Consider the following 72,089-nt stretch of genomic DNA (forward strand, 5'->3'; position numbering starts at 1 on the left):
TTTGTACTTACAATTTTAAATGCGATTTTGGTTCACCTACGAATGTTTTTCCTTTTGTTTTCCCTCTATTTTGCCTATAAAAATTAAGCAGTTGGAAAACTGCTTTCTGGATGTGGCAGGTGATTGACAAAAAGTGAGGCTCTAGGTGAGCTAAATATAAAAATTCACTGGGTTAATTTTAGTGAAAATATTAAGAATTGCAATATGTTTCCATATCACTTGGACCTTGTTTTGAATAATGTGGGGGTTTCTTTGAAGTTGTATTATATTGTTCAGGTAAAGTGGGAATGGATGCTTCCTGTGAGTTACAAAAGTGCATTTGTCTGGCTCTTACTTGGTATGGGCTCACCCTCAGGGTCTGACGGGGCTGAATGGTGTGAGGAAGTGGCTTTGGGAGAGAGGAGGAGGGGCTGAGCACTCCACAGTAATGCTCCATCCTGGGACCAAGCCCAGACTGCCCACCCAGGGATGATGCCACTGTCTCTTGTGACAAAACTGGTACCACAAAGAGTGCTGGAAGCTGTATTTTTCTTTCCTCAGACACTGATCCTGCTTGTTACCTTTCGTGGTAGGGCTCACAAGTATGGATATGGAGGTGGACCAAAGGAGGCTTAAACAACTTTCAGGGAGTCAATGGCAAAGTGAAAAAGAATATAATTTACTCAGACTTCTTTACTTTATGCTGTGGGTCTTTATTCTCATTCCCATCATATCTAGGTAATAAACACTGTTCTGTGTTTCATTCAGCTATGATCTTTTTCTTGTAAATAAATGAATTATGTGAACGAGCTTGAAGACAAATTCTAAAATATTAAAATCTGTCCTTCTTCTCAAATCTAACTCTTATGTTAGTTGTTTACATACATAATTTAATAACATGCATATATTTTTTATATATTATTCTGACAGTAGTAAATGAAACCAGATTCAGGAAAAATATTCTGGTACATGGAATCTCAAAATACACATTTGCATTGGTAAGGTACTAGTGTATATTTTGTAGGGCTTATATTGCTACTCGTTGTGGTTAGTGGTTAGTATGACTATCATGTTTTTGCAGTATTATGTATCCGAGAGAATGTAATTTTTTTCTATTCCTTTTAAAATCAAATTACAATGTGACATTCAATAAAATATCTTTTGTGCAGCTAATAAAAATGAGATCCCATCTCACTGCTTTGACAAATAAACCACACAAGTCAAAATACTGCCTCTGATACAGTTTATAGCTTAAGCTTTCATGTCAGCCTTTCCTATAAAAAAGCCCCATTATTTATTAATAGCCTTCTATGTCTTAAAAGTTTCTTTTTCTTGTGTGGAGAAAAAATCATTTGCCTTTTAATGGGGTGTCAGATTTGTTTTCCAAACGTTCTAAAAGGTTATCGTTGTTACATATGGACAAGTGCTTTTTTCAGAATCAATGTAAACTCTGTTACCAGGGTAATTTACTGCAGTCCCCTGGTAGCTGTACGGAAAACTTAATTTCACCATTTTGCAAAGTGGAGGGGTGGGACTCTTTCCTTGTGGTTAACTATTTTCACATGGAGTGAAAAGAAAATGCATGCTTCTAGCACATACTAAATAACTGATGGTCTCTTACCCTCTGTTTGAGTTCAGGGCACACTGGCAGTCTGGTAGGGTTCATGGCATAGAAGGATGACTGACCCAATTAGATATACCATAAAACCTTTTGGCAATTAACTCCCAACTAACCAAAAGATTCAGGCTGATATTAAGAGTGGATAATAAAAGCTTGTTAAATTTCTGTCCATTACCTGCAGACATACACACACAAATATCTGAGCCACATTTTTGATGACAGAGAAGTCTGTATGGAGGGAAGAATATTCTATGAAAGATCCAGAGGTGTCAGCTTTGAGTCTGTCCTGAAGTCTGAGTTGAGAAATGACATGAAACACAAGCAAATATCAAGTTCAGGATTGTGCATTTAATCAGGGCTTGAATTAGCAGCTGCAGTACTTTATTTTGAAAAAGGCAATAATAGCAGTATTTTTTCTCCAATAAACCCTATCTAAAAAACCCTCCAAAACCAGAAAGCAGTAGAAACTAGTTATGACCTCAACAACCTTTTTAGATTAAATTTATTACCTTTTACTAGTAATTTCTATTAACTTGTCTAATTGCCTAATGTATTTGGAGGTGCTGCCTACATCTGCACACTGAAAAGTGGGTTTCACAAAAGGCATCAGCTCTTTAAATGTGGCAGTTCATCATTGTTCCACCCCCATTCATGAGTGTTCACCAGACTGAATACAGTTTACTAAATCTGTGCTGTGCTTAAGAGGAATAAAGCTGGTGATGTCTGCTACCAAACCAAAATGAGGAATAGATGACTCTACAATTTCTGAATTTTGAAGCTCACACTTGTTCTGCACAAGGGAGGGATATGCAACAATGGGCATAATAAAATAGCTGTTTTCATAAGGTAGAATGGAAAGGGGAATACAGATGGACAGATCTCATGTCACTTCAGATGTTGGGAATCCCATGTTCCTGCAGTGTTGACAGACCCCAGATGGATTTTCCCATGGCATGTTGTGCACATGCCGTCCATGGATGAGCATGAAATTCAAAGACTTCCATTAATCAGTTAAATTTTAGAACAATTGTCTGACATGTTAGACAGAGGAAAAAAAGTCCAAAACCAAGCAGTTTGAACTCGAACTATGCACTTTAATAAATACTCTGATAGACTTAGGTAAATTTGTGGATGAGATTTCATAGCATCCCTTGCCTGAGAAATAAGGTACTAAATTCAGTAATCCACTGGGTCCTATGGCATGTATTTTATGGGGAATTCTCCCTTAGGAAGCTTTCAGTGAGGTGTCATTTTCATATTAAATAAAGGCTTTGTCAGACTGTCCTGGATGATTTTCAAATATGAGTGTTTGAAATGAGATGTGGGATCCTCAACACTTGTCTGGCTGCGCTCTGAGAAATACCACCCACTTACATGCTGAGAGCTTCTGAAAAACCTGCTGATGTTCACTTTTCAGCAGGCTCAGTCTGTAACTCTTCTCCCTCAGAAAATCCTAAATGTGAGGCGGATTTGTGTGTATAATTACTTTGGAAGTTTGATTTCCAAGATCAGGAACACATTTTTGGCAGTATGTTTTACCCACCATCTTCACACCCATGCATTTGCAAGACACTATCAGAGATTATTTATTAATGCCACTGACAGGAGAAGGAAAGATGTGCCACATGTCATTCCTCCAGCTGATCTCTGGAATCTTGGCTTCTGGTCTCTGTTTCTTTCATGATACATGAAACTACGAGGCATACTGCAGAGGGGAGGTATTCCATGCAGTTAAAACTAAACTTGGTAGTGTAGCTGAATTAGTGTAGACATGGTAGAGGAAAGCCTGAGCCATGTGCATTCACAGATAAACTTTACTTCATCTAGCTCTTGTAGAGACCGATTGGATCTTTGCACCTTGCATTATAATCTGAGTTTGCTGAAAAACTTAGGACTGCACATTAGGCCTCAGAGCATGAAGATGTATTATAGTCAAAAAGCAGAATTTTTGTCATGTGAAGTTTGGCTGACTGTGCTTGGTGTTGTTGAAATAGCAAGGTGATGATGCAACAAGGTGTCCTTCAGTTGTTGGACAAAACACCTGGAATCACTACAGACCTTGGGTCTTCCTTGTGAACTTAAATATCCTAAGAGCATAAGAACTTGGCATAAAACAAAAAACAAATCAAGCCTCTTTCCACATGGTGTCATTGCACCATTCCGCTATGACATGCACATGCTCATAGTTTCATTCCTAGAATAATTTTATAAGCTATTTGTTGTTGGAGTCTGGACTTGTTGCTCTCCCTTACAATCATGTGAGCCAATGTGTGACTCTGATGCGCCCAGAAAAGGAAAAGTGTTTGTTCACCAGTTTCTTCTTCTCCTCATGGTTCAGGTACTTCTGCAAAACTAAAGACTACAATGGGCAGAGGTACTGAAGAGTAAGTCTTTCTCTGTGCCAGAGCTATCACCCAGGCACTCCTGTCACGCACAGGAGCTGTGAGTGGATGAAGCCTGCTTGGATCCCCATGGCCCTGCCAGTTCAGACCTATGAGATAGTAGGATATTTTTTATGTTGATGGAAATTCTCAAATAACTTAGTCTCTGAAACAAAATAATTTTCCACTGAATATTAACGAACATTTTTTTTTAAAAAACTGAATCATTTGTTCAAGAACACACAGATTTTCAGTTGGTGGCAAAAGATGAGTTCCCAGCTGAGATGGCACTTCCTAAAAAATACTGTATTGCTCTACCAAAGCAGGGGGTTTGTCTGTCATACTGTTGTCATCATTATTTTAGCACAATTAACTTTATTTTTTTGCTTGTTTGTTTTCTTTAGAAATTCTTTATCTTTAGAAATGATCATTAAAATCCTAAATATTACTACTACTCCTTTTGTCACACTGTGGCAGTCACACAACATGGAATATTTTTGCTCGGACTACTAGAGTTTGGCAAAGTTACAATATCTGAAAATTGCGTCTTATAATGGGAAGCATTAAACAACTGTAACTCACTAAGCAGCGCTATCTACAAAAGCTCAAGAATACAGATGTAAAAGCAGGAAAGGTCTCAAATACAGCACTGCCTTTCCATGTGATTGCACTTTTTATCTGACCTTCCAAGTCCTTGGAAGGTTGAGTGACCCACCCAAGGTCACTGAGTGGCAGCCAGTGACAGAGTTGCTATCACTGCCCATGCAAGTTCCCAGCTCTGAGCGAAGAACAAGGTAAGTGACACAAAGGTACATCTTCTCTCAGCTTCCATTATGTTTCTAATCTCTCTTCACTACAGTAATGAATGATAATGAGTTGCAATCTTTTCTCTGGGTTGTTCTTGCTGCTGCATCGGTGACACTTATCGTTACAATAAAGATATAAGTGGAGAAAAAAATTGTGCTAAGTGATATTATGAATAAGTAAATCCAAATAACTTGCAAAAAGAACAGCGGTTACAATAACTTGCTAGAAAGGACCGTCTTATTCAATGTCCATGTCAGGCAGGTCACTCTCTCCTTCATCTGGAATTGGAAATACTATGCAAAAAATAGACATGATTCAGTAAGTTCTATTTTATGTAAGCAAATCTTACTAGAGGGAAGATGGGCAAGGACAGGTACATAATTAACCCGATGATATTTACTACACAAAGACAGAAACTCAGTTAATCTGGTGCTGTGGGTCTAGCTCCTCTTATGCAGTTGCACTTTGGTGCTATAACATTAAGCATTTCAGACTCCTAGGAAAAGAATTTTCAAAATTGCTCGTAACTCTGGTCAGGTTTTTTGAAAGAACTCAGCACTCAGAAAAACTTTTTCAAAAGGCAACAGATTTTCAACCCTGCTCTGCACTCAGTGTCTCCTGCTGGGCAGAATGTGATCTATGGGGCCAGTTGGATGCTGCAGCCTTTATTGAGGTCTGATTTGGAACACTTGTACTTTGTCTGAGAAGAAAGGGAGTGAGAAGGAAGTGGGAAAGAGCCTTCAGCTGCCCTGTCTTTTTTTTTTTGTTTCCTCTCCATCCTTCTCTTTGCCCCCATGTCCTCTTCCTCTGATACAGTACTTGCATCCCCAGCACAGTTCCAAGAAAGAAATAGCAGCTCTGAGCTGGAGCTGGAAAATACCAGGGCAGAAGAGTGTGGGTTAGGAACAGTTTTGGGGAGAGACTCTGCAGTCTGCAAAGCTGATTCCCCCTGGTGTTAGTCTGAGGCATGTCCCATCCCTGTGTTCTCCTAACAGTATTAGCCAAGTTGGCAGCTGGTGAAAATTCAATAGCAATAGAATCCTTCGTGTATTTTAGCAGGAGAATATTCCATATGTTTGATACTATCCCCTTAATCATCTCTTATGCAATGTTAATGCTCTTGCTTTTCCTTGGTCTGCTGCCATCCTATACCTTGTGTTTTTTCAGCCATTTGTAAGTATGTGTGTTTGCATGTGCATAAGCATGCAGTTCATCATAATTAGTTTATACTATATCAGATCAATTTTTTCTCCCATCCCATATTCATGATTTACATTGTCATCATTCCTCTAATATCTTATTTTGGTAAGTCTTCTACTGTTTTCCTATCTATGTAAAATTAGCATTTGATTCCTACATGACCACAAATACAGAACCACTGATAAGCATGACAAGCCCTGTAAGGAATCATGAGTTTAACTGGTTGCTTAGAAGTCCTGGGGGTAAAGAAAAGGAGTAGCCAAAAGCTCATTGCTAAGGGGAGTCTGCACTGTGTGTAAATCTTGGAACTGCCAAAGTATGTGATGTGTGGGATGGGGTGAGGTTCAACTTGAGTTGCTTATGTTTATGTGACTCCTCCCATCTATGCTGTCTTTAAAACCACCTTCTTCCTAAAATAAACCCACTAACTTGAAGATCTTATATTTTATCATGACTTTGGTTCAGCTGTTGTGCTAGTTCCTTCTGTGAATTGCCATTTCTGCTGAAGAATGGAGGGACATATATTATATTAAAATAACATTTTTTATATTTAGCTACTCATTTTCCTGGTCTCACTTGAGAACATCAGTTAAAAAGCCTATTATTCATTTAAAAGAACAGTTTATTATAGTCATTATTTTTCTTCTACCATTTGGATTAATAAAAAAATGTTTAAAATGTATCTAAGATTTTTAACCTTTAGTTTGATCAAGACTGGATTATGAAGAAAGATTTTTTAGTGGCTCATTATGGTAATTAAAATTAGCACTTTTAGTTCAAAGCACGCTGAAATGCCCAGTCCCTCTCTCTGTCCATTCATGCTACAAAGGTTTAACTCTTATGAAATACCTTTAAAAATCTTTGTTGGTTCTGGTTTTGGTGGTGTCATTCCTATCAGGGAGAATCTCACCAAAGTGGCTATGCTGGTGAATCATGAAAGGGTGCCACGGTGAGGGTAGGATGCTATTTTCCACTCTTGAAATGCTTATTACCTCTGTTCTGCTATGGTGTATCAAGTGTTTCAAACTTTAGAGAAAAACATCATGAAGGTTATGCTTCCTTGAAGACAACTTCTGCACTTAGGATAGTAAGGAACAAGCAGAACTGTCTAAATAATCAATTAATTGAATTTTTATTGTTTCTGTGGATAATCTGTATAGCAACTTTTGGGTTCCTTGAAGAAATTTGTTATTCTAAGTAGATTTATGCTACCCTGAAATATTTCTGGTCCTATAGATTTTTTTTGAGTATTTGATACATGAGGCTGGACCTTTGCTGGTTAATTTATCAGCTACATCACACAATATTGTCTCTGTTTCTATCTGGAATGAGCATAATTCTTCAAATTGCATATCTGCTGGGAATACATTGTTTCTGAATTCACAGTTTGTATTCTATGAGTATACTGTAGTAGTCCTTTAACATTAATTTTCCATGAATGTTTCATGTACCTTGTACTGGTTAATAACATGAAGAGACTTTATGTATCCAAAACACTTCTTGTGGTGTATTTGGGGAATTTATAAAGCTGTTTTTTACTATCCTTCACTAGTAGTTTGCAAACAGAATTTTTCAAGTTGCTTCCAAACTCCTCTCTTGGAACCTGTTCTGCATCCTTCAAAGGTCACCATAATGTGGCTGTGAAAATTCGTACTTAAACTGAAATGTCTTCTGAAACTTGATGTAAAAAGAGCACTAAACCCACATTTTTTCTCTGTTTTGGCCTCTATTTTGGCCCTCTATTTTTCCTCTATTTTGAGCTTGGGTCAATAATTAGGAGATTATTTGCTTATTCTAACAAAAAAGTAGTGAGAAAAATAAACCATGGATTTTTATATAAATCCTGCATCTGGCCCTTTCTGGGGAAGACTTCTGTTTTTCTTCCAACATGCTGGATATGTTCATTAGCTTCTACATGCAAATGTTAAGCTTCTACATACCAATGTTAAGAGCTATAAAACAAGCTATTTCTTCTGTCTATGTGTCTGCATTTAAGATCCATTCCCTAATTTTATTCTCTCTTTCTCCCTTCCCTGACAGGAGTTTTTCCCTTTCCTGTGGTCATACTGGTACAAAGGGCTCAAGAGGGACATCTTTTCTCTCTGATTAAATTTAAGCAGCCGTAGCTGCTGGATGTTGATGCTGGCAGTGGCTGTCCATCACCCTCCCTCTCTATCTGCCCTTGGTACCAGGCCAGGGCCCTGAGATACTGCACACCTGCAGAGAAAGGCAGGTTGAGCCCCCACCCTATATGTAACCCCAGGACCCCCAGTGGTGGTTTTCAGCTATATTCTTAGGGACAGGGGTCTTTTAGGGGTACAACATTCCAGACACATGGCTTTGACGGGGCTGTCATCAGCCATCTGAAACAGCCCTTTTGGGAATGCCATAAGAGCATGGCAGTTTGGCAAATGTACAGAGTCACTGAAGTACCTGTGGAAGTGCACTATGGGGAGCTGGATAATCATAAGCCTTACAGCACTTGCAGGTTTTAATCATGATATACTTGCTTGTAAAGATAATTTCAATAGGGCTGCACATTATTAATTTTTAGGGAAGTCTGGCAGCTGCAGAAATCCTAAATCACCGCATTTGCTTCCTGCTTGATGCTAATTTGGGCCAGTTCCAGCCCACGGAGTTCCTTTTCCATTGTGTCATTTAATTACACATTTACCCACACTTCTCAGCTAGTAAGAGCCTTGATATACGGCCTCTTAATCTAATACTGATCTATTAAAAACTACACTCAGTATTTTAAAGTGTTAGACAACAGATGGAATTGACAGTTTTAATAGGTAGCAACTAACATCATCTCCCAATCTACACCTCTGTATTGGATTTTAAGCAACTGATATCACTGTGGACATGTGCAGATATGGAGCTTGCATTTAAAGGCAGAAATTCAATCAATAGCCTGTCTCTCAACAGAGCTTACTAGATTATATCAGTTAGAAGTGACCATCTGGCCTAATCTTGGGAGTTCTGAGATATCATGTAGATCTTTTTCACTAATGTCATTTTTATTTGGTTAACATTAATAAACTGTAGCAAACATTGCAAATCTTGCAATCTGAAGCTGTAACTCAATTTTTGCCTTTTACATGAGACAAGTCAAACATCTGCTTCTCTAGGGGGAACGTGTATGAGAGCCAGCAAAAGAAAGATGCGATCGCTCTGAAGATTTTACTGTCTTTCTAGGTGTTGTGAAATGATGGAAAGTGGCAGTCTTTTTTATTTATTAAAAGAAGAGTGTGTTGCTAAAGGGTATCCAACAACTAATGTGATTATTTCTATGAATACAAAATATGGAGGGAAATATGTAGATAGCATTCTGGGGGGTTAAAGTTTCAGCATATTCTATGACTGCGATAAAAGAAGAATGTACATTACATATTCATCTACCAGATTTATGCTACAAATAAAGTCTAACTTTTAATCTGGTACAGTCAATATATATCAAATATCTGTGAAGAGTCATTTAACGCTGTCACAGCCAGAATGCATAAACTCCGAAAAGCCTTTTTTAATACCAGAGTCAAGAACATTCTCGTCTGGTTCTTTGCGCCTTTAAATTTAATTTCAAATTCCATTTTGTGTTTGGCTGAACACCAGCCCTATTAGAAGTTCAGAAATGTTCTGTTCATAAAAAAGGAAAATAAATGTCAGTGCCCCGGGTCTAATTATAACTTCGCACTCATAAGTAGCACAATAGTGATTCAATTATGAAAATTATTGTTATTGGATTTTGATCTTGCAAAATAAAAATCAGGAGTGATTTCTAAATGTATCTGATGTAATCAGACCCCTTGAAATTCTGGACACTCTTTTTCTTTTTTGCCTTTGTTTCATTGTTCATCAATGGAAATTTTCAAAATTTCAAACAGTGGAGGGGTACATCATGAAAGCCCAGAGGTGGGAAGGGGGAGAAGCAAGACAGGCAATTGCTAAAAAGAAACAAATTCCAGAAGAAACTGGGAGAGAAACAAAAAAAAGAATATTTGGGAGCTTCATTAGAGCAGTACCCCTCAGGGCATCCTGTTGTAAGGTGCCAGGGATCCAGAAACCAAAGGCATATGTCCTTTTGACATTGGTAGTCAATGAGCAATAAGCTGGGCAAGTTATTTCAGCCTAGTCGCCCTCATTTTTCCATCTAAAAATGATGAGAATGATTGCCACTTGCCTTTGTTTCCTGAAACTATTGTATCATTTAGTGCCTTCTAAGTATCTAGGGTGGGTTGCTACTGCAAAATGGAACTTACAAAATGGAACCAGCTGACTTTGAGAAAAAAAACCCTACTCTGCCTCCCCCAAACAAAATCTGAAATACAGATAAGCCCCTTAAATCTCTAAAATAGTAGTAAAGGGCAGAATTTCAGAGTCGTTATTGTAAAAATATTTCAAAACTGGGGAGAAAATAGAATCTGATCTGTACAATCATGGATCAGAACCCCTTAAAAGTTAATAACTTTTTGGAAGAATAAAATTTTGATAAAACCTGCCCTTGGAATATCTTGGATATAATATTTTATTTTTTGAAATTTTAATTTTTTAAAATTTATTTTGCTGCAGTTTGGTAAAAGCTGAAAACCTAAAATGGATTTCTGTTCCTGGATTTTTAAATTTTTTTGGCAGCCTTCCCTCTAAAAATTCTTATTCAAAGTATGTAAAAAATATTGTTTCTTTCAAAATACATCACAGGCAGTGTTAACATTTTCAGTCAGATCTAACAAGGGAATGGAGTTTTGCATAGCAAAGAGAGTCCCAAGACATTTTCTTTTCATTTTTTGCTACCAGTGAATCCACCAGAATCCTGAAATTGACACTGGCCGGCTCTGCTCTTTGGTGAAGGTAAAAATTTTTCAGTGTTTATTTACAAGAAAACTACTGAATATTTTTGCAGGAAGAAATCCCTACATTTACCCACTGCTAGCAGTTTATTGAATAGGAGCAGAACAGCCAGTGGCTCCTTCCATTCTAGCAAGCTATGCATATACAGTACTTTTTTAAACTTTCTGTTTCTCACTGTAGTTAATAAATCAGGATGCAGATGAGAAATTCATAGTTAATTTCAGTAGCTAGCACAGCACGTCTCAGCCTATAAAGTCCTGGAAGTCTTGGGCTGTGAATTCCTTGATACTGACAAGCCAAACAGCTTAGAAATTATAATTATAAGTTACAAGTGTCTTAAGGGTTGTTCTTCTGACATAAAACTAATTTCATGTTTTTATTCATAATGTGAAATAGACGAGAGGATGGGGCCTTATTTAGATTGAGCTCTCAGAGATATCACAGGCTCTGTGTCCTGATTATAATGGGAAAAGATCACTTACTTTGCTCCTTGTAGCTAGTTGACTCTTTCTGTGTGCTTTTTTTTTTTTGACAATCAGGCTAACAAAAAGGTGGGATTTCTTTCACTTTTCATTCCAGCTTTGTTTGTAGGCAGACATCTACTGGTGACTGTTGTTTTTTCCTTAACTGTAGTCATACCAGAGTGTAGCAGGTTCTCTCCTGGTGAACTGGTTCTGTCTAGAGACGCCTCTCTTTGCATGAGCGATGAGTGGCCACGGTACTCCCTGAACAGAGAAGGTGAGACCTGGAAGGAGCCACAGAGAAAGCAGCTTCAGAGCTTGAGGAGAGCTCCTGTCACCCTGAAAGAAAGCATCATGTCCTGGAGACTACAGCTCACCAGCCAAAACTCCTCCAGGGCTTCAGGGGCTGAGGATATTTGAGGGCATGCTACATGTGTTCTGGCACCCCAAAGCTCATTACAGATGTGTCCCCAAAGCCACTACCAGGCACATTTTGGTACACATGCTGGGATTGGCAGCTTCTAGGAGGCCCAGGGTGAACCAAAGCCCAGACATGGGGCTAAAGCTGAATCCTTCCAAAAATCTATGTATAGAAGAAAGCATGTCAAGCTAGATGGAGGAAGGCACGCCAAGGGTTATAAGACATTAGTGTGAGAGAGAATGGGTTTCTATTTGTTGACTGAGCCCTCCTTCCCTGCCTCAGGAAACAGATTTGGCTCGTGTTAACTGCTGGGGATTAGGAGTTATTCTAGTGCAGTAGTTGAGTTGGGCTGGCCTTTAGGTGCTTACAGGAGCTGAGGTAGTTACAATCTCAATTTTGCACATGCAACTGAGGATTGGCATTAATTAGAAGTCGTGTTTCCCACATGGAGATGTTGTGAGGCTTCACAGAGAAAAAATTAGAAGGGCTAAAGCCCAACTAGAACTTAATAAATATGTCGGTAACAAAAGGTCAAGATTCCAACATATGAACAGCAAAGAAGGGACTCAATTTATGCATTGGGTTTCTCATGCTGTGAGAGGTTAGTGGGAAACTTAATTTTTCATACAGTCCTAACTTGCTTGAAGAATAGGAATCCTTTCTTTTTTTTTTGTCTTTTAGCATGGAATAAGGAATTTAAAGAATCTCATCATAGTTTATGCAGCCAACCAAGATTAATTTAAAGAGTACCTCTGGACATTTTTCTGACATAAGATCTCCACCATAGAAATACAGAGAATTGTACAAAGTTATCTGCAATATTTACTTGTGTGTGGTACTGAACCAAGGTGTGACTGAACTGGATGCTATGTTCATTTCTTTGGACTAGAAATATTTGTAATTCCTCTCTCGACATCTGTTTATGCTGTCCCTTTATAATGTCTATTATTATTATTATTATTATTATTATTATTATACAATAATAAATTATGATCAGTAATTAAAATTTTGCTTTATCACACCACTAAAAGTTCTTCATTGTCTTGGGTGGTCTTCTTCTGTGTTACCTTTCACTTTCTTTTTAATTTTGGTCAGGTTTCTCTTGTCCTTGTGAGACTTGCTTGGATTAGACTGTGATGCATGTCTTGCTGGGCTGAGCCAGATTGTAGATGATAAATACCAAAGAAAAACAAGCTGCAGCTGCTGGAAAATGCACTAAAATCCCTGTGATTGCAAAGACAAAACCCTAGAAGGTCAACTGATAGAAGGGTTTCCAAGATATTCAGAAGGTAGATTTCTGTAAGGGAAAGAAAAATCAATTGCAGGGTGTGTTTGAAAGGTGAGATTTGGTTAGTTCATTACATAGAGAGATTGGTTGGAAGAGGGTTCTCCATCTGCATTAGTTTTTGCTCACAGCAACTTGTTTTTGTATCCTGGACTGCTGGTCCTTGCTGGGCCTATTTGCATTTACACATCTGGAACTTCTACTTAATAATAACAACAGGTGAAAAATCCCTAGGAAGCTTATAGTGATCCCTACCTCCTTGAAGAATATATTTTTAAAATATAAAAATATTTATTCTTATTAAATTCTAAGGGAGATAAATGATTTTTTTTTAAAAGAATGTGTGAAAGCTGATGGACAAGATTTACTTATATTCATGGCTTACATGATTTTTGAAAAGAAAAGGGAAAGGGAAGAGGAAAGGAAAGGAAAGGAAAGGAAAGGAAAGGAAAGGAAAGGAAAGGAAAGGAAAGGAAAGGAAAGGAAAGGAAAGGAAAGGAAAGGAAAGGAAAGGAAAGGAAAGGAAAGGAAAGGGAAAAAGACAGAGGAAGTCTAATTTTTCATCACAGGGAAAGTACCTCAAAAGGGAGAAAAATGCAATGATAGTTCCTGGGTCTAGCTCCTTTAGTCTGAAGCAGTGATGCTGGAAAAAATCAGGGGCAAGCTGGGAACACAGGTGACTGTGTTGCATGGAGGGGGGATAATTGAGAAAGAAAATCGTTGCACAGAGGGAAATGGAAGTAGAAAAAGAGAGGCGATGACAGGAAGGAGCTGCAATGAGAATATGAGGAAGAGACGGAAACAAAAGAGAAGAAGAGCCTGATGAGAGACTGCAGTTCTGAAAATCTTATAATTAAGAAATTTGCCATTGAGTTCAGGCACCAAATGAAAGACTGATCTTCATCTTCACCTTAAAATCACTGTGTCACATCTCTAGGATGTTCCACTATACATCCAGAGGCATGTTTAAGTTCTTTGGTTATATTCACCCCAATCTGATTCCACTAAGGTGGAATTTAACATTCTCCATAATAATGTGCCTGACAGTTCAACTTGATATATATGAATGAAACAAGTCTCCACTACTAATAAATGTTCAAAGTGTAGGATTTTTGGTGGAGAGTAAGGAAATATATGCACTATATAGCATTAATTGCATATCTCTCAAGCATGAAATTCTGATATATTATGACTTTTAAAAAATATATGACAATAATATATTGCATACATTTCAGAAGAAAATTATGTCTTTACCTTGAAAATCTACTTTCTCTGACAAGCTGATGTAATCATTTTAGTGAAGGACGAGCGCTGCAGCAAGAAAACCTGCAAGTATTTGAAGGTTAGAAACGATGAACAAAAGGCTGAGGGTTTACTTTGCATGCAAATAAGTAATTCATCACAAATCCATAAACCAATTAGTAATGAACTAATGATATTGCTTAATAACTGTATTTTTGATTAACATATAAATAATTTAGGTGAGCATTTCTTTGGTCATGCCAGTTCCTGCTATTATTTACTAGCCTTGTCATGGCTGCTCTTAGATCACATGCCCCTTATAAAACATTTCCCAATCTATTGCAAGGATCAGTTTGTTTTAATGCGCTCAGTTAACACTGCTGGAGCTATTAACAAGCTTATTAGCATAATCCATTGTGATATATCATTGTATAAAAGTTCAGCTCCACAACTGAATGGGACTGGGAAATGGCTTTGAAGATTTTATGATACAATAACTATCCATTTGATAAGCAATTAAAAAGATATTCTGAGACACTAAGAGTGAAGACAATGACAACACGAGGAAAAGAGGAGGGGTTTGAGAGCAGAAGCTGCTGCCTGCTGTGGGAACCATATGAGTCGTGCTGCTCCTGCTCCTTAGCCAGAAATTGCACACTGCTGCTGGGCTCTAAAGCTCCAGTAACAAGTTGGGTCTGACTTTGTCTTTTTAAGCAAAAAAAAAAAGACCAAAGCAGGTTAAGATTCAATATCTTCTGCAATCTCACTCATGATCAATTTCTTGACCTCTCAAAAGAACATTTTAATAGACAGCTGAACATCTGATTTTATTTGTCTCTTTGCTTCTCCTAAATTTCAAGTTCCTTTTCTTAGCTGTTTGCATTATCCTTAGTGAACTTCTGCAGAAAGAAACAGAATAAAGTTACTGATCACATTCCCACACATTATTGTTCAAAACTCACTCGGGCTGTATTGAGCTTTTAAAAATGAACATTCAATGAAAAATGGTAGTATCTCTATTGTGAAAAAAGTAGCTTTTTGAGATAGTGTTGCTTTCTCTGATATGCAATAGCTCTGATGTGCTAGTACTTTGTTCAGCTCAGTTCTGATTCTCCAGGGATTATTTGACCAAAATGTCCATTGTCCATATAATAAGAAATATTCATGATATTGTTCACCTAACACAGAATATTTTTTTACTAGGTTGTTTCAATATCTTACATGCATTAGTTTTTTCTTCCTCCTGATAAGGAATGGAATGGAAAGCTGGTTTCTGAAGGCAGCATGATCTACTGTTTTGCACAGAAAATGGAGATTTAGTTTCCAGTCTTACTATCATTGCCAGTTGCTTACACAAATTTTTTAAGACTGGGTTTACCTTTTTTAAGACTGGTATCAAAATATAAAGCTTTTCAGAGTCTCTTGGTATTTTTGTATGAAAAGATTTACATCTTAAATGAAAGGTGTCACATGGAATGGGATATCTAAGTTTTAAATAATTTTTCTTAAATCCCAAATCAAATTGCTTTAAAAGGGGGGTATTATATTTTTAACTGTTTGAAATTTGATATATTTTTAAACAGTCTTAAGAGTTGTAAGACAACAGAAAGCATACCCAGACGGAACCATTTCTTGCTTAATAATTCTCCCCAAAACCAGGGTTTTTGAAGGCAGACCCATGAGAAGGAGTCCAGTATCCTTGGGAAACAGGTCAGAGAGATGCATCCACTGCAGTCTTGTGACCAACCACATTTACAAGCTACCTCAGAATAGGAAGAGCTATAGTTTATTTTGGCATTTTCTTAGAAGTCATCTTCCTAGGACACATTTTTATAGCTATTTTTGTGGTTGAAAGTCTAAATTTTGGGGAATGAAAATTTAGACCAAAAATTGGCTTGCTTTTAGTAAAATGTCGCTTTATTTCTGTTGTCTAAAGAACAAACGTTATGAGAAGATGTTCTTGCTGTTCAGGTGTAAGAATCAGGCACGTTTCCTCAGAGGACGGCAAAACTAATTGTGGTAGATGGAATAGTGTTTTGCATTTAATGAATACAGAGAACACTCAAGGAAAAAAGTCAAACAGGTAATGCAATGCTTCCCCTTCTGATGAGGGTGATCAAAGTTGCTGATGTAAAGGAGAATTAGCTGAATCTTTTCCAAGTTCTGGTTAATGATAGGTCCTAGGAGAGCTTCTTAGAGTTGTTCAGATGTTGTTGAGGAAGGGCTGGCCTGAGACTCCCCTACTTGCATTGTCTTGCACCACTTTTGCACCATCTGAGAATTAGGAAAGCACAAAGGTAAACTAAAGACACCTTTGTCTGCTAGCTTGACGTCTGGCATCCTCTGAGCCTCCCTGAAACCTGAGGACTCAGGCCTTATATATCTATTTGCTTGCCAAGAGATTGGATGATGTATAGGGTGTCATCATTTTAAAGCGGGTTCAGACTCAAACTGTGGGTTTCATTTGAGTGCAATGTGAAGTATCGTACACCTCTGGCCAAGGAACTGCAGCTCATTTAATAGATAAATTGAGATGAGAAAAATGGCACAATTTAAATATCAGCTATCAACAGGAACAGGGGAGGGGGAGAGACAGAGAGAGAGAGAGAGAAGGAGCCCAGCTTCTTTTATTACAGCCTTAGTGCTTCAACAACAGGTAGCAGTATTACATATTCCCTTTCCACTTTAAAGCTTTGGTAATTTCCTTCCTCGTGTCGGGGCGATTTTATTCATTGTTTCCTTGCAGCAGTGATTGATGTTCTGAGCTGCTAATCTCTCTGAGTGATAACTATTTTCATGTAAGTCCATGAGTCTATGACACAGGCTGCTCGGCCAGGGCTACTGCTGACTACTTATTTTGTGCCTCATTTACATTTCAATCTTGGCCTCATGAATGTAAAACCTAGGCTGCAAATTAATAACAGGAAGAATATTAGACTGCTCCAGAGTGGGGGAACAATGCAAATCCACCAGAGCACAAGGCTTTACCATTGTGTTCCGGGAGGGACTCATTTATTGGCCGGCCGTGAATGACATTACAGAGAATGGCATATCCAGAGTGACACAAATTTATTTCTGTCCCCAGCGCTCCAGTATATTTTCATAGAATCAGGGGGCTATTTGTCTAGGGACAATTTAGTTTCCATGAAAAATTTAAATGGTTTCTGTGGAGATAGTGGAGTGAAATTTAATTTGTTTCTCATTTACTACAGCAGGTATGAAAAGGAGAAAAATTGGATGTCTGATGGGCTGAAATTGGTGCTGTCCCTCCCCACTATCCCCAAAAGGCCTGTGGGCCTATATCATAGAGATTGAGCAAGACTACCTCATCCCTCCCCTTAGAGAATGGTAACCTTAAACCAACTTACAGAAAACCTTTGGGGAGGCTGCCAATCACCCTGAAAACAACATTTCCATCGATCCCCTGTCTGTGTGATTTATGGCTTCATTTTACGGTAATTGAGAATTAGTGAGAAGATTAGCAAGGCTCAACACTTCACCTTGATATGCACACTAAGCACCGTAATTTGTCACTAAGGGATGTCAGACACTTTTTTAGTTACACGGGGTTCCCATCTAATTGAATTTGGAGATAACATGGAAATTAATTTGACACAGGAAAATTTTGAATACAGCCATTTCCTCTATTGTAATGCACAATACTGGGCTGCATTCAGGGGCAGCTATATTGATCCTGATCACTTTCAATTGTGGCCAGCTGAAGGATGGAATACACTAAATCTTATTTAAGCTCATATGAAAGCAGTTCATCTGCAGCAATCTGTGGCAGATAAAGAATATTACCTTTCATTTTGTCTGACTGCATCAAGATGAAGTTTTGAAAATTTACTTCTTGCAGCAAATATACCAAATGTCTAAAGTCAACAGTTACAATTCAATTACAGACCAGCTCTTGTGGGCTGTTTACAGGGTAATTTGCTACTTAGGCAGCAAATGAAAATACTAACTATACTCTCCATGCATAGAGAAGTTACAGCACATGGAGAAGCCCCAAGGAAAGACAAAGAAAAAAGATTCCAAACTTCTCAGCAATGTAAGCAGTGCACATTGGATTAGTCTTGTTATAGCTTGAATGGTTCCATACACAATCATTTTTTGTTTGTTACTGAGCCATTTTGTAGGAAGTTTATTTTATCTTGGAGGCTTAGTGTCAGAGTCACAAAGAGGGGACATGGTATGGATTCCTCATATCTGAGAGATGGTCTACCACAGGACTTACCTGCATTTATATTTCTATATGATTCCAACTTTATTTCCTAAAAAACCCTTTTATGCTGTACTTTATCCTTCAAATAAGGACTTTGGTTTCAACAAACTGCTTAGAGAGATTATTTTTGGAGAAAGGTGCTCCCTGCTGAGAATAGTGGAAGCAGATCTTGGCACTTTAAGCCAGAGGGTGCGTGGCTGGGATATTTATGGACATTCTTTAACAGACCATCTGGCTTGTTTTGTTCATATCTGTTTTAGTGATAATTGGCCTGAGATGAGTTGTAATCAAGATATATTATTCATTACCTATTATTATTACATGATGGATTTTAATCTGATCATCATTACATCGCTGTTTGGAAAGACTTTTGAAAGGTTTAATCGCAATAGTTTAAAGATGTTATTTCTGCAGCCCTGTTCTGTAGATGTGGGAACATACTTGATTCTCTGAAGGTTGAGGACATTCCTCAGAGCACAGGTATCAGGACAGTTCCTACTGTCTGTAAGTAGTACAGAGATACTGGTCAGAGATACGTAGAAGTGGTCAGTAGGTCTAACCTGGAGTTCTCAAGATGTGGTCATACAATTTGGAAGAAATGCTATGCTGAAAGCATAGCAATGAAAAATGATGAATTCCCTGGAATTACTGATGGCACATGACATTTGTTGTCAGCACTTTTACATCCCTTCAGTACTTCAGTCTCCTGTAGCTATGTTATTTGGTCTCAGGAGTTTATCTGCAGGTAGCCTTGTGCAGGAGATGATGAGTACCAGAACTGCAAGAGGTCAAACTATTAGAAGTTATCTTGCAATTTTTACTCATTTTATAGCTGAAAAATTGTTTCTCAAACTAGTAATTTGATGAATCTTATTAACAATGTGCATACTGCATATGTAATTTTCTTATCACATTTTCGTGGGTTTTTGCTAATGTAATATATAAATAAAGGGTGTTAACATAAATAGAAATATGTCAGAAATATGACTACTATAATAAGCTTAAAGGAATTTGGATCATTTTAGCCAGGATTTGCTTTCATATTTGGATACCTTCTGGATTATATTAGAGACATAGTTTTGTCCAATACAATGAAAAATGTATTAACATAATAAAAAACTTCAATTACAATAACATATCCATACATGATTTTCTTGTTGAGTTATAGCATCTAGAAAACATATAGCCTTTTCTTCCTCTCTGAATAGCAAGCAGTAAGGTATGATATCATAGTTGTCTGTGTTTTTCCATTCCAGAGTTTTTTTTCACTGCCTGCAAGTGCACTCACTTAAAGGTCTGTCCATTCCAAGACAAATTAGAGATTTTGTATTATTAGGTCACAGTTCCACAGATGTTTGTGTCTTTCCTGCTTATGGCTGAAAAGCTTTAGAGAGAAGAGAAGAGAAGAGAAGAGAAGAGAAGAGAAGAGAAGAGAAGAGAAGAGAAGAGAAGAGAAGAGAAGAGAAGAGAAGAGAGAAGAGAAATAGAGAGGAAAATAATAAGGAAGAGAAAGAAGAGCTAAAGTGAATCACTGAAAGAAAAGAAGTATGAAAGAAAGAAAAGAAAGAAGATGCCAAACTCATGGGGATGAGAGCAGTTTTGCCTGGAGTTAAAAATGTACTTGGTGTCTGAAGTCATATCACCTTAGGCTTTGATCTTATTAGTTTTCAGAAAATGAGGGTTGTATACAAAGGGATTCAAAATAATTGTACATATTTACTTTCAAAATGGCTATCCTCAACACCTTCTCCCTGCTTTTGCTCTAAGAGTGTAAGTGCCTCTATATCAGACACACTGTGGTCTTTGACCACGAACTTCCCTGTGCATTGATGGTTATAAATCTGTCTGTGGATCTCAACACCAGAGAGTATTTTGGTTCTAGGCATCACCAAAGCAAAGGAAAGGGACAATCTCTGTCATTTAATTCCCTTGAGAAATTTGATGCAAGATTTTATTTTAAAATGTGAATGAAGATAGTTCATACTTTTGAAATACAGCATTTCAAAGCAATTACTTAGTGGCTAGAACCTTCCCAGGAAGAAGGATTTCTGATCCAATTTTTGCCTTTGACTCAAGAAACTAAATTCCAAATCACTCACCCTATCATGAGAATGCATACTTGATGTTCTGTGCATGTGTACCTAAACATATTGAATGCATTTTCCAGCCAAGAGAGAGAAAACCTGTGTTTCTATTGCCTAGACTGGAAATGGACCCACAGGTAAGGAGAAAAGACTCCACTTTTACCTGAAGTATTTTTGTTTTCTATACCAGGTTCATTAGTTTTCCAAATAGGGTTTCCAATTTTTACAGCAATTAAGTAGTTTACATATAGTTATCCAGCTTCACTATAGAATTTTAATGTTTGAAGCATAGCATGAGTCAACATGGTGATCATCTATTCTGTGTTGAAATCTTCTTCCCTAAAAGAGAGCTGCCTTTGGGAGATACATTCAAAGGCTTTAAAAAAGTGTATGCATAAAAGTGTTCTGCTTATTTTATCAGGGATGATGCCTTAAAATGTGCCCTGCCTTTGGAATGGAAGGTGATGAGCTTTGCCATGGTGATTAGATCTCCTATTATTCCTTGGAGTTGGGATGGCTGCTAAGAGTGTGCTAAAAATGGGTAAAGAGTGGTGCAGACAGCCTCCTTATCTGGCAACTTAAACGTTATATTTTAATCTTGGCCAGTGCCTCCAAGAAACTTAGAGATAAGGAAAAATTCTTTAATTTAAGAGATAATTTAATTAAGCCTCTTGGAAGAAGCAGAGCAGAGAGACCTCACAGCTAATGCTGACAGTCTTGCTGATAAGGTGTGGACAAAGGGGAAAACTTTTAAACTAAAGGAGGAGAAATTTAGATCAGATATTAAAAAAAATTCTTAGAGGTAAGTGAGGCACAGGAACAGGTTGCCCAGAGAAGTTGTGGATGCCCCATCCCTGGAAGTTTTTAAGGCCAGGCTGGATGGGACCCTGACCAACCTGATCTAGTGAATGGCTTCCCTGCTCTTGACAGGGGGGTTTGATTTAGATGATCTTTAAGGTCCCTTCCAATCCAAGCCTTTCTATGACTGTATGATTCCTTCTCAGCCAGTGTTTCTTAACTACTGCGTGCTGTTAAAGCATTTTGGTGTAGTCTAGTTGAGGAGTGCCATGGATCTCATGTTTTCCATTGTCCAGCTGAGGTGCAGTTCAGATAAATTATTATGAGTATTATAATTATTATGCAGTTCAGATAAATTATTATGAGTACTCTGATTTGAAAGGCTGATTCTTAACTGTGCTTGAACCTTTCTTGTCTCTGCTTCCTCAACATCACCCAAAGGCTTCTGGAGTTATGGATAGGATAAGCTCTCTTGTTCAGGCTCTGGACTATCCAGGTGACTGTTTTGTGACTATTTGTGATGAAGGAAAGGTAGATCTAGATATCATACCTAATGATTTATAATCCTGTAAGATGTTTTAAAGCTCACTCCAAGCTTCTTGGGTAACATTTAAGTACAGATTCTGTACTATTTTGGAGTTGAATTCAATCCACACGTAGCTAGGCAAAATTCTTTTTGCTTCTATCAGCATTTTTGAATTGCTGAAGGGCCCACAATTTTTTCAAGAGTCTTGACTAATTGTTAGTGTTTCATCTCTGCCATGAATGAACAGCCACAAGGGATTAAAATGAACAAAGGAACCACAACCTTGGCTGACATTATTCCAATTCTAGAATTATGTTACCCATGTTTCTTTGCTGCTCCTCTGTTCTTTATGGTTTTGATTACTCAGACTAAAATGGAAGAGATTGGATATGTGTCATACTGAAAGATGCTGAAGATTCTGGTAGGACTGGAAATCTAGCAGCCATATTGGTCGTCCAAGTTCAGCTGAACACAATAAGACAATTGTCTCCACTCCCTCTGTTCAGTAATGGTCCTTCCTAAGTTGTGTGTTCTGAGAACACCTTCAGGTTTGCAAATGCTCTCCTGTGCACTAACTGTCCTGATTTTCTCCAGCTTGGGCACCACATTTCAGCATCACTTAATGTCCCTGTTTGCTGGGTGACTTTTAATATTATCTGAGAGAAAATAAGAGAGCAGAACCACCTGGGCCATCTCTTGCCAATGGAAATTGTTCAGAATTCAGGGACTGCAACTAACTTGTGTTCTTCCTTTACATGTGAAAAAAACTTCCTGTTATTAAAAATTACTCTGCAACATTAAACTAAAGAATGAAAATCTGTAGGTCAGAATGAAAGAACAAAAGGCGCAGAAGCAGTAGAAAGCAATAATAATTAGAAAAAAACCAACAACTTAGCACGCCTCAGAGCTACAGAGGAGCTAATGCAAAAAAAGTGCTTTAAACAGAAGAAATTTGCATAAGATGCTCCTTCAATGTAATTATGAAATGGGCTATTGTTTATCATCACAACTAGGGCTTTACCTACCTGGGCTAAAATGTATGGAAGGGCTGTACCTCTGTAATCACTGCACCTGCCCAGGAGCAGGCACTTCTAGGACAGACATTGGTTTGAAAGTAGAAATGATCTATTATACTTAAGACAATTTGGTTTCCATCAGTTTCACTCAATTTCACTAGATCAGACTTCTGTGCCTTTCTCAGACCCCAGCATGGCAAAGACAAAAGTCAGACCTGGCTTCCCACACACATCTTGTTTCCCACAGGGCACAAACTGGAGAGTCTCAGCCACCCTGGGCAGCAGGAAAGCTGGGATTCTTCAAGGAGCCTGCTCTAAAGTGGCTCCTGTCCTTCCCTCCCATGGCCATAGTACCAGTACTTGCCAGAGAAGTTGGATATTGCTTCTCTGTGAAAGGAAGGGAGCAGTAGGAAGGGAACATTCTGAGTAGTCTCTGTCTGCCTTTCGCTGCTCTTCCATTTTCTACTCTAGAGAACCTGGGTCAGTTATCTCTCTGCTCGAGAGCAAAAGATAAAAGGAGGACTTGTTCCCCCTCAGAGAATTTCTCACATGAGTGAGATACTTCAAGCAACAGCTGAAATTGTTGTGTTTTCAACACTTTGCATGAAAACAGGAATTAACTTGAAAACCTATTATTAACAAATGTTTTTCAAATAGATCTTAAGATGATGCAAACTTGCACAATGACTCAAGTCTATAAACCGCCAAACTTTTATCCCTCACGAGTTGACTTTCAATGCTCCTCAGGTTCAAGCAGATGCTGATGCTCTGTTTCCCTGTGCTCTGCACCCTGAGTTTCTCAGGGACTATGAAGCAACCCTGTGCTTGATGGGAGCAGTCAGAGGGGGATGGGGCTGAGCAGCAGGAGAAAGCGTAACTGAGAGACTGATAGAGACATCCTGACAGCTGGAATGGGTCATCAATAGATCCATCATGCCAGTAATTTGCAACAAATTTAACATACATCACTTTAGTCAGGCCACGCTGTATCTGTCTTGTCACAGCATCAGAGTGAATAACACTTAAATCGGGTGTCACCGTTGACCTCTCTGACCCTGGAATTGACACTGCTGTTTGAGCTTGGCCTGGCTGGCAGCAGATGTAGGGAAGATTAGTACAAAAGGTGGGGGTGTACTAAAGGAGGACAGAGCATAACAATACAGCTTAACCAGGCACACAAATGGTGTCTCTGGATTTTCTCCCAGTCCTGCTTTGCTTGATGAACTGTTGGCATTTGTTTAGACCTTCTTCCAGCACTCTTTAGTCACACTAACTTTGTGTATATTTTTTATTCTGACTGATTCTACATGCATGCATGAATATACAGATGCAATAAAATTTGTAGATACAAGGTGATCAGCTTGGAGACTGAAGTTTGTCATGGAGATTAATGAAGCAGAACACAAACAATAGCAAAACTAAATTGTCATGTTCTATGTTTGAAATGTGAGACCCAGCCTGAGACATGAATGGAAGCTTTGATTCTGTTGCCACTTTTAGCATCTCAGTGCAGACCTAGTTCTTTAGGAAATGATGAAGCTTCACAAAAAAGTGCATCTCATGTAGAGAGCAGGAGAGACCAAGACCCTCATCAAATCCCAGAATTGATGGCTTGGGACATGTTAAAAATCCTCCTAGATTATGCCATGGAGAAAGAAGAGCCTCCCAGCAAGCACAGCCAGGCCTGGAACTTGGGGAAATATTCTCCTGACATCAAATCTGAAGACTGATTTAACTCAGAACTTATGAGCAAGGCTTACCAGCCAGCTAAACGACATATTTTCATTCATCCAAGAGAAGCTGTTTCCCCCATTTTCAATCTTAATGAATACCTTCCATAGACTTCTATAGTTGTTTCTACAGACTAGCATGGAAATGACTACAAACCTGTTAATTCTCCCTGGTGCTAGAAACGAGACACCCTCCACAGCCAGACAGAGCCCACTGAGTCTGCTCAGCATTTACTTTTGAATCAGCACACGATAGAATTACACGATTTGTTTGCTCACCCCAAAGTGGCTTTGGAGCCACTCAACACATGCCTGTGACTGGATGCTGGGTGGGCTTTTCCCCTGCAGTCATTCAGCCTTCTAAACAAATATGTGGCTATGGGCTAAATTCAGATTTTTTTTTCTTGAGGCATCGTTCTTAAATGGGTGACTTTAATGGATTTTGAATGGTAATATAAGAAATTGTCTTTCAGCAGGTAATTAGAAGTTAAAAAATTAATATGTACATGACTTGTATAATAGTTTGTCCTTTTTTTTCCTCACAGTCTGCTTGACGTTTGATATCTTGATTAAACTGGTTTATCATATCAGTAAATATCCCTCAACTGGAAGAACAAGAAGCTTTTTAGTTATCCTATATGTCCTATAATGTTCATATTTAATGCCTGTTTGAAGGTGGAAACATATCCAAAGTGACAGAAACAATAAGAAAATGATAAAAAGGTTAGAAAAATTAATACTTTATGTAAGGAAAACAGTTTTTTGTTTGTTTTTGCATTATTGCTTCTTTTAGAAAAGACTGGTAGTAAAGCAGAAGGTATTTTACAGTTAGTCATCTTGAATGTTAATCAGATTCTATTTGTCTTTATTACTCTCTGAATGTGAAGCTGACACCCCAGATACCCACTGACATCACTGTGAGCACATCCCCTGTCCTTCTCAGGAGTAGGACTGGGCTTCCAAGGATCTGAGTTAGGCTGTCTTGTTTACGGCAAAGGGCTACTGAGGGTAGACTATAACAATTTATCTTTAGAAGGAATCATGTGTCAAAATTACTCATGTTTGTAGTCTTTTTATAATTAACAACTGAATTGATGTATCCTGTGTTTGAATTTCTGTATTGCCTGGACAGAGAGAGGCCAATCACGTTTTGCTCAGGGTTCCTGGGATTTGAGAGCTGAATGAAAGTGAATTTACCCCAGGAAGGTGAAGACTCTGCCCCATTGCCCAACTGTCCTACGATGCACTGTGGAAGTGTATCTCAGAGAAACTGGGGTCACAAAAACGTGGGCATGAGGCACAAGTGAGTTCACATACAGTTCATAACCATGCATAGGAAGTGGGCTTAGCCACACTAAGTGGGGATTTGACTCTAAAAAAAAATTTTTATAGTGATCTGTTTGCATTCTTCTTTAAACAGTTTCTTTCCTCATTATTTTTGATGGGAAAGGAGGAAGGAAAGGAATGTGTTTGACAAAGAGCCTTTGATGTACACATCGTGTGGTGGTTTTGGGGTTTGTTACTGAATCCAGCAGAGTCATGCTGAAGGACATTTTGAAACTTTCTCTGGACTCTAGGCAGCCCTTAGGAGTGTATAACAGCTATTCAGGATAGGAGGTAAGAGGCAGACAGCACAGGTGCTAACTGTATGGTCCCCTTGGCACCATCAGCTAACTTACCTGTGTGAGCTCTGTGGCTCTTCACTGAAATTTTTCTGACCATCGCTATATTTCTATTACTGGGGAAAGAGGTTTGTTAAATTAGCTGTGAATACTCATATTTGGAATATATGGGCACATAAATTTCTTTTTTCTCCAAGGGAAACCAATCTTAGGCCTAAACATTTAAAATTCAAGTATAGGAACACAGCCAGAGTAGCTCATGAAAATTGGGATTTATTTTCTTTATGGCACCATTTTCCTTTGGTCTAGTGTCCTTTACGGGATAAAATGTCGTGTAAGAGGTTACAAGTTCTTCTCACTGAAGAACCACTGATGAACTACTCGACCACTGGGCTTTGTGGCCATTGTGCACAGAGGCAAGATGAAAGTGACAGTGTGAAACTGTCATTTCAATTCATTCCAATTCATTCCAATCCCCATAACATACTCATAGGACATTATTGCATCAAGGAAACTATTCACTTTGGGGGGGAATATGTGTGCGGCTCTGCTTTTTTTCAAATGTGCTATTTAATATAAAGTTGTTAAAATAGATGATGCAATTCTTATGGTAACTCTACTCCTCTGGCCTAATGTGAGTAGAAGAGAACACTAAGGTATTAACACCATCAGAGAATCATGCCTTCCACTAGACCAGGTTGCTCAAAGCCTCATCAAACCTGGCCTTTATCACTTTCAGGGATGGGACACCCACAGCCTCTCTGGGAAACTTTTCCAATGCCTCAATGCCTTTATGGTAAAGAATTTTTCCCTTATATCTAATCTAAACAGGTAGGTTTAGAACACTCTCAGTTCAATATCTGTTGTATCAATACATGCCCTTTTAAAATTCCATCTCCAGCTTTTCTGTGAACCCCCTTTAGGTACGAGAAGAATGTTGTCTCCCAGAGCCTTCTCTTCTCCAGTCTGAAGAACTCCAACTCTCAGCCTGACTTCACAGCAGAGGTGTTCCAGCCATCTGATCATCTTTGTGACACTCCTGGGCTTACTTCAACAGGTCTGCCACCTTGTTTGGTCTGGTAGGTGTTAATACCCACATTCTTTACTGTTTTCACAGGAAATTAAACTGAAAAATTATAAAGGGGAATGATACTGAAACTTTGCATGGAGAACCATGCAACTTTGGCTACACCTCATTCCACTCTCAAAATAGTTTACAGATCATTTTTTGGCTCTGAATTTACTCCCATGAGGTAATTGCATCCTTTATTTTCACACTTTAAAAATAAAAGAGACTGGGACTCTATCCCAGTCTCTTTCTCTCCTTTCTCCCTTACCAAAACAAAGCCACAGCCCTCTTCCGCTCAGAAACCTGAGATTTTTAGCAGCAGTACTTGACAGAAAAGGAAGCCAGCTTCACTTTCTCAAATGCATTTTGTGGTAATGCTCTTGGTAATGCCATATGCATACCTGTAAGGGAGACAGCTCATGTGGGGAAGCACTTTTCCTCTGAAACCTGGCAGTCCAGAATCTCTCCTCTCCTCTCCTCTCCTCTCCTCTCCTCTCCTCTCCTCTCCTCTCCTCTCCTCTCCTCTCCTCTCCTCTCCTCTCCTCTCCTCTCCTCTCGGGAATGATGATCCAGCCAAGGAAAGGGAGAGGAGCAGAGTGTGCTCCCCCATTTCCCCTGCTCCTGGGGGAGTGTTAATGCTACTCCTTGTGAGGGCTGCCTGTGGGCACGATGGTGGCACTGAGGTGCTGACTCCAGTGATATTTCCACTCACAGCCTCCAAAGGCATTGGCACATCCTGCTCAACCCTTGGGAGGGAAGGGCCACTGTGCAATCTCACGTGTTTGTTAAAGCCTCATGCTAAAGGCCTCAAGGTAGGCTGTTCCCACTGGCTTGACCTTCTTAAATAGATGTGTCCCTTCTCTTGTTTTCTTATTAGTTTAATGAGTCATCAGCTGCTTTTCAATTTATTTTTTCTAAATTCTTGCTACATATTTTTTAAAATCAGAAGAATGGAAACAACTTAGTGTCTTGCAGTGGTTTGTTCTCTGCAGCCCTTCTTTGAGATTTTCTGCCATAGGGACAAAAAAAAAAGACAGTAAAACCTGCATGCATTTGGTCCATGAACGCATTTGGTCCATGAACGCATTTGGTCCAGATTTATAGGCCTGTTTAAGCCTAAAATTAAAAGATTCAAAAAGAATTTTCTCTTGTCAAAATCACAGACTTTATGCTTCAGTTTTCAAGAGTTTTAGATTTGAAGTTGTTAACCTTGATGTTTAATCTCTGATTTATACTGACATGGGTAAATCCCTGGCTTATAGTAAATACTTCCATATTAAAAAAATAATAAAGGTGTACTAAAACTCTTTCACAATAATAAGTTTTATTAGGTACATCAGGTGTTACTGTAGCATAGATATACAGTAGTGTAGGTACATTGCAAACAGCATCTTATAGTATCAGACAAAGAGAACCTTTTACAAACCCCATGTCTCTAATTTCATTTTAGAAAATTAGATACTAAGAATTTTGCATAAGATAACTGTATTACTGGGATGCAATTTGGCCCAGGTTTCTAGCTTTAGTGCATGTGGCTCCTTAATAAAAAGTGTCAGTTAAAATGAAAATACAGCTTGGGTAATTAAATTTAATTGGATCTTGTCACTTTAAATCCTCTTCGTTTTTGAGTGTTTTTACAGAATTGCAGCTTCTGGTTTGCTAATTTCTTTATTGCAAGCTGTGCTCTGAACCTGACTGTCCTATAATAAAGTGGGACCTTGTTTTTGTAGAGGGCTTTGAACCATGACTGTAATAACAAACAAAAGGAGGGTGGGAGCTGATTTATTGCCAAAAGAAAATCTTTATTTCTTACATCTTCAGGTAGTGAAAAATCATGGTTCTGATTTTATTAACTCTTTAATTTTCTTGCCAGTTGATCAGCATTTTGCACAAACTCTCATGAGTATTACGGTATGATGCTATGCCTGTGACAGGTAGCAGCAGCAATTATCATACTTTTTTATATTGGAGCTGTTTGGGCAAGCAAGAGGGATTAGGTGAATTGCAGTATTCATATGTAGGTCAAGCAGGGTGCAGGCAGCGACAATGCAAATCATGTGTACTGCCTACCAATAGCCACTGTGCAGATTCTCAGGGATCACCTTCTCCAGGGGTGAGAGGTAATTCAGTTTCTTTATTACACATTGCACATGCACAGCATCCAAAGGCAAGGAAGATTTAAGTGTAGGTGATGAAGCAAAAAAAATATTGGCCATACCAACAGACACATCATAAAAATGATAAGTCTGTAACAATTTGTACAACTGCTAATGCTCATATTTCAAATTAAAGCCAGCTGAATGAATTTGTACACTTGGGTTTTATGTGTGAAATGCAGTACCATAGCATCCTTGATTAGAAGACAGGTCATTAATGCCGACATCTCAGAACGATTAAAGATGTAAGACTGTCCTTCAGAGCGCAGTAGTGGTCCCCTGATTCTCTGCTAAAGCATATGGATATGGTGTAATTACATTTTGCAAAGTGCTGGCAACACAAGTTTCTCAAACAGAACTGCCATGCCTGTGTAGTCTCTACTGTTTATAACCTTTTCCAGAGGTCTGCCTCACATCTCACCAATGCTCCTGGGATGAAAATCTCTGCAATCAGACACAGAAAGCTCTGTTCACTGGCCTGCCCATGGGTGCCCAGGGTATTTGAGGTGTCGGAGGGCGTATGAGATTTTTGCACGGGGCCCTCAGAATGAGATTCAGAGCTCAGATGAGGATCTGTCTTCATGTATTGGTGTCTACATGGGAAACATGTTCCTAAGGGTGCATTTTAACTCTTGAAGCTTTAGCATTTAATTCATATGCCCACAAACAATCATCTGGTGGCAGCTGGGTTGTCCCAGTTTGCCCCAGGTGACCTTTACCTGCTGGTCCAGAAAGGTGTAAGGAGCACATGTCTTATATCTATTACATCTGTTTTTATAATCCAGGAGAGTTCAGCCAGCACTAATTACCTACCTGTGTCTAAGCAACTAAATCTAGACCTAAAGATCCTATAGCCCCCTTGTGCTATAAAGGCAGCTCACACACAGTGACCTTTGAGTGGACACCTAAATTTAAGTATCTGTAGTTTGAAGCTATACAACAACTATTTTCAGATCAGCTCCTCATTTAGGTAAATCCACCCTAGGAGCACCCTGGGAACACCTGGTGCATGGACACACCTGGAGCCTCCTCACGTGTCCAGTCTCTCTCTCTGCTGTGTGGTGACCAGCTTGCTCCCCTGAGCAGCCCCTGGCTGGGGCTCATGCTCCCTCATTCCTTTGTCACTCATCTGCTGCTTGTGCCCTAGGTGAGCCACCTCATACCCGCCCACCATGGGTTACCAGGGAGGTAACACCCTCCTTACCTGCATGCATGGCTGCATCAGGACATGAGGCTGAAGGAGACAACTGGAGGCAGGAACAACTCACCCTCTCTGAAATAGGTGGTAATCACCACCTTTAGAAGATCTGCTTTTCTAATTCATTTCTAGAGTGGAACCTGGATGACTTGTTAGGAGAATTAATCTAAATTTTAGATATCTAGACTGATGGAACTAAGATGAGGTGCATTCCATATCATCTGTGTCTCTGTATATTATTAATGGAGCCACAGAATTTTTATCTCCTTAAAGTCATTCAGTTAGATCAAGGCAATAATAAAATACCCCAGTAATTAATTACAGGGATTAGACTCACAATATGAAAATGTCCTGGCTTGCTGTCACTGAAAATAGTGTCCAAACATCACATCACTCTCAAAGAAGTCAGAATAAATTATTTCACACTGATTTCTGGATTTTTATAGTGTTTTATAACATTGTTAAGGGAGCACATAAGTAAAGACAGTCTTGTTTTCATATGTACTATTTTTTCATCATTTTTTTAGGGCTTCTGTAAAGCAATCCACTACAAAGATCTATTTAAAGGGATTACATGCTTTATTTATACACAGAACAGATGAATAGATGGATAAAAGTAATACATGATCTCTTATAACCAGCATGATTCACCAGGCCTGCTAGTAAGTCTGGCTACTTGGTTTTTTGTCACATTTGGGCCTTGGGATGCAGACTGAAATTGCAATTCATTTTGCAGATGAAATATCATATCTTAATTTATAGGAATGATACATGCAAGAAAAGGTTCTCGTGTTTGGTGTATGATATCAGACACAGAGAATGGACTGTACAAACACGTCTTGTAATATTGACTTTATTTTTCTTTTCTTCTCTATTTTCAAAATATTGAATCATTCACAATGGTACGACATTTAAAAAATATTCAAGTTTCCTAGGTAAATGCTGGTAAGGGATTAATTTGTGCAATTTTACTTTCCTTTCTGCCAAAAAGAGACAGACACGTGAATTCCAATAAACTTTCATCAGGTTCTAAGCTCCAAGTTTATTTGGTACTGCTTGGAAAGTGCTATCTTGTATTTTTAAACTTTGGAAAACATTTCATCTAGCTCCACTTCCTTTTCTAATGTAATAATTTTTGCCAGATTTCTCTGACACTCACTGGATATCTGTTTCACCTTGTTTATGGTTGAATATGTAGTGTCTATTGAAACCAGCAAATTAGCCTCTAAAAAAGGGAAAAATACTCTACCCCATAACCAGAAGTGTGGTTATACAGATTAATCTTCATTAACAGCTACAGTACTAGAATTAATGCTGTCTGACTAATTTTCCTGTTTTAGTGAGCAATGTCTATTTTTCTGTAGTGATAAACAGCTCCTTAAGAATATATGATTACAAATTTACAGATTGTTTTTGTGGCTGTATCTCTACCTCTTTGATTTTTAAGGGTTTACAACAATCTGCTGCTAGATTTTTCCAACGTAGTGAGAGCAATTACTTTAAATTTATGGATGACTTCCTATTCGATCACTTTTGTCCTAAATTAGAAACCATCTGAATGACAGTTTAAAAATCATGATAACAAATCTTACTTGACCTCTTCATCATCATGCTTTAATACAGACTCTTAAGCAAACAGTTTTAGTACCTGATTGTTCAGCACTTGCACGCATTATAGTGAAACATTCAATTTCAGGAAAAGTCTCTGTTGGGAGTAGGGGGAACTCAATACATATATGCAAGTGATTATACAATGCACTGTCTGAGATCTCAGGGGACACTTGGTGACCCAGGTGTTTCCTTCTGGCCTTATGTTTTCATTTGGGCAAGCATTCTCTTTTGGTGCAACAATGCTGGATGTTACTATTTGTATAGCTCTTGCCAATGCTTTTCTGTAGAACAGCTCCTGGCTTCTGCCAAGCAGGAATTCATGTGACAATCCACATTTTGCTGCAGGTTGTGTTTGCTTGAACAGACTGTTGTAGCATTTACAAGCTAGTCCCAATGACCTTCCCTACAGTAAGTGAGGGGAGAGCAAGCATCTTGCTGGAAGTGCTGACCATTTTCAGGATGGCTGAAAAGAGTGACCACCAGCACTCTTCACTCCTGAACACTACTTTCTAGACTTTTGAATTAAAATAATGATTTCCCATTCATGTAATTAGTGCCAATTGGTGGCCAATGACTTTTGTGGGACTACTACCACCTGTGAGAGTATCACTTAAAAAATCCTATACTTTTCCTTCAAAAATCTTCACAAGCTAGAGAGAAACTAAATCATGTACTACTTACCTCCTGATCTCTCTGATAGCTCTGATACTTGTAGAGTCTCCCTACGAGTTCCCAGTGTTCTATTCCAGTACAAAGTAAATTTGCTGCACTGCTCCCACAGATGCACCTGTTTTCACAGATTGAAAGTGTCCCTAGCAGCCTCAATGCCAGCACAACCCTGCTGCTGGCTGTGAAATATTACCCAGAACTGAGAACTGTACTTCAATGATCTGCATGTTGCACAGGTGCTGCAGGTTGTTCCCCAATTTGTGAGATGACACAAAAGCAAACTGTGTACCTGCTTCGCTCAGATCACCTAAAGGAAACGTCACCATGTCCAACCAGCAATTCCCTGAGTCAGGTTGTCTGTTATTCTTTATCAAGGTTGAATCCAGTGGCAGCTGCCAAATGTAATTGGCAGGATGCACTTGCTGCATGCCAAAAGGACTAAGTGCCCTGCTATGCTATGTTGATATGGCTGGTGAAGGCATGGAACCCAGCTGGTTCTGCACCTCTTGTGAGTATGTCTTGAGAGGGTAATTTTGCATGACAAACATATTCCTTCAACCTCTATTCACTGGGAAGAAAACCTTTTATCCATTCTGGGCCATGGTTATGATGTTTGGTATCTGTCATACAGCAGTTTATGCAATTATAGTGTGTGCACTTTCTTTATATGTGTGTCTCCTTAATAACTTTGGAAGCTCTAGCCAATTTCAGTCATAGCTGGCAGGAGGGAAAAGATCTGAGAGATTCTAATTTCTTCAAAGTTTGAATAAAATAGATATATAGAGGAGAAAAATCTTTCCAGAGACACCACTTAGAGAAAAACTCAGTTCTTAGACACCAGACTCTGAGCAAAAGAGGAATATTGTGAATGTTCCAGCTATAGGAAAAGCTCCACTCAGCCTTTATAGCCAACTAATAGATCTGTTGTTTCACAAATCTGCAGGAATCTAGACTCTGTTAGCTGTGTTGTTCACCAAAATATGTCTTTCTGCATTACCCATCTACCACAAGAAACTTGTGTGTAAGTCACAAGGGATGACCATACATACATACTTTTGTGACCTATTTCCTCCAAACCCCCACCCTCAGTTTTACTGGTTGTATTTTTGCACATGGGATGCCTCTTTTCGTGGTCCTTTTCTCCTTCTAACCACCTAAAAGACATTGGTTGGGTTAATGACCTCGTGGTCAGCCATCCAGAGTAATTTCACAGGTTTGTGTTTCTTCCCTGGCCCAACAGGGTCATGTCAAGTACTTTTACAGATGAAGTGCATAAAGAGAGATAGGTCCATGCAGCTCTCAAGTGGCCAAGCAAACCCAGAAACCAAGACCAGTGTTCATCCTTTGACCCCTAAACTCAAAGGCTGGCAACAAATAAAATGGATTCCAATGTGGGAATCTGGAAAGTAAGGAAAAAATACTGAAAAATAAAGGAGGTTTTAACACTACACAGAATTGCCAATATTTTCAAAAGAGTTGCAGAACATGGCACACAAGATGAGTGGCTTTAGGCTTATCTACCTGGGTGGAGCTGCACAGACCAGCCCAGCAGCCTGACCTGTGCTGACACACACCCCAAGTGCACCTCCTTGGCTGGGGGTCTGAGTAAAGGACCATGCAATGGCTTGGTCTCTCCTGGGGAAGCTCCAGAAAAAGAGAAAAATTCACCAAGCTGTCCCACAGGAGCAGACACTGTCTGGATATCTCCTGCACTGGCTGAGCCCACCTGCATCTTCTCTGAGCTTCCTGCCAAGATCTACTATTGGTGGGGCTGCTCATATGCAGCTGTACAGGAAGGCTTTTCTCAGGAAGGGATTAATCAGATCCTTTTAAAATAAAGCAGCACTAAAGGTTTTTTCTTCTAAGCGACTTGCACCCCTTGATAAGATAATGTACTGAAAATGTATGTCACTGTGATATTTTGGAATGGATAAATAATGTATGACTCTGGCAAATGAAAGTTTTGAACTCAAGAGGAATCACTGGCATTTTTTAAATAATTTAGGAAGTGCTCATAAAAGAGAAAAAATGAGAAAAAGGCCTTTTATAAATGTCACTTATTTGGCATCATAACCTCTTTAGAATGACTGGTAATTTTATGAACTTCATGTGGATATAAATGTAGAAGTGTCTGTCTTAAATGTGGAAGTATCTGCTTTCTTTGCAAAACTTGAAACCATTTCTTACAAGAGAAGAAATTCTCATTGAAGTTTAAAGTGAAGATACTCAGTGGCTACTGGAAAATTAGTGGTCAGTATTGGCAATGGTTATTTGCTCATGCAGAAACACAAGAAACTGCTAATTTATTGTGCAGTTAATAGAATCCATGACAGAACTAAGTGACTTCTCAGTTGTATGCTTTATTCTTTCATTCATGCCGTACTTGTTTCCATGCCAAAAAGTGACAATGCTGACTAACGTTTTACAGAAAAATTCAATATCCTTTGATACCTCTAAGAAAACCGTTAACATGGGTCAACTCAGATGGTTGAAGAGATTGGAATACTTATGTAAAACCCCCACAGAGTTTCTTGTTCCTGAGATAAACTGCTTGAATATGGTTTTATAGAAGTTGTTTATCTCTTGCTTTAAAATGTTGTCTTGGGTGCCTTCTTAGTGACTTCTTCCTCTCCCAACATATTTGTTTGCAAGTGACTTTGCAACTGAAAGAGTGTACAGTTTAAGGGTCAGTGGTGGAAGCCACACAATGGGAGTTTACCAGGTCTTCCACTAGATTCTGTCTTAGTTTAATCTGGTTTAATTTAATTTCGTTTTGTTTGGTTGGTTTATAGTTATTTTTATTATCAAATCATAGCACTATTTTGGGCCTTTATGATATCATCCATAAAATCCAAGAGCAGTTTTCCAGACTGTCTGATTCAGATTAGCCTAAATTATTTTCCTCCCCTTTTCTGGGAATTTCTGTTTGTATTGTAGTTAGAAATCCATGTGTTTGATTTGCATGGATACTGTAAATGTAGGATAGGGAAGAAATAGTACATGCACTTTTTTTCCTACAATAATTTTAGTCCTTTAATGCTTGGTGAGATATACTATTATTTCCAAAGCATCTTCTTTGGAGTAATATCACTCCAGTAGGTGAAATATGTAGGGTGTCTCATTTTGGTTTTGGTGGCACTAGAAGATGTCTCTCTTTTTTTCCAGAAATTTTTTTTTTTTTTTGGGATGCTATGTAACTGTTCTACATCCCTCTTTTTGTTAAGAATATTGAAAAATTGTGATGTGGCTCTTTTTGTCTCTTTGACCAGTCAGGAAAGATTAGAATCCTGTATAAAGCTTGTGAATTAAGGAAATTTTCTCAGAGTGATGGCTGAAGAACTGCTGTGTCTGCCTGGGGTGTCAGTGATCATGGCAGATTAGTGATTTATCTGAGATCTGATAGGATTGCATTTGAATCATCTCACATGAAGGTATCAGGCACAGTTCCCCAGAAATGCTTTTGCAGTCTCACATTCAGTCTTGTCTCCCTGTTCAATGCATGTGCACATTGTTGTAGGAGGTAGATGCCTTGATTGTGGGGTTTACAGTATGCTAAAGACATCTTACTACAAATCAGCATTTGAATTGAAGATGCCAGCTCTGTCAGATGTCTTAAACAGTGCCTGGATGAAACTGGATCATGGGACAAGAGTTACCTGGCATAATTTTGTCATAATGTATCGCTTGTCTCAAGAAAAAACCCAAACATTATGAATGCGATTAATGGCTTGACATTTTTATTGATGCTTTTTGTAATGTAAATTTAGATATATTGATTAAAGAACTCAGCTTTGATCCAACATCTTTTGAGTTCAATAGAAAGATTCCCAATGGTTTAAAAGACTTCCTACTAGTTTAAATAACTACCAAATCCTGTTTAAAAACCAATCCTATTGATTTCAGTTGCTGTTGTACAGTATCTCCTATATCATTCAAAACCATGTTTGAATGAAGGTTCCTGCATTGGAAGTTGTTTCAGAATGGCAATGTAATAATTTTCTGATTTGTTTAAGAAAGGAGTTGAGGATTATTGCAAATTTTATGAACATAAAAATAATGATCAAATAAGGGGAAATATTTTAATTTCATACGTTATTGATTTAATTTACACAAGGCAGATCACTAGATTTTCTATGACTGAGGTCTGTAAGACATTGCATACACTTTTACATATATAAATATTTAGGCATGTACATATATATGTGCATATACATATACATACATTTAGGCATGTACATATGCATGTGCATATATATGTGTGTGTGCAAATGAAACTTCTAACAATGTCAACAATTTAAGTGCATTTCTCCATAAAGCAAACTTACATATAATCAGTGTTTTTATCCATGACATTTTATTTGTTCTCTTTTTCATTTTATTCAATACAATTCATGGTGCAAATGCTGTTGAAATCAGCAGCATTTTGCCAATGTCTGCTAGTACAAGTATTGTCAGGATGTGGCCTGCTCACTTGAATTTGGCCTTCTTTCCTTTAACATAGCCTATCCAGAACTAAGCATTCCCCATCTTTCACTTTTCTAAGCAGAAAATTTCCTTTCTAAAGAAAATAATGAGCAGTTCATGAACACCTTGACTTTAAAATCTCATTAAAATCATCATAACCAAATAATGGAAAAATGATGTTGCTATCCTAATCTAAATATATAAATCATCTCCAAAAATTATTTTTCATGAAAAGTATTTGTCGGCAATTTTTTTTCCTTTTTTTTTTCTTTTAAGCCTACATACATATATACACATCTATTACTGATGCAGGTAAGCTACAACTCTTTTTGAATGTGAAATTGAACTAGCAGCCTTTGATCTGAACTACAGGCTGATCTGAATTCAAGAAAAGGCTGCTGCTAAGCCACATTCCCATTCAATCCATTAAACCATTCACTTCCATGCTCCTCATCACACTGACTCCTAATTTGACAATGACAAAGAGCTCCACGGTGATTTTAAATTTCATAATTTTAATCTGTCAAGTCTGACATTTAATTAGTGCCCTTCTAACCTGTGCCCGCTCACTTGAAGGTTACTGTTGGTTTTCCTTTAGAAATTTTTCCTCTGGAAGAGTGGATTAATAAATATGTACATAACTGGCAGGGATAAAGACAATACACACACAATGGTCTATTAGTTCCAAATCTAGACAGATGAGGTTAATAATATTTTAAAGTGCTGCTTTATTGTATTAAGAGTGATTAAGCCCTTGGCTCAACCCTGTATGAGTTGTTCATTCAAAACATAAAATATAAGGTCTATTAAGCAAAGTCTAGCGAGAATGGTTACTCAAACTACAGCAGTACTGGGCTCAAAAGGCATACTGCAGGAGTGCAGAATATTTGAGGTATAATTTAATGATTTAACAAACAAAATGAAACATGCTAGGCTCACTAAACAGACTAATTAGATTTTGATCATCAGTCAGTCATTGAGAACCCACCTTACAGACTAAATTCTGGTGCAAGTTAATGTTCTGGTATTTACTTTTCTGGAGGACTGAATTCAAATGTAACTTAGGTCACTTGTTAAAATTAGTTTACTGTTCTTAGATTGGCCCCACAAGGACTGAAATCCCAGTCACAAAAATATGCCACCATTTGTTAGTGCTAGCAGAGTGGTCAGTCAAAGTCCTTGGGGAACAAACCTCAGCCGAGCTCTCCAGCACCATACGTGGCTGCTGGTCTGTAATGTATGATGTTCATTATATTGTCACTAAATATTGAACATCTACAAGTGAAGATAGGAATAAAAGAACATATTTTCTTAGGGCAGGCATTAGAGAAAGAACAGCTGAGCGAGTACAGACATATCGTGAGCCTTCACTTCTCAGCTGGGTTTCCCCTTTTTTTTCATGGTGCCACAGTGCAAGCATTTCAGAAAACAATGAGTCTACATGAATACTATTATTTTATTTACTACAGAAGCAACCACCATAATGCAGTATCTTATCTGACAATTCAGACTCCTTCTAGTGCAATTTAACATTATCAAGGCTTCTTTTCTTTTTCCAGAAGACCAAGACAAAGAAACAAAGAAAAGCTAGTTTTCTATAAATACTAGTAGTCTCAAAACCAAATTGGATAGAGGCTTATATCCCACTGCTTTTGCCCAGGTTCCTCTCTCAGAGTAGCCTTGCTATGGTTAAATGTTGCTGAAGTCAAATAAGAGTTGCCAAATTCCTGTGAACAATCTTTAAAACATCAAAATGACAGGAACAATTATTCACTTTTGGCTTTATATAATACATTGATTTACAGGTGGTAAACACCAGTATCCCAGGATTAGCCTCTCCCTCTGGATACTGTTCTTCCATTGTAGCAAGTACAGAAAACTTAGAATTCTGAAAAATTTCTGTACATTTCCTGAATTAACATGTTTAGTTAAATGGAAACATAAATTCATAATAAACCCCAGTACATTATGCCTAAATATTTTCAGGGAGAATTTAGGGGAGATCAATGTTGGATTGGAAATAAAAGGATAACTGGTGATCACCGTTGGCACAAATGTATGACATGGGTCTGGAATTTGCTGCCATCCATTTCTCACCCTTCATTTGCCTCACCAATTCTTTGAGAACATTGCTAGCCTCTACATGCTGTCACTCTCCAATACAAATCTGCATTTTTCTGGGTCTATCAATGCTGCTATAGAATGGAAGCATTAACTGGTTTTCACTAATGTCCTACTCTCCTGCAAGCAAAATATTGGAAGAAGATCAAGAAATGTTAGTGAAAATACCCCAAATCTCCTTATTAATAATTGCAGATTCCCTTTTCCTAGTAGTCTTAGTAATTTTTTGACATCTTTATGTGACTTTCCTGTAGAATAAGGTGACAATTGTGCATAATATAGTGTGTTCCTCTTTGTTAATGCTATCATCTTCGTCAGGATAAGTCACTGAGATTTTACATGCTTTTTTGCATCTCAGCAGTAAATGGTGCTTTTCTACTGTACTCAGGGATTCAGGCTCAGCTCAAACAAGGCCTTTTTTTGTTTGGGAATTGCTGAGAAACACGGTCAATTTTTTGAATGAATGTGTAACTATTTCAGGTGAACTTTTGTCAGGAAATGTTCCTCACCTTCAGAAGCTCAAGAAAGTTAGGCACTTCCTCACAGCAACCTTTAAGGGATTTTACCTCCCACATGCAAGAAGCAAGTTCAAATCTCTCTGAATGAGCATCTTGGTAACTTCTATTGACAATTCTCCATTTCATTTCTTTGTTTGTTTGGGTACAGATTTTAAAAGGTTTCCTGTTCCCTTGTGGAAAATGAACATTTTAAAATTCTTTAGAAGTTTCCTTGGATAGGTAATTTTCAGAGCTCTAAAATAAAAAATTTTATTTTCCCAATTTCAAGTTTTCTAAATTAGGGCAGTATTTTAAGGAAACAGTTAATCTTTGCTCACTGTTCCCAGATGTGACAGCTTATAGGAATGAATATATGATTCTGGTGTCCAAGTTAGGAGTTAACCATTTTGTCTGCAACCAAAATATGTTCTTAAGTCAGGAAAGGCTCCTTTCTATAACTATTTCTACTGTTACAACTGTAGTAACTTATTATGAGAGTTGGTGTGACTAATTATATAACATTATTAATGGAACACTGTTTAATATAATATGGCATAGGCATGGATTTGTTCCCAAAAATTGTGGCACATAGGCTATTACCAAGATCTTAATGTGTCCTTTACAGTTAGGGCTGAGAGAACACATACTCATCTGCTAAATTATTTGTGACAAATGGCTGTCACAAAATAGTGATAGCAATGACTAAAAATGGAGACCAATGCATTTAAATAAATTCACTTCGTATATGTACATTTTTTGTATATGAGACAGCACACTGAAGACTACAGCTATTTTCACACTATTGGCCAGACACCAGTTTAACTCAATGCTTGTGAATAATAGAACAGCAGCAGCTATTTGTTTGAATGACTTTCATGTGAACAGAGATATTCCTGCTCAGCTCACAAGTCCTGACTACTCCTCACTTCCATGCAGTATTTTAACAAATATATTATATATATATATATATATATATATATATATATATATATATCTGCTCACCAGATGTTCTGGAAGGGACACCAGAAGTCCTTCTGGAAGTCCTCACCAGACTGGTGTTTTAGAATAGAATCAATTTGTTAAGATTGGAAAAGAACCCTGAGATCATCAAGTTCAACCTCTGTACAAATACCACCAGACCAACTAAACAATAACACTAAATGCCAAGTTCAGTCATTTGTTGAACACTTCTGGGGATGGTGACTCCACTACTTCCCTGGCTATTCCATTCCAAAGTTTAACAAACATTTCAGTGAATAAACACTTCCTGATGTTTAACCTAAACCTCCCCTTTGGCAGCTTGAGGCCATTTCCTCTTGTCCTGTCGCTGGTTGCCTGGGAGAAGGGGTTGACCTCTGCCTGGCTACAGCCTCCTTCAGGTGGTTCTAGAGAGCACAAAGGTCACCCCTGAACCTCCTTTTCTCAGGGTCAAACACCCCCAGCTCCCTCAGCCTCTCCTCATAGAACTCACTCTCTACACCCTTCATCTTTCTTGTTCTTCTCTGGACTTGCTCCAGCACCTCAATGCCTTTCTTGTAGTGAGGGGCCAGGACTGGACACAGCACTCAAGGCATGGCCTCACCAGAGACAATGGTCACTGCAGGATGGTCACTGCCCTGGTTCTGCTGGTCACACTAATACTGATGCAGGCCAGGATGACGTGGGCCTTCTTGGCCACCTGGGCACACACTGGCTCATGTTCAGCAGCTGTTCAACAGCACTTCCAGGTCCTTTTCTGCTGTGCTGCTTTCCAGTTACTCTTCCCTCAGCCTTTAGTGACGCGTGGCGTTGTTGTCATCAAAATACTGGACTTGGCATTAACCTTATTGAACTTCATAACACTGGCTGCAGCTCATCAATCCAGCCTGACCAGATCCCTCTTCAGAGACTTAAAATAAACAGAGACTTTGAGGTGTGAATTAGATGCAGTTTAGACTCTAAGAGAATACTCTAAGAGAACCTGTCACTGAACAAGCCAGGTTTTGAGATGATGGGTCTTCAGTTAAACAGTTGGAAGTGGGGTCCACATTTCAGGCATTTCCACTAGCCCTCTGTTGACTCACCTGCTAGTCATCCATACCAAAGAGCAGATAGGTGAAGAGGAATATCCCAGAATCTTTTGTCTAGGTAGGGTGTTATTTTAGGAGCGAAAATGTGAATGAATGAATGAATGAATGAATGAATGAATGAATGAATGAATGAATGAATGAATGAATGTCACAAATGCCTGAAACTGCTTAGCTGAGAAGGCAGTTAAAGCTGTCTCTACAAAAGCAGCTTCTAGCTTACTTCAGAAAAGAAAGAAAAGTGGTCTTGTCTCTGTGCTATCAGAGATTATTGGCAGGTGCTTATTCTTGCAAAGGATCCTGGAGTTGGGGTTTTAGTGGAGAAAACTTTTCTTTAAGGTCTGTTTTAGAAGAGTTGCCCTGAAGAGGGGTGGAAAAACAGCTACCTCCACCTTATTGTTTTCTGTTGATTGGCTCTAACTCTCTGCTTCCTTTATTGTCTGGAGTTATCCAGTCACCAAGCACTGTGCTCTGCTCAGAGGTGAACTTTGGTTATCTTTCCTGGTGCTACACAAGCGGATTGATGAACAGTGATTAAAAGCAATGCCCGGGACCATTTCAGTCATCCAGGATACATTGATTTATTGGCAAGTTAAATGAAATGGAGTAGTAAAAGAGTACAAGACTACATTTGTGAAAACTTATGTCTTGCTCATGACCTCTCTGGCCCAGCTTCCATTTTTTCATTCCCAATTACAGTAGCCCTAATTTTGAGTTGACTATATTTATATGTCCCTGGCATGGGAGAATCCAAGAGATATTATTTTCCATTTACTCTCTAAATTATATTTCTTGAGAAGTTATGGATCAGTCCTGTGTCTTTTGTTTGCCATAGCATCATTAGGGCATTTGCTTTATTTAATCTCACTTCTGTTTATTTTATTGTGTTCCATCCATTATAAGCTGACTGAATTTACACCCTGTGATACTGATGTTAGAGAGGTAAGAAAGGAAAATAAGGACACAGTCTGTAACCTACTCAAATAAAATAAATTGACACATGCAAAATTTATGGTAACTGTGTTCATACACCAGTCTCTGACTATCTCTGTGGAGAACTCTTATTTTATTAGAGATAGCTAAAGCAATTATATCTGGGCAAAAATAATGTAATTGATTATAGTTTGTGTAGTGCAACGCTGCTCACTAATTTTTACATAGTTTTTGACGTTTTTTTCTTTTCTCTACAAACTATACTTTTATGTAATGGTAAACTTTATATAAAGCTCACTTGGAAATTTGGACATTGTTTAGTTTTGTTTCCAAACCTGTGGTGCATGACTGTGTCTGTGAGATGTCAGCACACAGTTCACAAAATACTTTAGAAAACTCATTTTAGAAGCATAGATAGGAATTACCGCATTTAATCAAGGCTACAAACAAAAGGAAACTAGATTAAAGTGATAAATAGACTAAACATTTAGCATAATTTTTATTTGTCTATAGAAGAGGGGCAGGGTGGAAATATTGCAAAAGGCAACCGTGGACTTCTTCCAAAATGATCGCGTTGGCCTCTGCTCTTCTAAGACTTTTAGAGTGGAAAGATACCCACACACATTTCCTCTGGAACATAAAGAAAAGAGACTGTTTAAATCAGACACTAAGATTAGATCTGTTCAGAGCTACCTTGAGATTGACATTCACATATATGTAACAAACTAAAATCAAATGAAAACTCACTGTGTTCCTATTACTATCCTTTATTCTTTACTTTGTTCTGTTGGACACACTGGATAAACAAACACTGTAAGAATTTTAAATTTCAGTATTACTGTGGTACATTAAAGCTGTCAAACAAAAATAAATGCAATATATCTCTATTAAAATTCACAGCTTAATTTTCCTGAAAGCTTTTCAGTGCCATCATCAGAAGCACCACTAACAGTTAATTCTCCTACTGCTCACCTTTTTCTGTCTAAGTCGCCCAGTGGTTGCTTGCCAGAAAAAAAAATAGACTAAGTCCTGTTGTGGAGAGGCCCAGAAATCATTGCTTGTGCAATTAAAAGCATTTCCTTCAGTTAGTCTTTATGATTTCATAGGAAGAGGAACATGTACTGATGGGAATGTGCTTTTCCTCATGCTTCCTCTGGCTCACCGCTTTCCTGGGTTTGTCTCAAATATTCTGGATGCGCCGAATGTCAAGAGCATACACAGTCTACTTCAACTGCCTTTTCCAAGGAGGCAGAAAACCTCAGAAATATTTTCAAAGTTAGTTTTACCTCTTTCTATTAGCTGTTTTGACCAGACTGTTTCCTGTTACATCATTTTAATTTCAGAGTTTATTAAGAACTAGAATTCTGGTTTAAATGCCAAACCAGATTTGTTCTATATGAGCCAGCTAGTTTCAGAAAATTATTTTCAGCTTAATTAAGCTCAAAGAGTCACTATAGAAACTGAAAACTCACTGAAGATTTCTTTTTTTTTAACAGAATTTCTAAAAGTAATTTAAGTTTTCTCCATGTAATAAGACTAAAAATATCTGCATAAGTATTTCTACACTAATATGAATATTACTGCAGTTATTATGAAGCTCTTTTTCTTAAAAGACTTGCTAAGAATCAGCTGCAGAACTCTACAGGACCCTTATGTACTGCACCTAAGATACAACATTACTGAAATTATAAGGGTGTTAGGCAAACATTGTCAGAATTGTACAAAGATTTGCAGCTAGAATTTTCAAAGAGAAACTGCTAATATCCAGTTTTTAAGATACAGCCATAATTTGCATTCTTTCCTGGAAACATCAGCTAGACCAAAGTAACCAACATCTTCAGTAGAATATTTTCCAGTGTTTGTTTTTTCTTTTAAATCTTTAGTATATGAATGCAAAGAAGTATTTTCCAAAAATAACTTCATAAATGCTGAAACTGGAAGTGTTCTGGGGAATGAATGGAAGAAATTCAGCTTTTATGACATGGCTTATGGCTCTGATAACACATCCACTCTTACCTCTCCACTTCTAAAAAGAACATCCTTTCCTTCTTTCAAAATCAGACCTCAGTAAACCAGGAATACCGTACGAAGTTCCTTCCCTGAAATAAAGATCATAATTACACCACATGGGTTTCCTGTATGGAGGCCCTTACTATTTGAGAATAAAGTATTTTTGTTTGTCTGTGTCTCAAGTGTGTACCTCCCTGTTCTACAATAGACTCTATGAAGCGTATTTACAACTTGCAACTCCTAACCAATGCTGTGAGAAATCAGCATAAACGAGGATTGAGTTATAGATGCATTTTCTAAAGTAAAATAGAAATCCAAAAAAGAACATGGACATGAAAAGAGGCTTTTTAGACTCCTTTAAAAATGTGTCTGTTTCATGGTTAGGAATGCTATCTTCCTTGGGGGTTGAATGATCTTTTGGGTAACAGAAAGAAGAAATATCCACATTTTCCTTAGTAAACAAAAAGATTTAATTTATTAGAATAAGAAATCAACTTCTTCACTCCCTTAGACCAAAAAAATGAACAGCACCAAAGCTATATGTTATTACTCTGTCCTCTTCATCACATGTATCCTATACAAAGGAACAACAATTTGTCTTTTAGGATTCTGCAGATTTGTAAAAATCTGACAGTACAAGCTTTAGGAGCTCTAGTACAACTATTCTGATATCAATAATCAAGATTCATCTTCACAAATTTTTTTTACCTGCACGGGTATTAATGTTTTAAAATGAAAAAAATGAAGAATATATATCAGACATTTTCATTCTCCAGAGAGATTTCAGGTAATCAGAAGAAGTGTTAGAGTTGTCTGGATATTTTGGAAAGCTGTACTTATACAGCCAAACCCTGGCTGACACTTTCCATGATTATAATTAGAATGTAATAAAAAACCCCAATGTTACATAGTTGAAAATAATCTGAACAGCTCTTACCTATTTCTTGAAATTTAAAAACTTTCAAATTTTGTTTTAATTTATTTGAGAATGCAGACAAATATGAAAACCCAACAAACATACAATTCTACTTTCCTCAGAGTACCTTCATCTTCCTCTGTTTCTCCACATGTTCCCTGAGAGAATAATGAGCCCCAGTGATTTGCTGAGGCACCACTTCTGTCTATTCATGTTAGGTCGTCCAGTTGGGGAAAAGAAACAATATCTTCCTAATTATCATTGTGGCATCTGAGTGCCTAAGTAGGTGAGTGATTATAAACATCAAAACATGAGTTGTGAATAATGAATTCCCTAAATGAGCATTTGCAGCAAACTGCTTGCAAAAAAGAATGAACTGCTATTTGTTTGCACAAGTGTGTAAAACAACTCTGAGCTGCAAACATATTCATAAGAATATTTTGGCTTTAGGACAATTTTTAAAAAAGTAGACTAGACTAGAATATATCTGTTGGGAGAGACCTACAATGAACACCCAATCCAACTGCTTGACTATTTCAGGGCTGACAAAAAGTTATTAAGGGCATTGTCCAAATGCCTCTTAAACACTGATGGGCTTGAGGCACCAATAACTTCTCTAGAAGGCCTGTTCCAGTGTTTGACCACTGTCTCAGTAATGAAATACTTCCTAATATCCAGTCTAAGCTCCCCTGGTACAGTTTTGAACCATTCCCCCATGTTCTGCTATTGCATCCCTAGGAATAGAGGTCAGCACCTCACCTTCTGATTCTCAGGAAGCTCTAGAAAAACTGAGGTCTCCCCTCAGCCTCCTTTTCTCTAAATTGGACAAAGCCAGAGTCAGCTGGTGCCTGGTCACCAGTCAGCTGTGGCCCCACACGCTGCAGCTCTCTGGGCTCTGCCCTTCTGCCAGGTGTTCACCCAGTGCACTGTGAACCTGCTCATCCCACAGCTGGACAGCTTGTCCATGCTGTGAGGAACAGTAACAAAAGCCTTCCTAGGATCCAGAAAAACTACATCCACTACCTTCCCTTCATCCATGAGGAGGGTGACTTTATCACAGAAGGATATCAAATTAGTTAAACAAGACTTTCCCACTCTGAGTCCCTATTGGCTGTGCCTGATGGTTGTACTGCTCTTTAAATGCTTTTCAACACTACCCTGTACAATCTTTTCTGCATTTTTTCCATGCTCCGAGGTTAGACTAACAGGTCTGTATTTCTCTGGGTCTTTCTTCATGCTCTTTCTTTAAACTGGAATAACATTGACAAGCTGCCAGCCAGCAGGGACCTTCCCAGGTTCCCAAGAACTTAGTTGATCAAGAAGGGTTCTGCCATAACCTCTGCTGGCTTCTTCAATACTCTGGGATGATTCTCATTAGGCCACATGGACTCCTGAACACTCAGCTCATACAACTTGCAATTTCAGTGTCCACAAAGGGAAAATCTCTTAGACTCATGGACCTCTGACTCTGGGGATTGAGCAACCCAGTGTCTAGCAGTACTATTGAAGACTGAGGCAAAAAATGCATGCCTGTTGAATGCCTCTGCTTTTTCTTCATGGTTATTAGCCAGATGGCCATCTTCAACAAGGACTTGTCCACTGTTTTATTTAGACCACTGTTTTATTTAGATCTCAGATTTCACAGCTCTTGCCCACCCCCAGCCTTCTTCTGGGAGAAGCACTGTATGAGGAAAACTCCTGTACTAAGCAAGCACAGCTCCTTAATAGTATATTATAAACAGTGCTCTAGTCACAAATCTAAAACACAGCACATACAGGCAGTTATGAATAAAAATAAACTCCATCACAACTCAATCCAGCACATTTATTTAGAAGCATCATACTAAGTAGTCTTTTTTGTTTTTCCTTTTTCAGAATATTATGTGACAGTGACTGTTACTGTGGGTCTGTCTCCTCTTCTTTTACCAAGAAAATCCAACATAGGATTTGGGTGTAAGGTGGTTTTTTTTGGTGGTTTTGTTTTGGTTGTTTTTTTTTTTTTGTTTTTTTTTTTTTTTTTTTTTTTTTTGTTTTGTTTTTTTTTTTTTTTTACTTTTAATGGGGGTGCTTGGACTTCCAGACTTGATGAAATAGCTTACCATTGGAATTCAAAGGGGTGTGGGTGTAGCAATTCTCTTCTCTGGCAGTGGTAGCTAATAGAATTAGATTGGCAACACCCATGAAACTCCATGAAAATGTTTAATATTGTGGTATGGGCTGAGTCTTGACACTAAGGGAGAGAGCACCAGAGACACTGGGCAGGTGTCCTGAGTCTGCATCTCTATAGCCTTCCTTTAGACACTTCCCAAAGGAAGTCTGAAAATGAGGTGATTGCCTGGCACAATGTCAGCATAAAGGAAAAGATAGGCTAAGCAAGGAGGTAATGTCCTTCCCTCCTCCTGCTCCTGCACAGAGTCTGGCATCTTTGCCCTCCCTTAGGGAGCCATTGGCAATCAGTTCCAATAATGAAGAAAGCATTGGCAATCAGTTCCAATAATGGCTCCATTATTAATGAGAATGTTTTCTTCCTACAATATGTTTCTTCCTTGATTCTGTCTGTAGGAGTCTTATTCTCCTTACCCCTTCGGCTAGCATTAATTTGTTCAGCTTTTTTTCTTTTTTCCTGCCCTTTCTTTTCCCTTCAAACCTTAATTAATTCTGTATATTCTAGTTTAATAATACTTACCTACCTCAGAGGGACATTTTGAAGCTTAATTAATTATTGTGCAGGTATTTTTTTTAGTGGCATCTTTGAGCAATCCCTCTTTGCAGCTATTCTGGCAACTTCTTACTTTTTCCCTTCTTCTTTCATAGGCCTTGTAAACTCTTGTGTACAGTGAAGATTATTAAAATTTCTTTTATATTCCACATTGAGTAACCCTTCCTTGCAGTAAGGTCTGCTTGCTCTGGGGTTCATTTGAAAGGGAACCTCCATTAATCCTGCTTTCTTGCTTTCCCACATATTGAGTTTCAGAGCCATGGTCCCTGTCCTAAGCTGCTGAACAAGTGCCACCCTCAATTGGGATGAGGCTCCTCAAGGCTCAGCTGCCCTGGTGGATAGTACCTGAATTGTGAAGAAACACACAAACCAGAGGAGGCACCATGTTAGATTTCTTCATCCCTTGTGACATGGTGATTTTAACCAGATGAAACAGACCTAAGGTACTGCCTGTCCATTCTCATGGGCAGCAAAGAGCTGTGCATCATCCTCAGTCTTCACCTCCACACCTTTCTTTACCCCTCAGCAGCCACTGAACCACTTCACTCATGATCCTTTAAGCTTTTCAGATATATATTCATGTGGCATTTTTGCCTTCAAAGATATTATTTTGTCACATCTGCATATGCCACCACCTCACCACCCTCAGGATAAACCTTTAGGCAGTTTGATAGGAGAACAAAATTTTTCTGTCACTATAGAGAAAAAGGATGGCTGAAACATTTCACAATATCCCCAAAAATGTCCTCCAATCATCCAATTGCCTTAGAAGGAACGTAACAGTGAGAGTGTTTGAGCCTTGAGATTAATAGACATGGGGGGGGGGACTGTGACACAGAAAGGAAAAGATCACTAGTCTAAGACTTTATAATAAATTCTAAGTGAAACAACTTCTTACAATAATTAAAAAGTTCTACTGATATTTATTTTTAAAATATTAGCTAATTCTACACCTCCGGTTTCCTTTGATCTAAGACATCAAACTTCCACAGAACCACCCCAGCAGAAGAGGACATAATTCCACTAGCTGATTATATTCAAGAAAATGAGAAAGAAGGAGGAAATCTTGTCTAAATGCTTTAAATGACTTCACTAAAATCAGAGGGGATTTTTAGTAGGGAGTTTTGCTTTCCCATTTTTTTTTCAGATGCTGCCTTGAGTTTGTCACTTGTTTCATGTCAGGTGGTTTAAGGACAGCGACTCAGACAAGAATTAGAAACAAACTGTATAATGACTTAAAAAAAAAAATTCCTGGTGCTTGCATTGGCCTAGTGATTATGCCAAGTTTGGAACATGTAGCACAAGCCACATTTCTGAAATCATGACAGATTGTAAAAGCAATAAATTTTAACCAACATTTTAAATTATTTTTTGGCCTAGAGTGTATTCTGTATATTCTGTACAATTTCCATAGCTGTGCTACCTCTGAAATCAAAAAGAGAACTACTATGTGAATCCAAAGACTGAATTTTACATCTAGAGTTTTGATACCAAAATAACTAGTTTTTTTCTTAGAAAGTGTGGGTTTCAGATTAGCAATAGAGTCCTTATAACATGGAGATGAGACACCTTGAATCTCATTTTGGTTTCCTGTGGGTATCCACTCCCCTTTCCCAAGCCCAGAACTAGAGGCAGTAGGGGTAGGTACAAAAGCACCTTTGTGGTTTCACTGAAACCTATGGCCAAACACTGTCTGATTTGAGTTCCCACATCAGTTGGTATGCAAATTCCCTGTCACAAGAGAGTCAATTTTATTTGCAACAGCTCTTCAGTGGAGTTACTAAATGTTTACAGTTACAAATCATTTTAATAAGAAAGAATGAACACTGATTTTGTATGTGTTAAATTTACTAATATCCCCTTTCCCATTCCTCCCAGTGTTGTGAGAAGCATATGTTTTTTCTGGTCTACTGCTACTTGAAAGATGATTACCAAAACAATAATTAAATAATAACACTAGTTGACATGCTTAAAATTTCCTAAGAGTTGTTGCAGAGTGCTCCAAACTCTGAAGTGGCCATGAAGAAAAATTTTTATTGTGCTTCACACAGCATGAGCACCTGTACAGGGTTTGCATGGCCTTGTTTTTGGTAGTGGGGCACCCTGAGTGGGGAAGGCTACAGGGGGGCTTCTGTCAGAAGCTGCCAGAAGCTTCCTCCATGTCCTGCAGACCCAATCCCTGATGGCTCTAAATATGGACATGCTGCTAGCCAAGGCTGGCCAATAAGAAATGATGGCAACATATTTAAGAAGAAAGAAAAACAAAAAGTTGTTGCTCAGTATTAATTGCGGTCAGAGAAGAACAGGATGAGAACATGTGAGGAGAGCAACTCTGCAGATACCAAGGTCAGTGAAGGAGGAGGAGGAGGAGGTGCTCCAGGCAGTGGAGCCAGGATTCCTCTGCAGGCTGTGGTGAAGCAGCTGTGCCCCTGCAGCCCATGGAGGTCCATGGGGATGCAGAGCTCCATCTGCAGCCCATGGAGGAGCCCCACAGTGGAGCAGGAGGATGCCTGAGAGGAGGCTGTAAACCCATGGGAGACACAAGCTGAGGGGCCCTGCTGCCATGCTGGAGGAGCCTGTCCTTGAGGACTGCACCCTGTGGAAGAGTGACCCATGGGCAGCAGTTTTGGGAGCACTGTTTGCCCGTGGGATGGACTCACACTGCAGCAGTTCACAGGGAGCTGCTGCTCCTGAGATTGGAGCCACGTTGGAGAGGGTGACAGAGAACTGTGTCCTGTGGGAGGGACCCCACGGAGCAGCAGGGGAACAACTCCTCTCCCTGAACAGAGGGAGAAGCCAAGGGTGATGAACCATAACCCCCTTCCCTCCCTCCTTGCACTGCTGGTGTAGCAGGTACAGCTGGAAGGAGGGAGGGATAGGGGGAATGTCTTTTTAAGAGCTTATTTTACTTCTCATTATCTTGCTCTGATTTTGTTAGTAATAAATTCACTTTGTATCTCAAAGTTGAGCCTGTTTTGCCTTTGATGGTATTTGATGAGTGATCTCTCCTGGTCCTATCTTAGCTCATGAACCCTCTGTTATGTTTTCTCTCCCCTCTCTGATATGGGGGTGAGTGAGAGAACACCTTTGGTGGGTGCCAGGCCCCTGGCCAGGGTCAACCTACTGCAGCTTCAAAACAGCATTTTTTTCTTCATTTCTATCCTGCAGCATTCCAGATATGTCCTTCAACTCATGCCCAGAGCTTGGCTAAGTCATCAATCCAGCAATCACCACCATGGCTCAATAAATGTACTGCTTGGGATAGAGAGATTAAAAAAAAAATAAAGATACTGACAGAAAATAATTTGTCTCCTATAGGCAGCATATTTTAATCACAGATTTACTGTTAATCAGCCTACTTATGTCTCCTCTGTTAGGCATTTTTACAGTTTTTCATCATAGTTTTTCTTCAGTTCTCCATTCACCCTGCTTTGTTGAGGGGAAAAAAAATCAATGATTGTAATGCAATGTTACCTACAACATTTCCATTGTGTTACTATTCACCTGCTTTCACATGTAAAAGCAATTTTTAAAATGAATAAAAGTAGTGACTTCTGCTTGCTTAATTTAGAATATAACAAAATTACATAAAAAGATGAAACCATGTGGGGTACTTATTAAGCTCCCCGACATTTGTGTAATTTAGACATTACATAATGTATGAAGGAGCACATCTCATATATACATATTTCAACAATAAACATTAATAACATGTTAATATATTTATGTCTATGCTTTTCCTTTAATCTGCCAAAGGAAGCTGGAAGCAAAGTTCATATCACAGTTATTTTCATTAAAGCTACCCTATTTTAAGAAAGGCCTAAGCTTTCTTCAGTGGGTTATGAATATTTTACCTTTCAGCATACACATAAATATACAAATATATGTATTTCATATACCTGCTTCTTAACAAATGTTCCCCATCTGGACAAGAAGATATTTCCAGAACATTTGGACTCATTATGATGAATGGAGCCATTGCAGAAGATCAGGTACAGGGTCGTGGAAAACAATGGACAAAGTTGGTAGGAAACTGATTTGAATTCTGCGGAGATGGATATAATAGCTGCTTCCTCAGTTACATTTATATTTATTGCTTATACATTCTATATTTCTACAGTTATTATTGCAGCTATAGTCTATATTTTATAATGTAAAACCATGCTGAGACTGCTGATAATAGAATTTGATGTTTCTATTGCAATGGAGCCTAGAGACTATTCCACTTTGCCCTTGCAATAAGCACCAGGCAAGTGCAAAAATGTCTGTAGACTAGAATTTGAAGATACTTGTGATGCGCCCAGCCTTTTTATCTGAACCCCACTCAAATCATATCTGATTTTCCTGAATGCAAAATGCAATTTAAAAAGGAAAAGAGAAAAAAAGAGTCTAAAACCTGTGAGCCAGAGTAAGGAGAGTAGAGAGGTATATCCCTGGTGCCACGGAGTAGGACCAGGTTGCCCCAGATTGTCCTTTATGTGGGAATCCCACAGCTGCTGACTGAACTAGTACTGCTGGCAGAGGTTTACTCCCAACTGAGATAAAATTATAATTAGGGAGGGTCAGAGCAATGTGTCTTCTGCCATACCTAGAAGAACCTGGAGTCCTTTAATACAGAGTGCACAGACAGTATGAAAGCACAAGCTCTGCCCCAAGACCTCTGGAGCAACCAGGGAACAGATGGGGAAAGAGGCTAGTGAAAGTTACTGGTCCAGTAGGACACAGGCCAAGGCAACTTCTGCCAATGGATACTTTTGAGAAATAGCAAAGTATCTATTAAGTGTACTTTACATATCATTGATCTTATTTTGGAATAGAGGAATTGATTATGTTCTTCTAACTCTATTATGAGAGTATTGCTTTGACAGTGTATTTAAAGTGTATTTGACAGTGTATTTAAGGGGTGACTCATAGTCCTTGGGCCAACTCGTGTATGGCAAGATCACAATAATCAACATTTAATAGTTTAAATAACAGAGAATACACTAGCAGCACAAACAGGATGTGAGGCATGAGATTCAGCTGTTAGTCTGGGACTGACTGATGGACCAGGTGGCTGTTCGGGTTCATGGCAGGGCAATGCAACACAACTTAATTAATCACTTGGTTTAATTAATCAGCTGTGGGACAGGATTTGCCTGTGGAGGCTGGTAGCTCTCCACTGACTTTGGGGAAGATCCCTTCCAACCTCAGCTATTCTGTGAGATTATGCCTCCTTCACTGTAGGAGAGCAGTGCACTGAGGGGCAGTGACAGTGTGGGCACAGGCTGGGTGTCAGGTACCAACACTGGGCTGAAAGACCCCTGTAATGAGCTCTTTCACTGCTGTCATCCTCAGCAGAACAACTGGACACAGAAGCTGTCTATGACCTCAGTCAGCTGTTCTGAACAAGTCACGCCAGCCCACCTCTCCATGGGGGTCAGCCCTGCCACAGAAGGATGCCTGTCCCCCTGGGGCTGTCATGTTTCAGGCCTGGTCATCCCTGAGGCACTGTGCGCTGTGCCCTGGCAAGAGTCCCTTCAGTGGGTGCTGCAGTGATGCCACCTCCCCGTGTCCACACTGACACTGTATGATTAAGGGCAACAAAGGAGCTAAGAGGTAGTTTTGGAGCTCACAGTTTATTGAGCAACACCAGCTGGGATTAGTGGAGAGATGGGTACTGAAAAAAGCCCCAAGCTGCCCGCAGAAATGCAGTATCTGGGCATGCATGTCAGTCTGATCAGTTCTCCTACTTTCTTGGGTGTGTGGCTGGAAAATACCCATCATTAGAAAGAGTGGTAACAAGCAAATGATGACACAACACGCAATTAAAATCAGTGTCAATGTTATCAGAAAACCAGCTTGCTTAGGGAACAGATCATACCAGCTGGAGGACAGCAATAGTTGTTCCCTCATGAAATAGTTAGAAAAATGCTGTATAAATAGGTAATAAATATTTGAAAGAAATCATCAAGATATGCTTCCATGACTGAAAGTATCCAAGATCCACAGAGAGAGGAAAGAACACATTAAAGTTTATTTAACTTAAAAATGGATTAATGAAGACAAGAATCTCTATGAAGATCAATCAATAAATCCAGAAATAAACATTTTTTAATCAGTCAATCATTATAGATAGTAGCAGCAGAATCTGACTCATACCACATCTAACTCCTGTGGTGTGATATTCCTCAAAAATTGTAACATAAAAAATCATCAAGGTGAAGTATGAAACCACAACAATTAAGTCAATTCACTTAGATAAAATCAGTCATTCTAGACATTGCTACAAGTCAAAGACTAGGAATAAAGGAGAATATTGTTTACAAATTAAAGGTCATATTCACATTTTCTAAGGAAGTTGTTTTCCCACACAGACCTGTATTAATATGGCAACCAGATCAGGGCTTGCTTTAAAGATAAATATAGCTAAGCTTACAATTTGGTTAACTAATGTAAAAAAGGGATTTAATTTTATTTTGCTAGAGAGTCTCACTGAAATATCCAACTATAGGTTTTTGCAATCAGAAGCTTAACCTTAGCTGTTCTAGTCAGTTTCTCTGAATTATGCACTTGTTAAACTGTTTGTATAGAAATTATACTTACACTGAAATAGCAATGTATATTGCTATGTATAACAAAATGTTTGCAAATAATTTGAAAACTACCTAATGTTGCTATAGAGGTTTTGAGGTAAAATAGCATGATTCATGAAAGCACCCAAAAGAATTGAGATTTGGGGTAAAGTACTCATAAAGCACCTAACAGAGAAAATAAGAGAAAATTGAAAATTGAGGGTATAAACATATTTTATAGAATTCATGCAAGTTTATTCACAGCTCTGTCTTAAGCACATAGTTTTTTAAGGTAGTCCTTTGTAGCAGGCATTGAGAAACTTTCTAATGAGAGTCCTTTGGTTCTTTGAGGAACCTCCATCTCCTCCACTAACCATAACACATATAAAAGCACAAAAACATATGTTCCAAGATGTTAATAGTGCATTTCTTTGTAAATTTTAAATTGAGGAGAATCATTCTTTTCAAAGTTGGACCATTATTGTATTTTTCAAAATTTTGAACTGTCAAAGATTTTGCAATCAAAATTCCTTAATAATATTGAACTAAATTGAATTTAACCTCAAATTCGGCAAGAAGCAAGCCCTGCTGTTGCTCTAGTGCCATGTTTTTGAGGATAGCACAGGTGGATGGAGGGTAACCATCAGTCAGAATGTGGCCAAGCTGTACTGAGGCAGCACAGAAACTGCTTGAGGTGCTGTCTCCAACTCCCGATTACTTGGCAGCATCATCCAAAATCTCAAAGTCCTCCTGAGCACTTGCTGAACAAGGAAGCACCAATTCCCAAGAACACATCTCCCCATCTCCTTCCACAGGGAGCTTTGACCTTTCCTTTCAGACAGTGAGTTGGCTGCAGTGTGTGAGCCTGTCATCTCTTGTCTGTCTGCCCGCAGCTGTACCACTCATTTGAATGTAAAACTGAAGAAAAAGACTATGACTGATAAAGTGTGTGCCATTTCTTCATGCCTGATGCCTCTGTTCAAATTTTTTACTCACTAGTCACCTTTAGATGCCACCTCTTCGTTCTAATCACAGTCTTAATTTTCACAAGAATTTATAGTTTACCAGCTGCAACTGAAATCAGGTCTTAATTCCTGGAATAGTGCACAAAACTGAGGGTAGAGTATTTGATGAACAGGGACAGCATGTTCCCTATTCTAAGCTGTCATAAGAGAGGAGCCCAGATGGATCCACAGCCCTTTTGTCTTAAGACATGCTGTGAAACTTCCATAGTTAAGTGAAACTTTTCCACAGAAAGCAGTTGTAGAGCTTCAATATTGATCCCCATCAGCCTTGCCTGATCCATCAACAAACACTCTTTTAAGTTGACTTGAATCAAGGTCAGAAGTCCATGAGAAAAGAAGTTCAATGCTACTGTTCTTGATTTTATGTGAAAAACACAGATATTCTAGGAATAAATGACAAGGCAAATCACAAGATGGCAAAATTAGACAAAAAAAAAAAAGAGCCATTTGAAATAACCCTTGATTCGTATTTGTTTGGAATGCACTATAGACAGTGAGTTTTTGACAAAAGTAGCCAAAATTCAGAACTTGTTCATAAATGAAAACTCTCTTTACATTTACATGAAGAAGTCTGGTAGTATTTGAAGTTTTGGAGAGGGCTAAAAATTTTCTGCCAGAATGGAAAGCAGTTTAATCTTACCCAGGCCCGAAGCCTGAATGTTATGTAAGATAATATTGATAGCTTAAACATTACTAGGGCATTAGAATCAAAGCTGCAAGAAATTCAGACCTGTATAGCTGATGTTGAAATTCAATCTATGGATTCCATATTTACCCAGTGTCAACAACAGCTACTCACATGTTTTCAATGCTTTCAGTCTATGCATGGGGTGAGTGCATAAAAGATAGGAACCATGTGGCAAACCATATCCTAGCAATCTGTGCTGTATAATGGACAGAAAAAAAAAAGCATTATACACCCTTGATTATCCTATGAATGCACATAAAGATCTTACATATAACACAACCATCAAATCTACAGCAAAAGAAAGATACATATTTAGCCATGACCACCAGGTCTTTTGGAGTGTATTGCTTTTAGTACAAATAACAGTTTCAGTTTTCTGTTGCAGAAAAGCAGTGGAATATTATTGTCTGAGTTCAAACAAACATCTACCACTACAGTTAGGTAGAACAGCAGGTAGTTATTAAGGTAGATCCATGCTCTACACAGAGAGAGGCTACACACTTAAATATATACACACATTGCTATGTTTGCATTTATAGATATATATATTATATATATCTTTGTAGAGAAAGAAAGAGTGAGTGAAAATGAAGAAGAATACAAATATAGGAGAGAATTGTCAAAGCTTTATAAAATACAGTCAGTATATTACCTTCTTGAAAGAAGAAGGAAAGATTTGTTCATGAGAATATTCATAGGGATTGCTGAAGACAGTGATATTTTTGTCTAATTAAAATTTTCAGGGTTTAAAAGGAAAGTCAGTGGGAAAGTTTGAACAGAAATTTGCATGAACACCCGACTTTATTTCTGTCAAATTTCTATTTCCCTGTGCTGGTTGCACTTATGGATGAAGGATGTTGTTTTTTTGCTCAGAAACTGTATTCCATCCTCTTGCTAGAGCCTTTATTGGAGAAATGCTCAAATTTTCTAGCTCCTGCACTTCTGTTTTCCCTGAATTTTACATAACAGATATTTTGCTCCTTTTCATATAATGATGGATTAATTGTGTAGTAATACCAAAGCTAGATGTCAAAATGTTAGACTCTATTAGTTTTGAAACTTAAAAGAAACTGGACTTTTAGGGTTGTCCTGTATGACATGTGTCAGACAGTGATAGGACTGAAATTAATGACTAAGTAGTTAATATCCTGAATGGCAGAGATATAACAAGATTTGAAATAATACCTTACAGACACACTTCCATTACTACAATGTGAAATGTACCTAGAGGTCAAAAGTTTTAAAAATGAAAACTTCAAAGAACCTGATCTCTGTTTTGGTACCTAAGGACATGGAATAATTTTCAAAGCGCTCATGAAATGATAGCATGCTAAAACAGTCTGAAAATCTGAGTGAAAAGTAATTTCTAACATCATTAGGAAATGAAGACTTGGGCCTATTCTTTTTAAACCTTGGACAAAATAACAAGATCATTATGGGCTGAACAGTGAATGGAAGAAAATACTATTTTCCCATGGTACTTTTGCCACTTGGCCACAGGAGATTTTTCTGTGTCTCAGAGCCACATTGTATAGACAGAAGTAGTTGAACTGTGGAAATAATGATTCACAGATGTGTGAGAATTTGTTTCAGACACTGAGGAAGATACATACATAAAATGTGCATTGTGAGAGCTCTACTATCCTTTTCCCTAATGACATGAGTTAAACTTCTGAGTAGGTAGGATTTTACCTAGCAATGCTCTTAATATAGCTTATACAGTATTATTTTTCATCTGGCACATGTGGTGAGAACACAAAGACTCCTTTATTGCTAAGGTTAAACTTCCTCTCTATTACCATAGCACCTACAAACTGGGAGAAACTGCAGATAATTTCAATAAGTCACATATTTATGGGCTGATTTTTCAGACCAGAGCACATGAGTGGAAAAGTCACCTCAGGATCATGGTCTTTGCTGGTATTCTACAAGGTCCACTATGCTGGTTGTCAAGCTGGTTATCCATTTTGTAAAGGTGCTGAATTTTTCTTTCCCCCAGGCTGCATTTTGTTCTGGTGGTCCCCAAGGCTTGACCAACCTGCTTCAGGTTCATTTGATTGCTGCTAGTTTCCAATTTAGTATTGCCACTGGAAAGTCCACAGTACAATAATCCTACTAGTCTAGTTAGATTTAAACAGGTTTTTAAATTAGTAATGTGAGTGTTGACATAGTCATTGTTTGTGGCATTGAAAGGTAAATACATTCCTCTTCTCCTCTTGCTTTCAGGTCAGAAAACAAAAGTAGTCTCTTCTTCTGCCCAGGTCCTCAGACCAGTACTTCTCCAGCACCTCAATTTTCTGCAGTCACAAAACTCATCAAACATCTCTGAGAGCTGATCATTACCTAAGACATTCTCCTGGTCTCTTCTTGACCTTTCACCGCCCTGCCTCTACAAGTTTATAAAAAACTTCCAGTTTCTCATTTTTTTCTCACTGTGGTCAGTGCTTTATCCATGTCCTGTCTTTCCTTCCACTGCTTCCATATTGCATAATTTCTTTTTTTCTGTAAAATCTAACCATCCCAGTAAATAAGGGTACCTAGCAGGCTCTCTCTCTCTGCTGCTGCGTAGCTGCTGTTTTATTTTCCTGTTAATCACATTCCTCCCCTAGCTATGGATCTCACTGGACTGACCATTGCCCCCACAGTTCATATAGTGCCTTCTAGGAAAAAAAAAAAGATCTCTGTACTCTGAAACTTGGTTGTCACTTTGCTATTTAGAGGCACTGTGGTGCAGTGTTTCCTCTAGGTTTTTCCTGCTGCCTCCACCAAGCTTCTTCCCCCTGTAAAGATACAGAATAGTGTGTGTGGGGGGGATATGTTCAGGTTGCAGTTTATTAAATTCAAATGCAATTTTAAAAATCAGACCAGATGACTGGCAATCTATAAGCAGCTCTTTCTCTCTGCTGAAATGGGGGGGTTAGGCAATTAGGTAAGATGAAGATGTCTACCCTGTCTAAATTGAGGCGAGATAAATCCCATCAGTGTTACTTGTGATGGATAGTTTTTACTTCAGAGCCATTAAATAACATCTAAAGATATTTAAAAGAACCTTAATAAAAGGTGTTGTGAAGCAAAAAACAACTGCTCTTAACATGTTGTAATTGCACACTTCAGCGTGTCTGGCAGATAAGGCACCTATTGTTCCTTTAATGCACGTGAGACACATAGCACATTTAATTACCCTGTATGTCAAAATTAATACAGATCCCAAAGCAGGCAGTGTCAATACATTTAGTTATATAGCAATTATAGTGCAGCCAGAGCCACTTAATGTACAGGATTGAAAACAGAAACTAAGCAAACATGAAAAAAGAGGAAAAAAAAATCATGGATTAGGGCTTCAAAGAATAACCTTATAACCTTAGGAAAGCAGGAGTTGTTCATTAGTACTAGGCTGCAAGTCCAAATAAATATGTAACCTCTCAAAAGTGTTCAGACCAACCCCAGAGCCTGTTAGGCCTTGTTGTTTTAGAGACCTCAGAAAGGTGAAGGTGAGCTCTTGACACAATGCTTTTCATTTGAATTCGCTTCCTGCTCTCTCGTTTACTGGAGGTAACTTCCCTTGGTACCTCAGCTGGCTTTCTTCGCACAGAATGATTCTCTATTTGCATTTTGTTTCTAATACTGAATTCGCCTAACATGATTCAATCTTATTTTCCCAGTGGTACCATTAATATTTTAATTTAATCAGAATTTCAGGAACTTGTTTGCCATCCAGAGCAACTTGGTTACCTGTCAGCCTCCATCAGCTTGTCATATTAGAGGTGATTGTTCCTTGAATCTAATCTACTTTAAATGATTTCATTGGGTAGAGGTCTATAAATCATTTCAGAATGGGTCTGACAGATGAAGGCTTAGGTAAGTAAACAAATCAGGCTTGCTTTACTTTAGGCAGCAATGAACTTGGCTTTATCAACTTCTCATTGATTTCTGCACTGCAAAAGGTCAAAAAAATCTCTTTAACATAAGAACATTATTAATATAAGTACAGTATTACAACCAACCATAATTAAGATAAGTCCCAACATTCAGTGGTAAGGCTGAGTTAAGAACATTGCAGACTGCATTTCAATAAAGCCTGTTATGCAGTTTGAATTGATGAATTAATTTCCAAAAGGTTTACTTTTGTCTTTCCAATCAAAACAGAAATTAACTAATTAAGCAATCCAGAGTCCCTCTGGATTTTGAGCCAAGATTGGAAAGGATAATATGACAAGGCTGCAGCTAGGAATCTAGTAGTACAGTATATTATTTGAATCTTACAATATCTTTGCATTTACTTACCTAAATCATAGCTAAAAGTAAAAAACCTGGTCCCTCTGAAATATTCCTAAGGAGTCAGACATCACATTGGGCTTCAGTTCAGACATGCTCTAGGGATGAGTGATTAATCAGTGATTGTCAGCATGAAGTTGGCAGTGACAAGGTGATACAGAGAACAAGCTACGTTATGTAAGAGCACATTTTGCTGTAGTCTGTATTTCCAACAATGCTGGCACGTGTGGCCTGGAAGAGCTATGTCTCCTTCAGCTGGAGTAAGGAGGAAGGATCTGCTTCCCTGCAGATGATATCCACATGTGATAGTTCAGGGAAAAAAATAAAAAATGGGGGTAAAAATGAAAAAAAAACCCTAATTTATTTAATTAATTGTGTACACAGTTAACTAAAATACTAATAGGAAAGGAATAAGAAGACATCCTGGAACAATTTTAAATGCCTTTAAAAAAGAGGGTAAATCAATATCTAGAAACTATGGCCTGCATAACTCCCTCCTCCCCCATATGTGTTCTACAAAAAAGCAAAGAATGCCTATTTCTGTTTCTGTTTAGCTTACAAAACTGTACTCAGACAAAATATACATTTAGTAATAAGGAATGTTTTCCTTGGAAAAGCAGATTTGGCTGCATTGATCAATGGAAGTCAGAGTTATGCAGGCAAACATGCTGATGGCTGTGTGGCATGTAGTTACAAAGTTTGAACTCATCCAAAAGGGGCCAACACTCCTCAATTTTGCATGTCCCAATAAGATGTGCAGGAGGTAAAGGTAATAGCTAATATGACCCTAGACATGCTGAAGTAAAATTCCTTCATGTTGATCTCTAAAACACTTCAGAGAATTTAGTTTCATTCTGGGCTGACCTTTCTGTTTTGTAGACTTAAATCCACATGCAAAGCTGTTTCAAAATTGTTATTAGGATTACAAAGTTCATGGATCATAATAGGCTATGTAAAATGTCAGATTAATGAAAGTTAGTGTCTGTAGCCCAAGAATTGATGAGACTGGTGTCACACCTAGTTGCTTTAGCACCTCAGCACAAGTTATGAAGAAGCTATTTACAGCTGAAATCACTGGACAAATTTACAGGAGTTCATGACCTGGCTTAAATGCACAGATCTAGTTTGTAGAAATTGTCTTCAATGCTCTGCTCCAGAAGTCCTAAAACCACTAATAAGCTAAGAAGTGGTGTTGCCTGAGAATGCTTCTTTTTGTCTCAGGCAAGAGTATTGCATTACATTTTCTAGTAACATCAGCATGTATTTACAGGTCACTTTCCTGTGCAGTATCAAACAGTTGCTGTGTAGGCAGTGCATTGGGCTGCAGCTGGTGACAACACTTTATCCTGCACTGGACAATGTTCATGAGTGAGGCTGACATGGAGAAAGAGAATATGAATATTGGCCTGAAAGGACACATCTGTCTCAGCTGCCTAAAGTCTGGTTTCTGGTAGAAAAGGCATCTGTGTGTAGTGATTTATCCCAGTTCTCTTTGATGGCATGTGTCCTAGAAATGCCCAGTTTTCCTTCCAGTTATAAAGAGAGTCTGGAGCATGTCTACTCACAGTAGAATTACTCTTAGCCTAGATGGATAAAATTGCTGAGAAAGAAGTCCACCCTAAAGACATTGACTGTCTAAAGCCCACGAACTCTACTTAGAATAAGGGACCATGTCATCTGCTGGTGGATGGTCACTATGGTCTGAATAGTCCATGATCTGCCCTTCAGATAATAGGCTAACATCAGATATCACAAGGATTAATAATTTTTTTTTCCTATCCTGGTGGAGTTTTTCTTTTTTGTTGTTTTGTTTGGGTTTTTTTTTTTTTTTGTTTGCTTGGTTTTTTTTTTTTTTTTTTTTTTTTTTTTTTGTTAATACATTTAGCACCAAATTATTTCCTCTGCAGAACTGCAAGACAAAAAGAGTTTATTGAATTTCTTAGGGAACAAACTCTCTTATCTTGGGTGGCTTCTCAGGAACACTAGAAATAAAAGGAAAGCCTTGCATGTGGAGAATACTGCAACATTCAGGCTACATTGCACATACATAAAAACATGATTTTGTTTTGGAGCAGCTTTTCGATTGCCCCCCCAAAATTATCCTCAGGATTAACATTGTCATTTATACATCTATTTAATTATTATTTATTTATGGTTTTGATTATATTAATATTTAGGAATGATACATTTTAGCTACTTTAGTGCTTCCACCCCAGCTATATAGTCTTTAAGTATTGTTACAATTTTAAGGGTTATCACTAGTAAAACACATTTAATTTACACATTTAATTTAAAGTCATAGCTGTACCAACATAAGAAATGGTATTTTATTTAAATGGTATTTATAGATGGTAGTGACTTCCAAGACTTCTTTCCACCTTTAGTTACTATTTTATTTGAAAATAGCCATGATTTGAGAAGTGTTCAAGTCTTACATAAGGATGTTAAGCATTGACAGCTACCATGGGACCTCAGGTAACATATATGGCAAGGAAGACAATAAAGTCCTCTAAGGTTTATGTTGCTGCTGGACTCAGCTTTAGCTGGTGGTGAGTCCATTTTGCAGCTGAATGAAAATGGCTCTGTCCAACATGGGGGTCAGCTTCTGGTTTTTTTCTCACAAAAGCCTCCTCTGTAGACTCCACACTGCCAAAATCCTGCAGGACCCCACTAGTGACAAGTCACCAGTCTGATGTCACTCCACTCACTGTTTGTGCCCAACCCATGAGCCAGCTGCTAACCCATCCCATGATGTGTTTATCCAGCTGTGTGCTGGACATTTTGTCCAGAAGGATACAGTGAGAGACAGTATTGAAAGCTTTACTGAAATCCAAACCCTTGATCACCTGGGTGGGTTACCTGGGTGGGTCACCTGGGTGGGTCATAAAAGGATACCAGGTTTGATAAGCAGGAATTTCCTCCCATGATCTCATGCTGGACCAATGACTGCATTGCATCTCAGGTGTTTTTCAATATCTCCTGGCATAATCTTCTCACAACATTCGCAGCTACTGAAGTGAGACTGAAGGGCCTGTAGTTTTTGGGCTCCTCCTCCTTGCTCTTCTTGCAAATCAGGACAATATTTGCCAGCTTCCAGTCAGCTGGGACCTCTCTGGATTTCCAAGAGTGTTCAAAAATCATTGAGAGTGGTCTTATGATGGCATCAGCTAGCTCTTTGAGGATTCTTGGAATTAGGCCTCATAGGTTTGTAGGGATCCACCTGGAGCAATTTCAAGGTTGGCTGAGATTTGATTATTCTTGCAACTGATATTGCCAATGGAACTGCACAGTCAGACATCAGTGTTAAATATAATATGGGAGCGACATTTACCAAACTTTGTCACAGACTGTTCCCGCTTACAAAAGTACAGATTTGTACATATTTTCTATATAGATTTTTTTTTAGTTTAGCAAAAGTAGCCTTCACCAACACTAATTAAAATGTTTACAATAAAACCCTCTGATAGTAACTTCAGAATTTCCTAATCAGACATATCTCATCTGAAAACAGAAACATTCTGACTTGCTTTAGTTTTGTTTGTTATTGCCATTCAGAAACATTTGGTGGGAAAGAAGCCTATGTGAACTGAAACTCTAACATCTGGTTGTCTTAAGCAAAAGTTAAACTGAAGGTGTAAATTTGTATTTTGGTGTTTTGCATTTTTTTTAGTATGACATCAGTGAGAGTGTCTAGTAAGGGGCATTTATCACTGTTTTCTATTAAAGCTGTCTGGAAACTTCAGGAAAGTATTATCAGTGAATGCACATGAATATACTAAAATAAATGGGTACATGCTTTATATTATAACTTCTGCTTTCATATATTTCCAATACCTTAATCAAAGTTAAGCCTTGGAATTATATTAAACATATCTAATACGTGTACAATGAATACTTTGAATTCTGTCTCTACCAGGCTTAAAATACAAATCAGGAGGCATACTGTCAATTGCTCAGGGCTGGATCCTCCTCAGCCTCTTCATTCCAGTGGGAATTTTTCTATTAAATTCACAAGGATTTGGATGCAGGTCCTTGCTGCCTTTTTAGCTTTAGCCAGCAAGGAGTGAGTTTCTCATTCAATGGTAAACAAAAATTATATGGGCTGAGGGAGGTGCTCTTCAGGTGTGAAACCTGCCTGTTGATGGTCCAGAAGCCACACGATTTTGATGACATGCCGAAGTAATTATTGGATTTCATATGGAGTATTTATCACAGTGCAAGACCCTGTCAGTTCCAGAGTTTACCAGTGGGAAAACTTGCAATTCATGAGTTTGTTTTGTTCAGCTGAAGTGTCTGAGTGTGTGTTGCACAGAATATACAAGGATAATTTTTGTGATACTATTAGCAGAAGATTGAAGTTTTTGTACAATACAGAGATTTTTAAACTAAACTAATATTCAAAATTTAAAGAATTTATCTGCCCAAGAACTTTATTTCACCCCCATTGGTGTTAATATGAGTCTCCTTTACAAATAAAAGGTCTGCATTTTTCTTGGCATGTGAGGCCAAACATTTTGAGGAGTCTAAGCCGCAGTTATGGTTAGCTGGAGCTACAATGAAGTGGGGCTATGATTGCTTAAAAACTCGAGACAGTCATTAAAATCAATATTCCGTATGGCAAATATAAATACTCACGTTTTAAAAATGTAAATTTGCTGTGGTTTTGCTCTCTTTTGGTTTTTTTTGCTTCATAAAATTTGATGTCGCATGATTGAAATGTATGTGGAAATAAATTGTTTTCAGCAGTCCCAGTCTCCATTTGAATAACAAAGAAGAAATACTAGTGTTCTTGATTTGAAGCAATTTTCTTTTCTCAATTTGCCAAGGAAAGGGAAGGAGTGGGACAAAAACAATTCCACAATTCTGTGATCTTGTTACTATTTTCCTGATGGCACAGATAGGAATTAAACTGAACCTAGGGAAACATTAGAATATTTTGATTCTTATGTTCTCTAAACCTAATGTTGCTATTTTATGATATGAAAGTTTAATGCTTCTTTCCTTTTGGTACCAAAAATAGGACTGTTCTTCCCTGACTGACATCATTGTAAATTCAGTAAGATCAGCTTTTGTGTTAGAAATGAATAGTGAAAGGGTGGAAAACTCAGTTGATACACAGCTCCTGCAGATCTTTTTTAGGTCAGCTGGTTGTAGTTCTCTTTTTGTTTAGTTTCAGCTCAGAGGGATTTTTGTTTGTTTATTTTGGTGACTTGTAGTAAGAAAACAAAAACTCTGGGCTGTATTCTGCCAATATTATATATAGAGAACACCCAGAGGCTGTCTACAGTACTTTTCCAAGATGAGATGATAGATACAGAGATTGGCAGGACGAACTAGATGATCTAATGAGTTTTTCTTTTTTTCTGTCTATGGTCTATTAAATAAATTTAAAGAAGAAAGATACTGACACATTTTTCCCCTTGGCCAAAGGATTGAAAATGTTGGAGTGATTGCACATAGCCTCTGTTTAACAGAGATAATTTCAATGCGGGTTTCAGCTTGGATTTTACAGAAATTTATCTGCAATGAAAAGGAAAATCATTGGTACCAAAAATGTAGATTTCACTGCTTGATATAAAAATTTAAATCTTCCCTACTCACAAGCTCTGGGAAATTGTATACAAGACATCAGAAAAAATGTGTTTTGCAGTATAGTGGATAATGGTATGGCCAGGTTATGAATATATTTCAGTTCTTGCTGACTAATAACATTCTGTTATTTATGATTGAAAAGGATGTGAAAGATTAATATTTAAAGCATTAAAATATCAAAAATAGCAATAACAAGAATAATGTTTGTAAAATGTGCACTTTCATGTTTACGTTGAATGTGGAGTACTGGTGTTATAAAATTCTTAAAAGATTTTGTATACATATTTAACTCCTAAGGGAAATTAAATAAATGACAATCAGAACAGGGATTCTTTGCTGGCTTGCGCAGTCAGTTGTTACCTTTGAAAAAATTACTTGATTACTCATTATATGATACTTTGGAAAAAATACCTTTTTTCCAGTGTATGAGCTTGTAGATTTTGCTTGGTAGATTAGTCCCAGACATTTCAAATGCTCTAAAACAACACATTCTTCTTTTCTGGTTACTGTGTCAAGAACAAGATTGCTACAACATACATCCATGAGTAGGTGGTCAGCACAGCAGGCAAATGCTAGGACTAAAAGACAAATGATAGGTATAAATTATTTGCAAGCTCAAGTAACAGCAATTTGACTTTTTTGAGCCTGTAACAATGCCCCCAGAGACGAAAGTGTGAATTTCTGTAGATCATTGCATTTTCATGGCCTTGGCATTAAGTAAAGGTTGCAGCTCTAGGTTTTGAATTTCCCTACTCATAAATAAGAGCCATTTTGGGTTTTATGTCTGATTTTTGCATGAAATATGTCTATTCTAATCCTTGCTGAGAAGTCTTCAAGGAATAATAGTGGAGGCTTTTTGGTATAAAATTTCATCTCACATGCTTGCAGAAACATACATCTTTGGTGTTGAAGTTGCAGCACCTATATCAAGGGCCTGAGTATCAAAGCCATCCTCTTCTGTATTATAATGTTTAACAATTTGCTGATCATGACTGACAGGTTTATACAGCTAACATGTTCTGGAGCTGTGGGTGATTTATTCCAGAATAACTTGTGTGATTTAGAGAATTTAACTGCTACAGTCTTCCTTCTCATGACAGAGATGAAACGTCTATTAGGATTGATTCCATTCCATTAAGTATCTTCATGAGAGAAGGGACATCGCCCTTGAGTGTCTTCAAGTAGCAGCAATGGAGGCACCCAAATTCTCATTGAAGAAACACAGAGAAAGGTCTATTTGTTAATCTTCATGCTTAGCCTTTGCAGTTGGAGGTATGGTTATTTGTGTTGGCCAAGCTTTTTTTCTTTTCTTCTCTTGAAAGGATCATTCTTTTCTTATGTTCTCATAAAGAGAACAAAGTTTGTATACAGAATTCAAGAGACAAACAAATCCCTGGCATGATGAAAGTGGAAACAATTCTTACAAGAAGATTAGGTATTTGACTTGTATGCCACAACCATAGAAAAGGTGAGATCACAGACCTGATGTGAATGTAAGAGACCTTAAAGATTACCCAATTCCAACGCGGGAACACTTTTCACTAGGTCAGATTGCCCAGAATTCCATCTAATTGGGCCTTATACATTTCCAGGGATGGTGATGGCACAGGAAGCTGAGCAGCTCTTGCACAGAGTCAAGTCCATTTCTGCTTCTCACCCCAGCAGTGAACAGGCTGGGGGTGAACAAGGAGTTGGGAGGGGACACAGCCAGGACAGCTGACCCCAACTGGCCATGGGAATATGCCAGACAATGTGGCCTCATGCTTGGCATGTAAAACTGGGGAAGAGATGAAGAGGGGGATGTTTGGGGTGATGGTGTTTGTCTCCCCAAGTCACTATTGTGTGAGATGGGCCCTGCCCTCCTGGAGATGGCTGAACACCTGCCTGCCTGTGGGAAGCAGTGAGTGAATTCCTTCCTTTGCTTTGATTTGTGCACAGCTTTGGCTTTATTTACTAAACTGTCTTTATCTCAACTCACTTAGAATTGAAAACTTGGAGTTTTTAAGTGAAAACTTAGAGTTTTCTAGCTCTCCCCATCTCACTGTGGGTGGAGTGAGCAAGCAGCTGGGTGGGGTTTAGCTGCTGGCTGGGGTTAATCCACAACATATATTATTCACATCAATGCTTGACTAGAGGTCCTAGGAAATGTAAACTTTTGAAGTGCTAGATCCTGTATGGAATATAATAGTAGGCCAAGAGCTGAAGACATTATGAAACAGGTGGGTAAAATAACTGATGAGCAGATGTGGCACAGAGATGGGTGTCTATCCAACAAATAGAAATGCACATGCATTTCCTACTCAATTTGATAGAATAAACTGGTCTCACTCAGAAGCCTCCAGCTGACAGATTTGGATGTGGATAGCCTTTCTGCACAATCTTGTTTAGCCCACTCAGAAACACATCCATTTCTATAAAATTGTCCCACTAGTTATATGCCTGATTTTGAGCTCATGAGTAACCCACAGAGGGATGAGAGAATAGCTGTGGATATTGTCTACCTGTGTCTACAGCTTTAAAATATGAACTGACTTCTCCATCTCTCACTAGTCAGTTGTCAGAAGCTGGGTACAAGAAAGCACAGAATTTCAGAACAGTACTTTCTCCTGGAAATCATACCTGAATGCAAGGTACTACTGACATGTGCATGAAATGTGGATTCTCTTACATGACCATCCTTTTTGTTTATGCTGCCAAGGAAGTAGCAACATGGGTCTGTGACCTAGGAACTTCTAACAAGTGTCTATTTAGAGGCTCCTAAGAAAAGCTTCTCACTTCTTCTAAGCCAGAAGCGCAAACTAGCATCTTAGCTTCAGTTCTAGGCTAACTGAAGAAAAGTGTTATTTTCTTCTCTCATGTTAAAAGGTAGGTTTCCTTTGAGGGAATAAACCCCAAACTTGAACAACTGTGAGGAAGAGTTGAAAAGAGAATTGGGTGAATAGCTATCCCCAACAGGGACTGGGAGTAAGTGGGGAGCTTAAGAAGATTCCCAAAGCATTATTTCTGAAGGAAGCTCTGATTAGAAGGCCAGGATGTTATTGGGTTGGATGTTTCTAGCCAAATACAAATGCCTACAATGTGTGTTTATTCTGGCCTTAGTCAAACTATACTCTTTTTACAGTAAGAGAGAAACAAACATTTTTTTTCAGTTATACTTCTCATTTACTCACATAAAAGTGTGGGAGAAGTCAGAAGAATCACATCATTAAAAACTAGTTTAGGACACCTAGTTCAGATGTATTAAATGACACTTTAGACATCTCAATTAAATGTAGATCAATTGTGGTAAAAGAGATTAAATAAAAATGATCAGAATGATTAGAAATAGAAAAAGGAGGTATAAAGAGAAAAGAAAAAGGCCTTTAGTTATCATAGAATGATAGAATGGCTTGGGTTGGAAGATGATCTAGTTTCAATCCCCCTGCCACAGGAAGGGAGACCTTCCACTAGACCAGGTTGCTCAAAACAGCATCCAGTGTGGCTTTGAAAACTTACAGCAATGGGGCAAACACCACTTCTACAGGCAACCTGCTCCAGGACCTCACCATCCTCACAGTAAAGAATTTCTTCCTAATATCTAACCTAAATCTACTCTCAGTTTGAAGTCATTCCCCTTTGTCCTCTCCCTACATCCCCTTCAGAAAAGTATCTCTCCATCTTTCTTGTAGGCTCCCTTCCGGAACTAAAGGGCCACAATTAGGTCACCCTGTAGCCTCCACTCTTCTAGGCTGAACAATTCCAATTCCCTCAGCCTTTCCTCATAGGAGGGATGCTGCATCCTGCTAATCATCTTTGTGGCCTCCTCTGGGCTTGCTCCAACAGGTCCATGCCTTTTCTTTGCTGAGGTTGCCAAGCTGGATGCAGCACTCCAGGTGTGTTCTCATGAGAGCAGAGGGGCAGAATCCCCCTCCTTGCTCTGCTGGCCACACTGCTTTTGATGCAGTCCAAGCCACATTTGGCTTTTTGGGCTGCAAGTGCACATTTCTGGGTCATGTCCAGCCTCTCACCACCTATGTATGTGTAGACAGTTATTTGTACATTTACAAAATTATATTAGGACATATATAGGAGGACAGAGATGATGTAGGTTAGATAATTTGAATATTTTTTTCCAGCCAAAGAAGGAGAAACAGATGAACTAAATTTGGCAAAAGCGAAACTGTGAGAAAATAGGACAGCTATCCTAAAGTGTATCCAAACAGTAACGACAAGAGAGTTATTTATGCTGAAGGACAAAGTAGGAAACAGAACATTTGTTTAGAAAGTGTCCACAGAGAAATTAAAGAAAGGTTTCTAATTATTACAAGAATTTAACTAAGAAAGACTCTTTGCAATTACAAACCTATCTAGTTTAAAGTTTAAAATATCTGACAGATTTCTTAAGAACTTTGAATGATGTGGGTTTGCCTATTATTTTAATGCTTTCTAGCTGATCCAGTCTTAAGCCTTGGTTTGTTTTAAGTTTTATTTTAGAAGCTTTCTGGCTGAAGGCAGTTGTAAAAAAATTATGGCCACTGTCAAATTCTCCACAAACTCCATTATTTTTATAGCACTTCTACTGTTTTGTTTTTGTTTTGTTAAGTCTTTGAGAGCAAGTTACCCAAGAGAAGGAAGCCATTTCTCCCTTGCCTATTCCACTTATCCCTGTGCACTAATACAAAGGCCAGCTGTAGTACAGACCTTAGGAGATTTATAACCACTTTGACCACAATGGTTGAAGAGCTTTTTGAAAATTCGTGGTTTCATCTCTAATTACATCTTCTGCAAAATATCCTCTCTCTTTTGAGGGAAACCTTAGATTTTGTTGGTAAAAAAAAAATGTTTTGGTTAGATCTATTTATGTTAGAAGATCCCCTCTAAATAGAATTTGGATTTGCAAAAGTATTGAGCATTTCTAGTAGAGCTTTTAAGAATATGTGCAGTAACTGAACATAATCCAGACTTAGAAGAAAAATACGAAAACATGTGAATACAATCAAAGTGTACCTATTCTACCTTCCATGCTTGTGGGTTGGTATCTTTTCTAACATTCAAAATTGCAGATAAACCTTAGATTTTCCCATTGGTTTCTCCTTAGGAATATGAAACACTTTCCAAATTTTAAAACAGATCTCTGGCCAGTTCAGACAGGCCTTCAGGTAGGAGAAGATAGAATGTTTGAGCATGGTATCAATCATCCTATTCCCAGTTTATCTCCAATTCCATTGCCAGGGCACATTCCAAATCCTTCTCAGGACTTACAGAGGGAGCACTTTGAAGAGAGTTCAGACCTCTTTT

The sequence above is a fragment of the Agelaius phoeniceus genome, chromosome 2 (genome assembly GCF_051311805.1).
Source record: "Agelaius phoeniceus isolate bAgePho1 chromosome 2, bAgePho1.hap1, whole genome shotgun sequence".
Taxonomy (NCBI): domain Eukaryota; kingdom Metazoa; phylum Chordata; class Aves; order Passeriformes; family Icteridae; genus Agelaius; species Agelaius phoeniceus.